Here is a 68,556-nt window from a genome sequence, read left to right as displayed (position 1 = left end):
GAGCGAGAGGAAGGGACTGGCAGAGGGAGCGTGGCCCAGTGGTGAGGGCGGGAGCCTGAGCTGTGAGCAGCCCAGGTGCAGTTCCTGCCTCTGCCGCAGCCTTCCCAGGTGACCTTGGAGGAGGCGCTGTGCCTCAGTTTCCCCCGCTGTAAAATGGGCTTGTCTTGGGGGGCGGGGGTGAGGAGAAGACGTTAAGGAGACGAGGTGGGGGAGGGGCCATCTTTTACTGACCCAGCTTCTGCAGACCCAGAGCCCTGCTTTGGGGCGGGTGGGGTTGTGCCCGTTGCAGATGGAAGCGGGTGAGGCGATCAGACACTAGGAGAAGATGGGGGCCCATATAAATACCTTTCGATTATATGAAATAGGAGGGGAGCCCAGCACTACCTCATTCCCCCAGCCCGCGCCTGTCCCACGAGACCCCCCCCACCCCGTGCTAGGCCCCACGATCAACGAGCAAACGAGTTATCTCCGGAGAGCACAGACTCACTCCTTTGCAGCTGGGCTGTAGCGCTAGGTAGCCGAGGGGCAGTGTTGCCTAGTGGCCTGAACATGGGTCTGGGAGCCTGGAATACAAGGCTTCTACTCCCGCCTCTGCCCCCCGTTTCTGTGTCGCTCCCGGCCCTTCTTTGTGCCTCAGTTTCTAGGCGGATCGGAAGACTCGCTAATCAATTGGCATAATGCTTTTGCTAGAATTTAAGGGGCATCCCACGCCCCCAGCGCCGGGTGTCCCGCGGAATCAGAATCTCAGTGTGTGAACATATATATATATAATAAGGAAGTTTCTAGAGGCTTGAAAAGGTGACCCAGCTATAAACAATGCTGTGATTTCTGCCTGAGTTTGCAGAGAGCCTGAAACGATTGCGCCAAGAGGTGTGAGTTGCCACTCTAGACCTTGCTGCCGCCACCCCAAGAAGGGGCGGGGTCACAGCAAGTGGGCGGGTCAATCGCAGTAGAAGACCGCGGAGGGGGAATGTCCGCCGCGTCCTCTTTTGTCCGTGACAGGTTCGCCCTTTGACCCGATCTTCTTCCTGAGCCGCACGGTCTCCAACGTCATCAGCGCCGTCGTCTTCGGGAGCCGCTTCGACTACGAGGACAAGACGTTTCTGTCCCTGCTGCGCATGATCAATGAAAGCTTCGTAGAGATGAGCACTCCCTGGGCCCAGGTACTGCCGGGCAAAGGATTCCCACCCTACGGAGGGGGTGGATTCATTACAGCTCGGCTGGCGGTCTTTCGAAAAGCCGCCGTCTGGCTAACACAGAAATCACGGGCTCTGTGGGGAGGTGGTTTGGTCTCGGTTATACAGGAAGTCAGACAATGCGCACGTCAGATCCCTGAAGCTGCAAGACAGCTGTCAGAAAGCCGCAGAGGATGCGCTGTCCCTTTAAAGGTCCCAAAGGCGTGGGAGCAGCCGGCCCTGTCCGGGGACGAGCCTGGCCAGGGCGGGAGGCCTGGCTGCAGACATGATCTGTGTTGGGAAGTTGAGGCGAGGCAGGAGCTGGTCTGGGTGGGGCTGCAGCCAGCTCTGTGGGCAATCGGCGAACCCGGCTTCTACCCCCGTGCAGCTCTACGACATGTTCTCCTGCGTCATGCAGTACCTGCCCGGGCGCCACCACCGCATCTACCATCTCATCGAGGACCTCAAGGCCTTCATCGCCGAGCGGGTGAAGATCAACCAGGCCTCGCTCGACCCCAACGCCCCACGGGATTTCATTGACTGCTTCCTCATCCAGATGGAAAAGGTACCGGCTGGGGGGGCTTGCAAACCTTCCGGCTTGGGAGCAATTGGGGCAGGGGCTTTCTCTTTGGTCTGTGTTTGTACGGCACCTGGCAACCTGTCTGGAACTGGCACGGTGCTACCGTAATCCACCTAATAGCAATAAAACGTACAGCACCTGACACCATGACATCCTGGTCTGGGACTGGGGCGGTGCTACCGTAATCCACCTAATAGCAATAAAATGTACAGCACCGGACACCATGACATCCTGGTCCGGGACTGGGGCGGTGCTACCATAATCCACCTAATAGCAATAAAACGTACAGCACCTGACACCATGACATCCTGGTCCGGGACTGGGGCGGTGCTACCGTAATCCACCTAATAGCAATAAAACGTACAGCACCGGACACCATGACGTCCTGGTCCGGGACTGGGGCGGTGCTACCGTAATCCACCTAATAGCAATAAAACTTACAGAACCGGACACCATGACATCCTGGTCCGGGACTGGGGTGGTGCTACCGTAATCCACCTAATAGCAATGAAAAGTACAGCACCTGACAACACGACATCCTGGTCCGGGACTGGGGCGGTGCTACCGTAATCCACCTAATAGCAATAAAACGTACAGCACCTGACACCATGACATCCTGGTCCGGGACTGGGGCGGTGCTACCGTAATCCACCTAATAGCAATAATGACGTACAGCACCTGACACCATGACGTCCTGGTCCGGGACTGGCGCGGTGCTACCGTAATCCATCTAATAGCAATAAAACGTACAGCGCCTGGCACAATGGGGGCCTGCTCCGTGATTCGGGCTCCTTGGTGCTGCAGTAAAGCAGATAATAATAAATACTGCCAATAACACAGGGAGCTTGTGGTTATGGCCCCGGGCTGAGACTCAGGAGACCTGGGTTCAAATCCCAGCTCAGCCACCATGAGTCCCTGCCTCTCCGTGGGCCTCAGCAGACCCAGTTGTCGTCTGGGGCGCCTGTTCCTTCCTCCGGCTAGTCAGACTGAGCCCTGAGGGGCAGGGAGACTCTCTCGCGAGCAGTGGGGCCCTGCCGGAGGCGCTTCTCTGATACCGTAACAGCAGAGCAGGGATACCGAGGTTCAATTCCCGGCTCTCCCGTGGGTAAGTCCGTGCCTCAGTTTCCCCATGTGTAAAATGGGGCTAATGACGCTTACCGCCGTCGTACGGCACTCTGAGATCTCTAAGAGCGAGCTATGGCTCTGTGCTGACCCGATGCGCCCGGCCCGCTCTCTGCCGGCCCCCGGTAAGCGTTCCACAGACCTGCCGGCCCTCCCCTGCTCCTTGCCATGACGCGTCTCTGGTGGGCTGCCGAGGGGTTCGTGTCAGGAGGCAGCGCGCAGGTTGTGCCCACGGCGACACCCTCCTGTATCCAGGGATGTGATCCACCGCCCTTTCCTGTGTCCGTCGCCCCCAGGAAAAGAAAAACCCCAACAGTGAATTCAACACCAAGAACTTGGTGCTCACCACGCTCAACTTGTTCTTCGCCGGCACGGAGACCGTCAGCTCCACCCTGCGATATGGCTTCCTCTTCCTCATGAAGCACCCGGAAGTCGAAGGTAAAGGAAGGAAAAGGCTGGATCGTTTAGTGAGTGGGATGCGAGTTTCCATGAGCTACCTGGAGCTTTTGTGATCGGCTGCAGGGATGAAACCCAGATCCTTCTGCCCAGGCCCCTATCACTTGATAAGGAGAATCTCCATTAACTGCAGTGTAGGGGCTATGGCACATAGGCAGTTCATTCCCACCCTGCAGAGGGCAGTGGCGTTCAGACCCACTAATGTGCATCTAATGAGGCCCTTGGTGAGTTCTCTCTGCGTAGAACTGTCTCTCTCTAAAAACTGCCTCTGCTAAAGGACCGGCCGCTCGACGGGTTAGTGTGGGTCACACACAAACTCGCACACACACGTTCCAGCCCTTTGCAGTGGGATTCCAGGGACTGCTAGCGCCCGACCCGTGGACATGGCCGATAAACCTGCAGGTCGGGGGCTCCGTCAGCCAAGGTCGGCTGCCGCTGCCCCAAATACACCCCCCTGACCCGCACCCTGTTAGTCCCACCGAAATCTGCAACTGCTGCCCTGGGCTGCTCCAGAAATCTCGCTGGTGGCAACTGGCGACCGCTCCCTCCCCTGTGCCCGGCTCTTTCTCTAAACTATTAATTGCTTCAGTGCCCAGCGCCAGTAGAAGTCCCCCGTAGCAGCAGGCCGTTCCGCAGGTCAGCCCCGTCGGGATTGGTGGGGCCGTGAGGCCCTGCCGCTCTCCCGCATGGCCTGGGGGCTGTGGTGCCCACGCGGTTCCCGCAGAGCTCTGCCCGCTTCTCCACAGAAAAGGTGCACCAGGAAATCGACCATGTCATCGGCCGCAACCGCATCCCCGCCTGCGAGGACCGGATGAAGATGCCCTACACGGATGCGGTGATCCACGAGATTCAGAGGGTGACGGATATCGTGCCCATGGGGGTGCCGCACACCGTGATCCGGGACACCCAGTTCCGGGGGTACACCCTCCCCAAGGTGCGGGGCTGGGGGGCAAACGGGCAGGGTTGAAATCGCAAAACCTCCCGGGTTTAGGGGTTGCTTTTGCAAAGGGAAAGGTGGTTTGGGGCTGAGCCCTGGTTGTCTGAACCGCCCCAGAACCATAGGGACTAGAAAGTGACAGTGGGTGCAAACATCCGTCCCCCTTTCTGGCGACACAAACTTCCCCTAAGAACGGCATCAAAGCAATAAACGATCCGCCCAAACCGAGACTTAACAGCCCCACGGAGGAAGGGACCGACGTCCCCAACCGTCAGCCGTGGGTCACGATTTTACAGAACCCTCCAGTCTCGCCAAAGGAGGCGTGGGTATGTATCCCACCGCTAACACCACTGCAGCGATTACAGAGACTCAGGACACCAGGGTCGGGGGAATCCCAGCCTGTCTTTATGTCTCGTTTACTCAGATAAAACGATATGCCCCGTCGTGATCCCCAGACTAGCGGCTCTCATGGGCACTCTCGGGATATCTCCTATGGGTGGGTGGAGGTTGAGGTTGGAAGAGATACAGGTGTATTTAATTCTTACCTCTCTCGTCTCCATTTCCCCAGGGCACCAACGTGTTCCCCTTACTGGGCTCTGTCCTACGGGACGCGAAATACTTCAGCCACCCAGAAGAATTCAACCCGGGGCATTTCCTGGACGAGAACGGCCGCTTTAAGAAGAACGACGCCTTCGTGCCGTTCTCCTCAGGTACAGAACCTGCCTCGTGGCCTTTAACGCTCGCCCGCTGCTCTCTGGAGCTGGTCGTCCCGGGGCTGGGCCGAGGAGCCGCCCCTCTTCCACTGACCAGCCCCAGCAACGCTATGGTTCCACCATCGTCTGACCTAGTAACACGGCCCATGAATAGCTGTGAGGGCCAGTCCATAACATTCAGGAGACCCAGGTTCTATTCCCGGGTCTTCAAGGTGTGAGATCTACTGGTTAGACTCTGGGAGCCAGGACTCCTGGGTTCTACCCCCAGCTCTGGGAGGGGAGTGGGGGCTAGTGGTGAGAGCAGGGGGCTGGGGGCCAGGACTCCTGGGTTCTATCCCCAGCTCTGGGAGGGGAGTGGAACCTGGTGGGTTAAAGCAGGGGGGAGGGGCTGGGAGCCAGGACTCCTGGGTTCTATCCCAGCACTGGGAGGGGAGTGGGGGCTGGTGGTTAGAGCAGGGGGGGCTGGGAGTCAGGACTCCTGGGTTCTACCCCCAGCTCTGGGAGGGGAGTGGGGGCTAGTGGTGAGAGCAGGGGGGGCTGGGAGCCAGGACTCCTGGATCTGTCCCCACCTCTGGGAGGGGAGTGGGGGCTGGTGGTTAGAGCAGGGGGGGCTGGGAGCCAGGACTCCTGGGTTCTATCCCCAGCTCTGGGAGGGGAGTGGCAAAATAGAGCTGGCGGGGGGAGGGCTGGGAGTCAGGATTCATGGGTTATATTTCCAGCTGTGCCACTGCCCTTGGGTGAATCCCTTTCCCCGCTCCGTGCCTCAGTTTCCCCCCTTGCAATGACACTGACTTGGCATGCCGGGGTGAAGAGCACTAAGTCCCATTCCATCCGGTCCCCCCGTGTCTGTGTCTTTGCAGGGAAGCGGGTGTGCCTGGGCGAGGCCATGGCCCGCATGGAGCTCTTCCTGTACTTCACCACCGTCCTGCAGAGCTTCTCGCTGAAACCCCTCCTGCCCCCAAAGGACATTGACATCAGCCCGAAAGTGAGTGGGTTCGGGAACGTGCCCCCCACGTACGAGATGTGCCTGGTCCCTCGCTGAAGAACGGGGGAGGCCGCAGGGGAGGATAGTGACCAGTTGCTGAGCCTTTTAGGAGCTAGATGGAATCTCGCTGCACCCTGCGTTAGTTCACCTTCAGTAATGGGCAGATCTCTGCCCGAAGCTCAGATCAATTCAGCTTAGCAGCCTTCAAAGGGCATTTCTTCATAGCGCAAAAATGGGGCTGGTCTTTAGAGGGTTCCACTGAGGCTAGATTCCTAGATATGAAAGCTAGAAAAGCTCCCCAGTGGTTCCTGCATCCAGCCCATATCTTGTGGTTGAGCTAGCGCGCAGAACGAGACACCCAATTGCAATGGAAAGTCTCCAAGCCGTGAAGAATCGACTGGGTGGGGCAGGCTGATGGGAAGTCGGATTTGATGATACCGTGCTCACCATTTTTGTCCAGCTGGAGTCTCCCAGCTACCACCTTGGGAGCTGAACTGACATGGCTGTGATGGCCCCGTGGGTGGGTTATTCCATGGGGTTTGAAAGCAGGGTCTGTGGGCCTAAAAGTAAGATCCTCTAAGGTGTGAATGCAGAAGGAGACTCAGATCCACAGGATATTCGCTTGATTTGTGTTAGCCACTCAGGAGCGCAATTTCTCTAGTGTAGACTGGAACCGGCCAAAGTACGGGGGGACAGTTTGCTGGAAATTTTGGAACCATTTCAATTGCTCAAGGTTGGAAACAGACCCATTTCCGCCCCCCCTAAAATTATTAGAGACATTTCAATATTTTTTGCCAGTCGTTCTTCACTTTTTCTTTCTTTCTTTCTTTCTTTCTTTCTTTCTTTCTTTCTTTCTTTCTTTCTTTCTTTCTTTCTATTCGCTTCTCTGTCAGTCCTTGATCTTTTTCATCCTTTTCTTCACCTAAAAAAAAGTCCGATGACGGGAGGGCAGGGGCACGAAGCGAGAAGGCAACAATGACAAAGGAATCGATAGTATTTTTTAAGTAGAAGTTTACCAAAATAATTCAAAAAGGGATCGTTTTCAGTACAACTTTTGACCCGCCCCGGTGCAAAGGAAAGTCCAATTGCTTCTTTCCATTGCCTCTGACTGTCCATGGCAGACTCCCAGGCTGGTTTGGTTGTTCTTTATCTGGGACTTTTGTGGAGCTTAATTTTGCAATTCATTTAAATAAACGAACCCCTGCGTGATTAACCAGGAGACTTGTGTTCTGTTTGCAACACTGCCTCGCATGCCAAGAGCGTTTACTTTAGACGCTCACAACGTTTTTCTAGACAAGGTGGCGGGAGGCTCCCGGCTCCGAGAGCACAGGGATGGGTTACACCGTGAGTGCACAAGCGTTTTCACCCCGAGTCACTCGATTGGCGACGAGGCCTATGCTTCCCCTGCAGACCTGGCCGCTGTTGGGCTGGTAGAGGTTGTCGGTCTGCTAGCCCTGCCTACCCGCCCAGGTCCCGGCGGTCTGAACAACCAGCAGATGAAAGTGAACCGAGGTGCTGAGGACACAACGCGAGCCGGGGCCGACAAGGCACAGGACAGCTCTGGTTGCTATTCATTGTTTCTTCACGGCAGGACCCCTTCCGTTCCTGAGACAACATGAGATTCCTGCTCAGACACTTGACTTAATTCAATAGTGCGAACAAAGCCGGGTCCAAAGCTATTCTCGCTCCCCGGCCCAACGGGGACCCCGAGCTTGGCTGTAGGAGCTGCTGTGATACAAATGATCCTCTTTTCTTAAACCCCAGCAGGGTTTACCTCTCCGCATCCCAGCCTAGATTGGAGCAACAGGAGCAACTCCCATCAACCGGTAGCAGTAGTAAGCTGTTATCCGCTACATGGAGTAGTCACTCACGGGAGATTTGATGTGCAATTTACGTTCAAAAAGTCATATTAGATCAGGGCGCTCAAACACGCGGCCCGCGGAGCTCTTCCCTGCGGCCCACCAAGCTCCCCGTGCCCCCCACCCAGTTACTTCCTGTCGCCGCCAAACTCCCCTCACCCCCCCCCCCGAGTTATTTTATGTGGCAGCTAAGTTCCCCGCGCGCTGCTCCCCAATGTTTGGGGCCAGGTCTCTCCCCCGCCCCGCCTGCCGCCCCCACGCGCCTTCCCCGAGTGTCCCCCGGCCTCACTTGCTGCCCCGTCACTGCCCCAAGCCTGCAGCTCACCCTCTGCTCTGCCCCCTTCTGGCATCACTTGCTGCTGTAGGGTCCTAGTGCCCCCCTGCACTAGGGTCAGGGCAGGCTGCCCTTCCCCTGCCCTCGTCCTGAGCCTCTCCAATGCCCCAAACCCCTCATCCCCAGCCCCACAGCCCTCACCCCTGCACCCCCTCCTATCCCCAGACTCCATCCCAGAACCTGCACCCAGCACCCAAACTCCATCCCAGAGCCTGCACCCCCACCCCCTGCCCCAGCCCGGAGCCTGAACCCAGCACCCAAACTCCATCCCGGAGCCTGCACCCCCACCCCCTGCCCCAGCCCGGAGCCTGCACCCAGCACCCAAACTCCATCCCGGAGCCTGCACCCCTACCCCCTGCCCCAGCCCGGAACCTGCACCCAGCACCCAAACTCCATCCCGGAGCCTGCACCCCCACCCCCTGCCCCAGCCCAGAACCTGCACCCAGCACCCAAACTCCATCCCAGAGCCTGCACCCCCACCCCCTGCCCCAGCCCGGAGCCTGCACCCAGCACCCAAACTCCATCCCAGAGCCTGCACCCCCACCCCTTCCCCCATCCAAACTCCCTCCCAGAGCCTTAGGCAGGTGGGGGCGGAGTTTGGGGGGGCAGGTTTTGGGCACCACCAAAGTTTCTATAAACCTGCCACCCCTGGAAGAGGCAGAGCGGGGGGAAGTGGTGATGCAGCCCAGTGCAGTGGGGGGGCTTTACTGAGTGTATATATTTTATTAAAACCGCTTGGAGGAGGAGGTGGGAAGAGGCGGGGCAGGGGCGGGGCCTCATGGAAGGGGTGGAGTGGGGGCGGGGCCAGGGGCAGCGAGGCGGGGTGTCAGTGATGCGGCCCTCAGGCCAATGCACTAGTCCTCACGTGGCCCTCGTGGTGATTTGAGTTTGAGACCCCTGGATTAGATCATGGAGACAAGGGAGAAGGGGGCTGATTTAATCAAGGGCTGGATTTCCAGCAAAGACTTTGAAAGAGCTTTGTTTGTGGGCTTTGAGTTTTGTGAACTGACCCAAAACCCCGGGGGTTGGAGGCCAGCGTAGGTTGCACCTTGGGTGTCTCTGGGGTCCCTCCAGCCCACAGACCGATCCCGCTTGTTGATCAGCATTAAAGAAGCGTTCGGGTGTTTGCGGCTGTCCAAACATCACATAACGTACTTGCGGGTGGGTGGGTCTGCACTGGCGCAGGACGGCATGTCGGTCAGTGGCTGTGACGAGGTGGGAATTTCCTTAATGTTCTCTAGGACTACTGTACGTGCCTCAGTTTCCCCTATGCGTGGCACAAGTACAGGTGGCAGGACAAGGGGGTGTGATCATTGCAGAGACCTCTGGAGGGCAGGTCTGACTACCGGCTGGCTCTCTGGACCCAGACAATGGCCAGGCCCATCCGCTGCCAGGAGCCGTCGGAGAACAAAGATAGAGGTGGAGGCCAGGGGAGCGGTTTGGCCGGGAAAGAGGCAAAGGATGGAGGAGGGGAACTGATAAACCTTCTGTTTTACACACTGACTGCGGAGTTGGGGTGCAGGGCACCTTTGGGGGGGGGGGCGTAGAAGCTTCCCCAGGTGGCCCATCCGGGGGGCCTCCCTGCGGGGCTGAATGTGCCGAGGTCAGAGCCAGGAGGTGCTGGATCCAAGGAGGCTTGCCCTGGTGCCAGGGGCCCCGAGGGGTGATCTCGCCCGGGCTTGGCTGGCACAAGGACGGCCACAGCTTCCTTTCGCCGGGCAGTGCCAACCGTTCGCTTGGCTGCCGTGGGCACAAAGCGCTTTTGCTGTGTCCCAGGGGATGGACCCGGCTGCAGCCCGAGGGTGGTCCCACTGCTCCCGCGAGGACGGGAGCGCGTGGTTAGCCAGCGAGAGGGGTCCAGCATGGACGGCGGGCCAGGGGAAAGATAGTGTGTGTGAGTGAGAAAGGGGATGGGGGGATGGACAGACAGATGGGGGTGGGGGTGGGGTGTCTTGCATTCATTTAGCTGGAATAAATCAGCCCCAAGGGTCAAAGGTGCTAAGATGACCCTGACACTGTCAACGTCGATTAAACCAGGTTTGGGGGTTGATACGCAGGGACCTCACCCTGCCCAGCCCCCCCAGCAAACGCCATTAACACGCCTTTAAACTTTGTATTAATTAACGCTGCAGGAAAGAAAGAGAAAACAAACCAGTGAAAGCCTCTGGAGTGTAAAGGGTTGAATTAGGGTTTTTTAACCCTGACCCTTGGTCTTTGGTTGTTTTCTGGGGGGGTGGAAGATGGTAACAGGGTCTCCTTTGTCCAAGACTCTATGAGCGAGAGGGAACTTGACGGAGCCGGGCTGGAGTGGGCGTTGCTGCTGTTTTCTAGGCAGCAACATGAGACAAACCCACGCAAAAGGGGCCAGACCTAGAGGCTGGCAAAGGCCGAACGTGCAGCTGCAGCCTCAGGGCTGGGAAATCAGCCGCTTTGGGGCCTCACAAACTTCTGCCAGCTTCTGGTCCGGTTCGTCTTGTGAACTATGCAGCCTTGGCCAGCGAAGCCAGATTCTTATCAGCCAGGAGGAAAGGGAGAGGGGTGGAAAGCGGAGAAAAAAGGCAGGGAAGGAAAAGGACACACTGGGGAAAACAGAGGAGCGTCGTCTACACTTGAAATGCTGCCCCGGTGCTGCCAGCCCTCCAGGACTGTCCTGGAGTTTCCAGGAATTACAGATTAATTAGAGATCACGTCATGCTGTGAAACCGCCAGGAACACGGCCGGCCACCACTGGCAACCCCGAGCGATGCAGCGGCGATACTTGGGTGCACACACTACCTACACTGCTGGGAAGGGGTCTCCCCTGGGCGTGGTTAATCCACCGCCCCCAGAAGTGGGAGCTAGGTGGATGGAGGAATTCTGTCTACACCAGGGACCCGGTTGGCTTAACTACATTGCATAGGGGGAGTGGATTTTTCGCACCCCGAGTGACACAGCTGGGTTGACCTCGCTTTAGTGCAGACCAGCCCGGAGTCTCACATCCCAGGTGGTATCTGGGGGGGCGGGGTGCTCCTGGTCCGGTCAGGACGCTGCAGAGGCGTGAGAGTTTGGAGCAGGAGCCCCCATGGAGCAGCGGGGGGAAAACAACCGAAATTGTCTGAAGTTGGAGCTTGACAAGTGTCTGTCTGGGATTTTAGAGCGGGCAGGGGCTGGTGAGCAGGAGGGCCCCTCACTCCTACGTTCTTGCGTAAAGCAGTTTAAAATGCTGCTCCCTCCCGTTACCCGCCCCCCGGCCACGCCCCTGCTGAAGATGGGGAGCGGACCACGGACATCAGCCCGCCCTCGCTGCAGATAGAGGAGATACCGCCGCAGTGGTATTTTGGACTCCAGGGCTTTCTCTGGAAGGAGCCCAGACCCGGATTGTGTAATCGGTTGTGCAATCGCACCGGCCGCCGGCAGAGCAGACTCGATCACAGACGGGCACAGGAGAGGTGGAAGGTCCCAGCCCACCATGGATCTCCTGGGAGCCGTCGCCCTGGTCCTGGTCATCTGCCTGTCCTACCTCCTGCTCCTCTCCACCTGGCGGCAAATGCAGGGCCGGGGGGCAATGCCCCCGGGGCCCACCCCGCTGCCCCTCCTCGGGAACCTGCTGCAGGTCGAGCTCCGCGACATGCGCAAGTCGCTGATGAAGGTAGGTGGGCTCTTCCCGGGACGACCCAGGGCGCCCTGACCCCGTATGGGTGACCCCGCCCATCGATGGCCAGGGAGCCTTATTAATACCTTGTGATGACCTAGACCCAGGATAGCTATGGGGCAGGGGTGCTGTGTTGGGGGAGAAGAATTGGGGGTTTGAGGGGAGTGGAAGGGGAAGAGAACGGGTGGGGGTGAGGAGGGTATGGGGTGGTGTGGAGAAAGGGCAGGAGTGCTGCAATTGGGGGAGGGTGGGAGTGCTGGGAGGGGAGGGGAAGGGGCTACAGGCAGGGGAGAGGGGGTGCTCTGTATGTATCAGGGGGAGAGGCTGCTGAGTTGGGGGAAGGGCACGGGGATGCGTGTGGGGTGAGGAGGGGGAGTTACAGAAGGTGCCCTGTGTTTGCGGGACCGAGGCTGGTACGTGGGAGTGAGGAGAGGGCTCACGTCCGTCCCCCCGACACTCTGTCCCCCCGGCCCACACGGCGTCTCCGTCTCAGATCAGCGAGCGCTACGGCCCCGTCTACACCCTCCACCTGGGCCCCCGGCGGGTGGTGGTGCTGTGCGGCTACCAGGCGGTGAAGGAGGCCCTGCTGGACCAGGCCGAGGACTTCAGCGGGCGCGGGGAACAAGCCACCTTCAGCTGGCTCTTCGAGGGCTACGGTCAGTCGTGTGTGCGGGAGGGGAGCGAGCTGGGGGGCGCAGAGGGGGCAGCTCCCGGCCGGGGCTGCGTCCGCTCGGTGCCGAGCCTCTCCGGCTGGGGGGTGCCGAGCTGTCCTGCGACAGCTCAGGAGAACGAGTCCCGCCGCAGGGCAGATGGATGGGAAGTGGGACACCCACCCTAAACCGGCTGTGAGCTCTCTGCTTAGCGTTCACCCCGGATCGTCCTCCGGCACCACACAGCCTTAAGGTGGGGTCACAGGCAGTCCCCTGGGCTCCTCCGATCTAGGGCTGCCACCCCTCCAGGACTGTCTTTAATTAACGAGCCACGTGCCGAAACCTCCAGGAATACGTCCAACCAAAATGGGCTGCCCTACTCCAATCTGTCTCGCCACCTAGGTGAGCCCACCTTACGCCAAGAATCACAGCACTACTCAGGTTCCTCCCAAAGGACCCGTCCCGCACCCCTCCCCCACCGCCCCGTAGGTCTCGCAGCAAAGATGACGCTTGTAGTAAACGGCGGGAAGAGTTATTAACTAGGGAAAGGAAATGAGAGAGACACTTACAAGGTCAAGGCAGGTAAACGCAGAGACACACGAGGGCGTTCTGATTGTAAATTTCAAAAAGGGACAGAAATATCTAGTGGCTCCCAACCAGGGGGACCAGAGCTCTTCCCGGGGGGACGTCTTCTAGCCATTGGCTGAGTTTTACAACAGGCGACATAAAAAGCGCTAGCGAGGTCAGTACCAACGAAAATTTCGTACAACGACTTGTTTATACTGCTCTGTGGGCTATCCACGGAAACGTAAGTACCGTATTTATAGTCCGTTGGATTTATTTTATAACTACATGGGAAACATGAGCGAGTCGGCCAGTTTTCAGTAACCATGTGTCTGGTTTTTGTATTTCTGTTTCTGATTTTGTGAGCAAGTCGTTTTTAAATGAGGTGTGACGTGGGGGTGCGCAAGACAGACCAGGCTCCTGAAAGGGGGACAGTAGTCTGGAAAGATTGAGAACCACTGGGAGCAAAATCTATCTGACCTTTAGAGCTAAGCCAGGCTAAGCACTGGGGATCTTTTCTTTATGACGCGTGATCCTTCCGTCGCCGAATCCAACCAGCATAAACATCCAGTTCCTCCTGGTTCTTTTCATTCTTTTCCCCCTTTGTGCGGGCAGCTGCAAACTCAGGTGGTGGAAGGAATTCATCTGCTTGACTCGTCTTCTTGGAGTAGGGTGAGCAATCAGCCAAGTCTCTGGTCCTCTTTGACGTTCTGCCAGAGTCCGTCTTTTTGTCGATGGGCCTTGCAGGCGGGGCAGGACATAGGCCTTCTGGGAGAGATCGGCACTGTCTCTCTCCTGTCTGGAGATTTGCAGTCCCAGCCGCTTAGAATACAAACACTTCCATAGTGCCGTACACCCTGAAACACAGCTAGTCCGGGTGACATGGAGGCAGGCAGCAGTTTACAGGGATGGAATAAAGTCGAAACTCTAAACCCATTTTTTGGATTCTAATCCCTATTTTAACAATCCTCTCACAGCTGATCCCGCCTGGCTCCAGCCAGGCAGTTGTCAGGGATCCACTGAGGCACGGGGTCCTTGGCATGGGGGGTTGGGGGGTGTAACGATGCTGCCTTTGGTGGGACACTTCTGAGGTACCAATTCAGATGGCTCAGAGCAGGGCCGTCCCAGCACACCACGGCACCAGCCAGACAGAGAGGACTTCGGTCTCACCCCACTGGCTACCCACACGTCACACAAGCAATTCCCTCAGACACTCCAGTTTCCCAGTATTACCACCAGTGCCACTCGTTATGGGGACGAATGGTTATGAAAATCAATCCCCCAGTAAAAGAAAAAAGGTTCTCCCGATCCCAAAGGACCAAGCCCCAGACCCAGGTCAATATACAAATCAGATCTTTCCCACAAATCACGCTGTTGCCAATCCTTTAGAATCTAAAATCGAAAGGTTTATTCATAAAAGGAAAAAGATAGAGATGAGCGTTAGAATCGGTTAAATGGAATCAATTACATACAGTGATGGCAAAGTTCTTGGTTCAGGCTTGCAGCAGTGATAGAATAAACTGCAGGTTCAAATCAAGTCTCTGGAACATCCCCAGCTGGGCTGGGTCATTCAGTCCTTTGTTCAGAGCTTCTGTTTGTAGCAAAGTCCCTCCAGAGATAAGAAGCAGGATTAAAGACATGATGGAGAAGCTGCAGCAGCCTTTTATAGTCTTTCTCTTGTGGGTGGAAACCGCTTGGTTCTCCTGTGCAAGATCACAGCAAGATGGAGTCTGGAGTCACATGGGCAAGTCACATGTCCATGCGTGACTCAGTTTGCAGTTCGGCGCCATTGTTTACATGTTAGTTTGAACGTTCCCAGGGAAACTCAGATGGGGATTGGCATCTCCCGAAGTCCATGGCCCGTGAAGTGTTTCTTGACTGGGCACTTACTGAGAATAATCCTTTCTCAAGAAGCTGCCCACGTGCTTCGCTGAGGCTACTTAGAATCAAACACATTGAGATACGAGTACAGAGCCAATATTCATAACTTCAACTACAAACATGCTACACGCACACAGACAGCATCATCCTAACCAGCCAAGCAGAACCTTTCCAGAGACACCTCACTCCACAATCTTTGTACAATACTTGCTGCAAATAGATAACAGTGCTTGCGACAATGATCTATACGGTCCCAGGTTACGTGAGTAACGTCACAGGGTGTCTGGCTCGGCCGTTCCCCGCAACTGCGAAAATATTTGCCACAGATCAAAGCAGGGAGCTGCCTCCGACCTGCTCGAGACGCAGAGCTGCAGCTCTCATTGCAAGTTGGAGAGGGGGAAATAGGGACAATATTACCTGGGGAATTGCTGCACAATTCCCCACCGTGCACGTGTGAGTGCACGCCCAGGTGCACGCGCCCCCCACCACCGCCGCATTTTGCGGGGCAGGAATTGTCTGTTACGGTGATATGCTTGGACAGCACCCCGCGGCATGTACCGGTTGGGAAATGTGCCTTGCTCTCTCTGCCCCCCAGGAGTGATCTTCGCCAACGGGGAGCGGGCGAAGCAGCTGCGCCGGTTCTCCATCACCACGCTGAGGAACTTCGGGGTGGGGAAGCGAGGCATCGAGGAGCGGATCCAGGAGGAGGCTCATTTCCTGCTGGAAGCCTTGCGGGGCACGAAAGGTTTGTCGGTGCCGGGGCCAGGGAGTCGGGGGCCAGACCCCAGCTGGCGGGAACCGCCCAGAGCTCCACTGGGGTCAATGGAGCCAGACCCCCAGCTGGTGTGAACCGCCCAGAGCTCCATTGGGGTCAATGGGGCCAGACCCCCAGCTGCTGGGAACCGCCCAGAGCTCCACTGGGGTCAATGGGGCCAGACCCCCAGCTGGTGCGAACCGCCCAGAGCTCCATTGGGGTCAATGGGGCCAGACCCCCAGCTGGCGGGAACCGCCCAGAGCTCCATTGGGGTTAATGGGGCCAGACCCCCAGCTGCTGGGAACCGCCCAGAGCTCCATTGGGGTCAATGGGGCCAGACCCCCAGCTGGCGGGAACCGCCCAGAGCTCCATTGGGGTTAATGGGGGCAGACCCCCAGCTGGCGGGAACCGCCCAGAGCTCCATTGGGGTCAATGGGGCCAGACCCCCAGCTGGCGGGAACCGCCCAGAGCTCCATTGGGGTTAATGGAGCCAGACCCCCAGCTGGCGGGAACCGCCCAGAGCTCCACTGGGGTCAATGGGGGCAGACCCCCAGCTGGCGGGAACCGCCCAGAGCTCCATTGGGGTTAATGGGGGCAGACCCCCAGCTGGCGGGAACCGCCCAGAGCTCCATTGGGGTCAATGGGGCCAGACCCCCAGCTGCTGGGAACTGCCCAGAGCGCCACTGGGGTCAATGGGGCCAGACCCCCAGCTGCTGGGAACCGCCCAGAACTCCATTGGGGTCAATGGGGCCAGACCCCCAGCTGGCGGGAACTGCCTAGAGCTCCATTGGGGTCAATGGGGCCAGACCCCCAGCTGCTGGGAACCGCCCAGAGCTCCATTGGGGTCAATGGGGCCAGACCCCCAGCTGGCGGGAACTGCCTAGAGCTCCATTGGGGTCAATGGGGCCAGACCCCCAGCTGCTGGGAACCGCCCAGAGCTCCACTGGGGTCAATGGGGCCAGACCCCCAGCTGGTGGGAACCGCCCAGAGCTCCACTGGGGTCAATGGAGCCAGACCCCCAGCTGGTGCGAACCGCCCAGAGCTCCATTGGGGTCAATGGGGCCAGACCCCCAGCTGCTGGGAACCGCCCAGAGCTCCATTGGGGTCAATGGGGCCAGACCCCCAGCTGCTGGGAACTGCCCAGAGCTCCATTGGGATCAATGGGGCCAGACCCCCAGCTGGTGGGAACTGCCCAGAGCTCCACTGGGGTCAATGGGGCCAGACCCCCAGCTGCTGGGAACCGCCCAGAGCTCCACTGGGGTCAATGGGGCCAGACCCCCAGCTGGTGGGAACTGCCCAGAGCTCCGTTACAGTCAGTGGGGCCAGACCCCCAGCTGGTGTGAACCGCCCAGAGCTCCATTGGGATCAATGGGGCCAGACCCCCAGCTGGTGGGAACCGCCCAGAGCTCCATTGGGATCAATGGGGCCAGACCCCCAGCTGGTGGGAACTGCCCAGAGCTCCGTTACAGTCAGTGGGGCCAGACCCCCAGCTGGTGTGAACCGCCCAGAGCTCTGTTACAGTCAATGGGGCCAGACCCCCAGCTGGTGCGAATTGTCTTCGCTCTGTTGACCTCGACATCAGTTACACACGGAGGTTCTTACCTGTGGACTTTTGCAAAGATGGTCAGTGTCATAACGTCCACTGCGCCGATGGGGAAACTGAGTCGCGGAGCTGGGCGGGGCCCTACCAAAGGCCAGTGAATGGGGCTCTAGCCCAGGACTCGAGGTGTGGGCTCAGTTCCCTGCTCCGCCGAAGATTGCCTGTCTGACCGGGGCTTAGTCTCCCTGGGGCTCCGTTCCCCGTCGGATAGCCCTGCCCGGCCTCGCAGGCGGGCAGGGAGGGGAGGGACCGCGGCGGCCATGGGGGCAGACAGCAGCGGAGCCGCTCACGGGGGCTGGGCCAGTTCTCCCCCAGGCCTCTTCGTTGCCTCGACACGGTGCTGAGCCGGGTGTGAACAAGGCAGGTAGCGGCTGCAGGATCAGGACAGGAGCGACTCGGGGGGGCTGTGGGATCCATGGAGGTTAGACGGTCTGAGGCACAGCCCCCCGGCTCACCTGTGCCCCACCCAACACTGGTTGTACCCCCTAGGTTTGCCCTTCGACCCCACCTACTTCCTGAGCCGCACGGTGTCCAACGTCATCAGCTCCGTGGTCTTCGGGGACCGGTTCGACTACGAGGACAAGGAGTTCATCTCCCTGCTCTCCATGATGATGGACAGTTTCCACTTCACCGCCACGGCCTGGGGGCAGGTACGCCGCGGGGGGCGGGGGGGGAGCGCCCCAGGCCACGTCCCAGAGAAAGCACAAGTGGGGGCGTTAGCTGGCGTAGGAAAAAGCACAGCATGATTCTGGGGGACAAGAGTTTGAGAGGCAAATGCTGCAGCACGGAAACGCCCCGGGCATGGCGAGATGAGTTTCCTAATGCCCCCAGTCCTGCAGCCAGCCCCGAGGAATTCGTTACTGCACCGGGTCTGACCAGACAGATCACACAGCGAAAGTTTCAAAAGAGCCGGCTAAGTCCCTCGCCGGGCCATTTCCAGCGAGGCTGGCGGTAGGGCGGCAAACACTGTATCTCCGAAATAAGGGGCTGCTTTCATCGCCCCTCGCCCCATCCCGAGATTATTCATAATGAGCAGATCTCACCTACATTCGCCTGGAGTGTTTCTTGCTGCTGGGGACGATGGCAGACTGCCCCAGGGTTACCACTTGGCTGGGGTTTTACCAGCCTGCCTGGGGTTTTTATGGATTTGCCAGTTGGCAGAAAAATAATTTAACCTACTGGTTTGGGGTTTTTTTTGTTGTTTTTTTTTACATGGGTCTAAAGATTTGCTTTACTCTCCCAATACACCGGGCTCTCTCCTGTTAAACGTTTCTGTGCCCGGCTAAAGATGCTGCCGCTCTACCCACGTCCGCAGTTAAAGCGATCACAGGTCACACCCAGAGAAACGGCGGCAGCCGTCTGCCCACCCACACGCCGTGCCCCGTGTAGGCGTGCGAGAGAGGGAGGAGACGTGCGAGGCATATTGACTAGCGGCAGGTCAGGGCGATGGTGCGAGTGATCCTACTACACCCCGGGGGGGAAAGGGCTCGCATCAGAACCTGCACATTCAGTGACAGCTGGCAAAACGGAACAGCTTGGCAAAGACTGGCTGGCAAAACGTGGTGAGAAAACAAACATCTGCTTGCCCCCCCGGGACGTGCTCTCTCTGGAGGCTAGAAGTGGCTGTTGGAAGGCGATTGCAGAGTTGCCTTGTGGGTGGGGGTGCCGGGTTTTTTTTTGCAGTTCAAAGGTGGTAACTCTAGGCTACACCCCAGGGAGTACTGACCCTTCCCCCCCCACCAGACAGCCCCCCTTCCTGACCCTGGCCCTTCAGAGCAGCTATACGGCACACAGAGAAAGCAGGGAAAGCGGACAGGACCGTGCGCAAAGTCTGGAGAGGAGTGGAAAGATGCCCCCGTGAGTACTGGCCCCCTGCTGCTGAAACACAGGAGAGAAAGCATCCCGGACTGACTGAGTACAGGACACACCATGAAATAAGGGACATCCCTTGTAATACGGGGCTGTTGGGAACTCTACCGGGGACGTTCCAGACGACTGGCCAAGAGCTAATGGGTAAATGGGATGATTCGGGTAGTTATTGCCTGTGAGTCTGACATCGATCGCAGGCGAGTGACTGATTCGGGACTCGATTAATAAAGAATGCCAGGAGAGAAATGTAATTAATGCAAATTAATGTGGGTGTAGGAGAAAAGAGCCTGTCAAACTAACCTGGGATCTTTTTTGGAGGCGGTGACAAGTGTGGTTGAAGTTAACAGTGCTGATGGAATCTAGTCAGATCTCTATAACGCGTTTGACTTGGTACTGCGTGACATTTTGATTAGAAAACTAGAAAGCAATCAAATGAACACGGCCCGCATGAAATGGATTAAAAACTGGCTAACTGATAGATCTCAAAATGTAATAGCAAAGGGGGTGTTATCGTCGAGTGGGTCTGTTTCTCAAGGCCCTATGCTGTTTAACACTTTTATCAATGACCTGGAAGAAAACATCAAATCATCACTGATAACATTTGCAGATGGCACATAAATTGGGAGTAAATAATGAAGAGGGGAAGTCACTGGTACAGAGCAACACGGATCGCTTGATAAGCAGGGCACAAGCAAACAACATTCATGTTAGCCCAGCCAAATGTAAAGAGATCCAGCCAGGAGCAAAGACAGTCGGCCGTACTCATGCCATGGTGGGCTCTGCTTTGGGAAGCAGTGACTCTGAAAAAGATTTGGGGGCCATGGTGGACAATCAGCTGGACGTGAGCTCCCAGCGCGACGCCGGGGCCCAAAGAGCGAATGCGATCCTGGGAGGGACCAACAGGGGAATCACCAGTAGGAGCAGAGAGGTGGTTTTACCTGTGGATTTGGCATTGGTGGTGCGACCGCTGCTGGGATCCTGTGGCCGTGAGGCCCAGGGCCCTGAGACCTGCCCGGCCCAGGCTGCAGGGATGGGGCGGGAGAGCTGATTAACTAGGGACTGTCCAGACAGCCCAGGGATGGATGTGGGATAAAGAGCTAGAAGGGAGGTCCGGGGATGGAGGCATAGGGAGAGGATGTGTATGGGGGCTCTCAACCCACCCCGTGTTCAGCGGGCTCTCTGCTCTCCCTGCCCCCCAGCTCTACGAGATGTTCTCGGGCACCATGCGCTACCTGCCCGGCCCCCAGCGCGCAGCGTTCAAGCAGCTGGAGGGGCTGGAGAAGTTCATCGAGAGGAAGGTGAAGGCGAACCAGGAGACCCTGGACCCCAACTCCCCTCGGGATTTCATCGACTGCTTCCTGGTCAAAATGCAGCAGGTACCGGCAGGGGGGTTGCGGGAAGGTGATGGGGGAAAGGGGGGGCAGTTGGGGACCCCGATTGATGCAGAGCAATGGAGTCACGGCCGGATTCCATTCCCAGCCACATCCCCAGAGTTCTCACAAGCATCCTGGCATTTTTTTTCTCGTTCTGTTCAAGGAAAAGGAAAATCCTTCCTCTGAGTTTTTCCTGAAGAACATTGTTCTGACGGCGCTCAACGTCTTCTTCGCCGGGACGGAGACCGTCAGCACCACCCTGCGCTACGGCTTCCTGCTCCTGCTGAAATACCCGGAGATCGAAGGTAACGGGAAAGGGAGGACAAAGGAAAGGCAAAGGGCCGGATCCTCAGCTGGGGTAAATCAGCCAGGTTCTGCTGAGGGCAGCGGCAGTTCCTCCCTTTACGCCCGCTCCGGATGGGGCCGGACAGTCACAGCTCGGCAGCGAGTTTGTGTCCTGTCTGTGTCGCTCCGTCGTGAGTCAAAGGAAGCCGACGGTCAGGGAACGCCGGGTCAGCGCTGCTATTTCAGATTCCAATTCTAGGGGCTGGATTCAGATCTCGGTTCCCCCGGGGCTAATCCAGAGCCACCCCCTGACGACAGTGGGGGCAGGGCCAGATCCGGATCTCGGTTCCCCCGGGGTCAATCCGGATTCGCACGGGCCCCCCTTTGAGCTGTGCTGACGTCTCCGCAGAAAAGATCCACGAGGAGATCGACCGGGTGATCGGGCGGAACCGCGCCCCGAGCATGGAGGACCGGAGCCACATGCCCTACACCGACGCCGTCATCCACGAGTTCCAGAGGTTCTGCGACGTTATCCCCATGGGCGTAGCGCGCCGGGTGATCAGGGACACCCAGTTCCGGGGATACACTATTCCCAAGGTAGGCCCCGGGGCGTCTATCCCCCGCCCCGCCCCATGGCTGTGTAGGGCTGAGCATTGTCGCTTGGTCTGGATTCCAGCGCAGTGCTGCAGACAGGGCTGGAGCTCAGGACACCTGGGTCCACGCCTGTGTTGCGGGGTACGCGCACCCCGTCCTCTTTTCGGATCGTGAGACCACCACGATTGCAGTCTGCCAGACAACCCTAGACTGGAACGAGCCTGGCTCAGTGGCCAGAGTCAAGATAGCTGCCCTTGTGCTCAGGGCTGTGCAGCCCAATGGCCAGCGTCAGGGGTCACCATCCTGGGGCAGCCGGGGTAGGGGGGCCCGGGCCCTCCCTGCTCCACCGGGTCCCAGCCCAGGGCCCTGTCACTGGTGGGTGTGGTCAGCACCCAGTCAGCGGGGATCCTACCGCCACATGCTGACTTTCCTTGGGTGGCAGATACCGCTCACCCCGCCTCCCTGGGCCACTTCCTGCCCTGAGTCCTGACGCAGGGCCCCGTTCACCGTCGGGGGTTCCAGTGCGGGGAATGCACACCCCGTCACAGCCTGCCTCTGGGAAGTCGTGTGATCTAGTGGGCAGGGACTTACAGGACCTGGCTTTTATTCCAAGCTCTGGCTCACTGTGTGACCTTGGGCACCACCCCATGCCTCAGTTTCCCCCATGTGTCACATTGACAAATGGTGTTAATGATCCCCTCCCCATTTTCCTATTTACACCGGAAACACTTTGGGACAGGGAATATTGCTCACTCTGCACGACGCCCGGCACAACGGGGGCCCCCAGTCTCCATCAGGGTCTGTGCAGCGCCTGGCACGACGGGGCCCTGATCGCAGCTAGGGGGGGGGGGGTACCGTAATACACCTAATAATAACACTCATCCATGTGGATAAATACCCTTAGCCTGACTTCTAGTGCCATCTTAAACCCCACCCGGTGGGTACGGAAAGCCAGGAGGTTCACGCTGGGTACGGTGTATGGGCCAGCGCCGCTGCTGGTGCACATCAACAAAGCCACAGCCGGTGAGGACCTGGCCCAGTATTATTATTAGTTGTATTTTGTATTCCCATCGTGCCGAGGCGCCGCAGTCACGGACCAGGACCCCACCGCTCTCGGTGCTGTACAAATACACACAAAAGACGCCGCCCCATAGAGCTCTCAATCTCAGTGTTAATCCGTAGGGGCAGCATGGTTCCTGGTGAGAAGGAGGAGTCCGGACTCCTGGGTTCCCTTCCCAGCTCCGGGAGGAGCAGAGGGCAGTAGCTAGAGCAGAGGGCGTTGGGAGACACGTGCCGAGACGTGAATGTCGGATTGTGGCCTGACCAGGCTCCTGCAATTTAATATTTGCTTTTGCTGCAACTTCCTCCCGTGGTTAGAATGACCCTGAATTGTGCCCCAACATCCGCGCTGTGGGTTATCGGCGTTTAATCATCGCTGTTTGTCGCCTTCTCTTCCCCCAGGGGACGGAGGTGTACCCGATGCTGGGATCCGTGCTGTATGACCCCACACAGTTCAGCAGCCCCGACACCTTCGACCCCAGCCATTTCTTGGATGGGAACGGCCAGTTTAAGAAGAGCGACGCCTTCGTGCCCTTCTCAATAGGTACGAATCCCCCGCAGAGCTCGGTTCCGAGCGGCCCAAGCAGCGAGATCTGGGCCTGGCCCAGCCGCCCGCTGCTAGACCTCACCCTGCGTACGGAGAATTGTGAGGCCAGATCCCCAGCCGGTGTAAATCAGTGTCACTCCATTGGGGTCAAGGGGGCTGTTCACACACACTCCGGGGTAGGTGTGCGCTGAAGCGCCGTGGGGAATCGGGGCCTTGTGAGCTCTTTGGGGCAGGGACCGTCTCTCCCCGTGGGTCTGTCCAGCGCCTAGCACAAAGGTACCCTGACCTGGGGTGAGGCCGACGGACACATCTGGGGTAATTATTAGCTGTGTGCCACAGAACCGAGCCGAGCGGGTAATTCTTCACTGGCCCCTTTATCGGCGAGACGTGACCACGTCGCAAATTCACATCGATGTCGCCACATTGTTTGTGTCAGGAAAAAAGCAAGCCAAAATTCTGAAAAAGTCAAAATGTTGCAACCTTTCCTAAACCAAACATTTCATTTTTCAGTTGGAAACAACCTGAAGTTTTATCATTTCCTTTCACTTTCCCTTTTTGTAAAATAAAAAATGTTGAAAAATGATCAAAATCAAAGCCCAGGTGTTGAGTTTGTCAGTATAAACCATTTCATTTGACCCGAGACTAAATGTTTTTCAACCATTCGATGTGACGAAAATCTCGAACAATTTCATGTGCAGTTCGACCAGAAACCATTTTTTCCCCCCTGATAAATCCGTTTTTCTCCCAGCTGCAGTGCTTGGGGCAGTGGTTTTCGACCTGTGGTCCGTGGGCCCCTGCGGAGCCGCAGACCAGGTCTAATGTTTCCAAAGGCGTCTGCACCTCCATTTGAAAATGTTTAGGGGTCTGCCAGTGAGAAAAGGTTGAAAGCCACCGGCTTAGAGTTCCCATCAGGTCAGGAATTGACCTTTAACCCCTCCCAGCACAGCAGTGCCATGCGGCTGCCCCCTCTTCAGACCTTCATACGAACAGTGCCCAATTTCCCCAGCAATCGCCCAGGGCCGGCCCACAACATTTTGGCACCTGAGGCGGGGAGCTCAAATGACGCCCCCATGCCCCCTCGCTTGGGCCAAAACTTTGAAAGGTCTCAATTCTGCCTTCTTCCTGTTCTACTCCTCTCATGGTACTGCTCGGCTACCTACCCCAAGAAAGGAGAACTAATAACTTAAATGCCTTGTTCAGAAATTTTAAGTAACACTTAACTTTCAAACGCCCTGAACAGCAAATGTAACTTTTCTTGTCTGCATAGTAAACACTGGCATTTGTATCTGTTTGAATAATCAAAGTGGTGCTTCTGTGCCTTCTTGGTTGCCAAGATTTGAACTGCTTCCTGCTGAAGGTCCAGTCTGGGCAGCTCATGCTCTATTGAGATGGTTGCAAGGCCGACCAGCCTCTCCTGTGTCATTGTGGAGCGTAGATGTGTTTTTATTAACTTCAGCTTGGAGAAGCTGCGTTCTCCACTGGCAACTGTTACAGGAAGTGTTAGAAGTATGCGCAGAGCAACAAAAGCATTTGGAAAGCAGGTGGTCATCTTATTGTGCACATATATTCCAGAACAGCCTTTGGAGTTGATCCTGCTGAAATGCATCTTGAAAGGGCTTTCAGTTCATCACCTAAATCACTCACATCAATATCGCACATGTCATCATGTGTCAACACTGTCTCTAGTGCCCTGCATTGCTGGTGTAGGTCTTCTTCAGGTATAGTGAGGAGTTTGGGAATATCCTACAACATCCCAAATATACTGCTGTGTTCCTCGAGCTGCATGAAACGTTCTTCAACTGACTGTATTGCAACAATCTAGCACCTGGTTAGAGAATTCAACTTTCCATTGTTGTTTGGGGTCTCTTATGGGATTATCCTGTGCCTCGTAATCAAAATGTCGTCTTCTTCGGTGACTCTTGTATTCTTGAATGGGTGGGGAAATAGCTTCAGTGTGAAGTTCCTCTGCCGACTTCTGTGCACTCTTCAGAACGTTTTGAAATCCCTCATCTGACCGGTAAGACTGTAGGTATGACTTTGCTTTGTCCAGTTGTTCCATTGCTCCAGATATATCAAGGTCAACCCCTTGGAGTCTCTTGCTTACAACATTTATTTCAAACAGTAGGTCATGCCACAACACTAAGCCACACAGAAATGTGAAGTTATGTATGTTTCTGGTGATTCCATTTCCCTCTGCCACTGTTCTCCCACCAACAGTTCCTGTCATAGCATTATCCTCCATAATGGCATCATCTATCTTCCCAACTTGGTGTTTGATAGACTTTATCGCCTCCACTCAACTTTCCCATCATGTGGCACTCAGTGTGAGAGGATGTTCCCAGATGTTGCTTCAAAATTTGCCATCGATGAGTTGATGCCGAGAAAAATACATAGATGCTTTGAATTACATTAAACAATTCAACACCCTCACTAGAAGCTGATGCTGCATCATTGACCACCAAGTTCAATGAATGAGAACTGCATGGGACAAAAAAAGCCCGAGGGTTTAACTCTCGGATCCGTGTCTGCACTCCTCTGTTCTTTCCTCTCATGTTGGCACCATTATCGTAGCCCTGACCTCGCATGTCAGCCATCACAATTCCCGTATCTTCCAGCTTTTTAAGAAGCACATTTGTCATATCAGCTCCTGTAGTATTATCAATGTCAATAAATTCTAGAAAATGCTCTGACAGTCACCACTGCAGGGACATTTTCACTAGGTTCTGTTGTTGATACAAAACGCACCATTAAAGTCATTTGTTCCGTATGGCTGATGTCAGGTGTGCAGTCCAGAATAACAGAGTAATATCTTGCTGACTTCAGATATGCCACAATCTTCTGTTGGACTGTTGTTGCCAGTAACTGTCTGATCTCATTTTGAATTGTTTTTCCAAGGTAGTGGTGTGTGAACATTTCGTGGGTGGTGACTCTTCTTAGATGCTCCTGGAGTACAGCATCACACTCAGCCATCAGCTCCACAATTTGAAGGAAGTGTCCATTGTTTGGCACATACAGCTGATCTGAAGTGCCACGCAGTGCTAGGTTTTGGGTAGCAAGCATTCTCACAATGCCAATGAGCCTTTTCAGAACGTTTTGCCAGTAAAGAGACTCTGATGCAATCTTCTCTTGATGCTGATCATCTATGGTGGCCTTTAACCTTAGTCGCATCTCAAGCTCTTTCCACCTATGGAATGCTCTCTGGTGATTTGCTGCCTTCTCATGGCATGCCAGATTTCTAGCCAGATTTTCCCAGTCCTTTGTTCCTGTAGAACCCAATGTGGCTGGAACATTAGACTGGAAGAGTTTGCAACAAAAACAGTATGCAGCCCATTCTGGGTTTTGAGTACATAAGCCATGGCCTCTCCACTTTGTCACCATTGGGGATTTCACGCCAGTAATTTGTTGGATGGAAACTTCTATTTTCATTGTCTTTGGGGAACATGAAGTTTTTCGCTTGCTGTGGCCCATGCAGTACAAGGAAGTCCCTCAGGCCACTGCTCAAGTGGGTCCCCAGTCCTGGATCATCTAGACTTAAGGAACTAAACTCAGCAGCAGCTGTTTCTTGTGTCTCCACCACACTCTTCTCTGATCGACACTTTTCTTCAGGAATGTGCCTAGTTACATCCATTTGAGATGGAGATATGGATGCTGCAGTAGCTGCCAGGTCCCCTGCACTCTGACTAACTGGAAGATCAGGCATCTCCTCACCACTCACATCCTCACTGGGGCCGGGAGGCTCACCGTGAACATTCGTGTCTATGTATCTCAGGAGAGCTCCTTCCTGCTTAGATAGAAAAGCTTCCTTTGCTTGCTTGCTTTTTCTGAATGCTGCCCCAGAGGGGTGTTTTCTTCTTTCACCCCTAACTGCTGTTCTGTGCCAGCTATAGTGGCTCTCAACACTCAGTTGAAGGGGACAAATAAGCAGGCTGGTAGCAGGGCCTGAGTGAGGGAAGATCTCAGCGTCTTAAGGGCCTAACTGGCTCCTACTACTTCAGTTGACTGCCTGTTCTCCTCAAGGGGGTTCAGGGAAGCAGCAGGAACCAGGAAGCTCCCCGAGAAGCTGGTGTTAACCAGTCCAGGCTCCTGGGGGTGCTGGAGAGGTACATAAGAGACTCCTCCTCGTCTCTCCCCCTGCATCTCCTGCTGCTTTCTGTTATTCCCTCTCCCCTTTTCTCCTGCCTCCCTGTTATGTCTCTTGTGCCCTCCTTCCCCCAGCACCGCACTCCACCATCGCTGTGCATCTAGGGCAGAGAGAATACATAACACCCGCAGCAGACACAATTTTCGACACTCTGGGTCCTAGTGGCGCCCCCCCCCCCACCCCCAGTCTGGCACCTGAGGCAGCCCCTCCGTTCGCCTCATGGTAAGGCCAGTCCTGCCGCCAGAGCTCCAGACTGGGGCAGAGTTTTGGACAAGGGGTGAGACCCCCTCCCAGAGTCTCACCTGCCCCTGGCACCCTGCTGCGGCCGGGCCATGACGCCTCCTTTGTCTTCTCTCCTAGGGAAGAGGTATTGTTTCGGGGAGATGCTGGCGCGCATGGAACTCTTCCTTCCTCACCAGCATCCTGCAGAACTTCCGCTTCCGCTCCCCCGTGGAGCCCAAAGACATCGACATCTCCCCGAAGCTGGTCGGGTTCGCCACCCTGCCCCGCAGCTACGAGATATGCCTGGTCCCGCGCTAGCAGCCCCGCGGAGCCAGACGGGATTTCTGGGGGCAGCCTTGGGGAGGGAGGGGAAGGGAGAAACCTGGGGATGTCAGGGGCCAGAGCAGCCGGGGACAGCTGCTGGCCTGCTCCCCGGCTTACCGCGCTGCTCAGCGACCCACGAGCCCCGCTACACAGCATGAACATTTTGAGTGGCCACCGCCGCTGACTGGCTGCTGGTTTCGCAGTTTGGCTTATAAACCTGGCCCCCTGCAGCAGATCGGTGGCTGCCCAACGCATGCCAGGCCCGCAGCTGTGCTTGCCCTTGTTCCCGTCCCTCCTCCAGCCCTTGTTCCCGTCCCTCCTCCAGCCCTGCTCCAGCCCTTGGTCCAGTCCCTTGTTCCTGTCCCTCCTCCAGCCCTTGTTCCCGTCCCTCTTCCAGCCCTTGTTCCCGTCCCTCTTCCAGCCCTGCTCCAGCCCTTGGTCCAGTCCCTTGTTCCCGTCCCTCCTCCAGCCCTTGTTCCCGTCCCTCCTCCAGCCCTGCTCCAGCCCTTGGTCCAGTCCCTTGTTCCCGTCCCTCCTCCAGCCCTTGTTCCCGTCCCTCCTCCAGCCCTGCTCCAGCCCTTGGTCCAGTCCCTTGTTCCTGTCCCTCCTCCAGCCCTTGTTCCTGTCCCTCCTCCAGTCCCTTGTTCCCGTCCCTCCTCCAGCCCTTGCTCCAGTCCCTTGTTCCTGTCCCTCCTCCAGCCCTTGTTCCCGTCCCTCCTCCAGTCCCTTGTTCCCGTCCCTCCTCCAGTCCCTCGTTCCCGTCCCTCCTCCAGCCCTTGCTCCAGCCTCTGCTGCACCTTCTGCTCCCTCCTTCAGACTTCTGGCTTCAACCCCCGGCTCCACCCTCTGGCTTACGACTCCGGGTGAGCCACCGGTTCCAGCGCTTGGCTTCTGTCTCTCCGCTCCTGATCCTGGCTTACGACTGCGGCTGACCCCCGCCGGCGCTGGCCTTTGGCTTCTGTTCCTCCGGTTCTACTGACCCTTGGCTCGATTCCTGGAGTCCCCCCACCCTGCACCCAGCTCTAACCGGTGGGCCCAACTCTCCCCTTCGCCACTTGGCCGGACCGCTGGGCAACAGGGGATGGGGGGTGAAAGGCCCAACCGGTTACCATGTTGTGAATGGGACCCGATGGAAGACGGAGCCAATAGGGTCCCTCTGGCTGTGTGAAACGGCCATTCGGGGCTAGAGGGGGACTTAGGTTTCCCATTTGCACAAGTGGGTGGTGGTGGTGAGCGCTCCCCTTTTAAATAGACACCTTTTCACACTGCTAGATGGTCAGGGAGCACCACCCAGGCCTGTGCATTCGTATGGGGTGGAGATCACTTGTGAGGAGAGCCATGACGGTGTCTGTATCCTCATGAGCCCAATTTCCAACAAACCCCAGTTCCCACGCAGGCATCTGATCTATCCCTTGCCTGCCACTCCAGCGGGCTCTGTGCCCAAGAAGCCTGTCGCTCGTCTTCCTCCCCTCCACGGCGGCTTCTCTTAACTTTCTCCTCAGGCACACGCCACCCAGCTCCTCAGCCCTGCATTCGCAACCGGGAACCCTCTGTTAACCCTCAGCTCTGCCCTGCCAGGCGGCCGCCACCTTTCTCCGCAGCTGCTTGGACTGCAGAAAAGGGCTCCGTTCGCCCGCTGTGGGGCGCCTGAGGGCTGGTCTACACTTAAAAAACCGCAGCCGTGCCAGTGTAGTGCTACTGTCCTGACAGGAGAACTGCTCCCGTTGGCGTAGCTACTGCTTCTCGTCGGGCTGGACTAACGACGTTGACGTGAGAAGCTCTCCTGCCAAACTAGCGCTGCCCACACCGGGAGCTAGGTCGGTATGACTGTATCGCCCGGGGGGCGGGGGGGGGGTTCCCTCGTGGCACCTCTTCCTGGCACCTTTTAAAATATGCCCCACAATGCAACATTCTCTTTCGCTTTGGTTACGTGGTATTTACAAGCCCCTTTTCTGGCAGCTTGGAGGAATATGCTCCTGGGAAAAATTCTGCTCCGCGTTGGGTTGCTCTAAATCTGGGGTAATTCCACTGGCCTTGGTGGAACCCTTTGGGTTTACACTGGTTTCCTTGAGAGCAGAACTTGGACCCATTTGGGGCGAGTGGGTGAGGTTCTGGATGGAATATAACCCGCACTCCATCACGCCTACCCAAACCCGCTGCTGGTGTGCTAACCCACTGCCTAGCACGCTGAGCAGTAATGTCTCCTTGTTTTCTTGCACTGTCTCTAGCCGTCTGTTGTCTCGTGCCTTATATTTGGATGGTAAGCCATTTGGGCCAGGCACTGTCCTTTTGTTCTGTGTTTGTACAGCGCCTAGCACCATGGGGGCCTGGCCCAGGCCGGGGGCTCCTGAGCGCTATCACAACACAAACAATAAATGGATGGCTATCGGACGGCAGTCTGGGAGTCGATTCTTCTCTCACTTACACCATCTGTACCGGGATGCGATGCCATTGAGTTCAGTGTAGTTTTTCCGGATTAAGCTCCACGGAAGGCAATGGGAGCGCGCCGATTTAGCCCAGCAGAGGAGGTGACTTATTTTGTGCTAGGAAAGTGACGGTTGGATTGGAAGATTCTCAAGAGGGCTAGGAACAGAGAGGGCCCAGAAAGAGCCCGTATCGCCGTCTGGGGTGCCGCTGAGGATCTCAGAGACTTTGGCAGCATCTGGGTATGTGATGGACAAAGCTGGGTCAAGCAGGAGAAGAGGGTGGCTAAGGTCCAACGAGGAAGTCGAGCTACATTTTGCCGTGGGATCCAAAATGCCCAGCTCCCCTCCGGATTTCCTCCCTCGGGCTCCTGGCTTGGGCATGCAGAGTGGCCCAGATGCAGGCGCAGGGGGTGGGCGTAGGACGTACCACACAACCAGTGTTACACACACCCCTTCCCTGAGGTGCATTTGCACATGCCGTTGCATTTGCTATACATTAAATCGCACCGGTTTGACTTGGCTCGGTTACTTTGCAGGGACCCGTCCCCGCACGGCAGGTGTCCTGGGACCTGATCTTTACATTCTAGGCTTAGCTTGTCCGTACTCCCTCGCATCAGGGCGTTGCTGCCTCCCTGAGCGAGCCCAGACATCCCGACGCCAGCGCACGGTGTGTCAAGCCGCCGTTCGCCTTCCCAGTCGTGCCCATTAAGAAATGAGGCCAGGTCATTATGTCCAGCCAGGCCTCCGCGCGTTTTCAAACCAGCCCCTGGACCGGCCAAGCAACCGGCTTTGAACTCACAGTCATTCCCCGCGGCACGGCCGGCGACTCGCTGCCCTTCCTGCAGCCCTGCTGTGAGGCCGGCTTGGTGGATGACTTCCCAGCGCGTCTCGCCGGCTGCCTTTGGCCTGTTCGAATGAGGCATTCTCTGCTCCTCGGTCACTGGCTCCAGGACCCCAGTCGCCCCCCAACGCCAGACAAACCCCTCCAAGGCCCAGCCTGAACAGCAAAGCCAACCTGAGCTCCCAGAACCCGGCCTGCCAGGAACCACGGCAAACCCAAACAGCATCTGCTGCACACCCCAAAATCCCAACGCAGCCACCAGGGGCCCCCATACTGGCTCTGGGCCCCCCGGCTGGGGAGGGGAAATCAGAAATACAGGTTAAACCCGGGTGAGCTCGGCCTGCCTGTCATAGGAGGAAGAGCCGCAGGAGGCTGCTAGAAATGTCCTTTGCGGGGTTAAGCCGGCCCCTCGCTCACCCCATGGCAACAGATCCTGCCTGTGGGGCTGGGCCCAGCTCCCCCTCCACCCCATTCACTCTCTCAGGATCCCTACTCCCCTGACCCCCCCCATCCCTATAGGATCCCCCCCCGGGCACCCCAACTCCACATCCCCTCAGGATCTCCCCTCTCCCTGACCCCTCATCCCCTCAGGATCCCCCTCCCCCTGGGCACCCTGACCCCCCATCCCCACAGGATCCCCCTCCCACCGGGCAACCCAACCCCTCACCCCTTCAAGATCCCCCCCTCCCTCTAGGCACCCCGACCCCTCATCCCCTCAGAATCCCCCCTCCCCCTGGGCACCCTGACCCCTATCCCCTCAGGATCCCCCTCCCCCTGGGCATCCCAACTCCACATCCCCTCAGGGTCTGGCCCCCTGGGCACCCCAACCCCTCATCCTTTCAAGATCCTCCCCTCCCCCTGGGCACCCCGACCCCTCATCCCCTCAGAAACCCCCCTCCCCCTGGGCACCCTGACCCCTATCCCCTCAGGGTCTGACCCCCCACCCAGGCACCCCGACCCCTCATCCCCTCAGGATCCCCCCATCCCCTGGGCACCCTGACCCCTATCCCCTCAGGGTCTGACCCCCCGCCCGGGCACCCCGACCCCTCATCCCCTCAGGATCCCCCTCCCCCTGGCATCCCAACTCCACATCCCCTCAGGGTCTGGCCCCCTGGGCACCCCAACCCCTCATCCCTTCAAGATCCTCCCCTCCCCCTGGGCACCCCAACCCCTCATCCCCTCAGAAACCCCCCTCCCCCAGGGCACCCTGACCCCTATCCCCTCAGGGTCTGACCCCCCCGCCCAGGCACCCCGACCCCTCATCCCCTCAGGATCCCCCCATCCCCTGGGCACCCTGACCCCCCATTCCCTCAGGATCCCCCCTCCCCGGGCACCCCAACTGCCCATCCCCTCAGGATCCCCCCATCCCCTGGGCACCCTGACCCCTCATCCCCTTAGGATCCCCCCCATCCCCTGGGCACCCTGACCCCTATCCCCTCAGGATCTCCCCATCCCCTCAGGTTCCTCTCCCCCCGGGCACCCCAACTCCACATCCCCTCAGGATCTGGCCCCCCCAGGCACCCCAACCCCTCAACCCCTCAGGATCCCCCTTCCTAAGGCAGCGTCGCATCCCCGCTTGGTTTTCTCAGTGCCGGAGCGATTGTGCGAGAGGCCGCTGAGTGGGAAGAGCGGGACAGGGACGTGGGTTTCAGGGACCCTTGGAGTAGAACGCACGAAGCCGGTGCCAAGCGGGTCTATGGTACGTGTTGCTCATTCCGTTGCCCTTAATCCCTGGCTCAGGGCGAAGCTTTTCCCGGACGGGGAGGGGCTGTGTCAGAGCCGCACCTGCCCAGCGGCGCCGTGACCGCGTGACTTGGACTTCAGAGGGTCTGAACTGCAAGCTCGGGCCAGCTCATTCCGCGCGGTTAGTGCCGGAAGTTCAGCGATGCAATGTCTGTGCTTAACCTGAGACCATCCAGCACAAGGCAGATGCTGTGCAAAGCGCTCGAGACCCTGACGGTGTCTTAAAGAAAAATACCAACCCGGAGGAGACCCGCGTGGTGCGTTATATCGACCGTCTGGTCCGCACGAAACGCTACAGTGCCCTGCGTAGGAACAAGGCCACTATGCATCCGAAGAAGTGGGGCTTTTACCCACGAAAGCTTATGCCCAAATCAATGTTAGTCTTTAAGGTGCCACCCGACTCCTCGTTGTTTTTGTGGATACAGACGAACACGGCTCCCCCCCGATACTTGGCAATTTGTAAGAAATCTTAAAGCATTAAGTTAGAGAATGGCCAGGGGACAAGCTCGCATAATGCTCGGTGACTGTCTGGGTTTCTGTTCGACGCTCTGCGTGGCCTGTAAATCAGAGAAAAATGTTGATGGGGCACCTCGCTTTGAGGCCATATGGCTTTTAAATACAAGGAGTTTGTGAGAACCCAGCTGTTGGGCCTTGGAGAACAGAGAGTGATTTACAGCAAAGGGCTGAAATGTGGGTATGGAATCCAGGGGTGGGCGGGCGGGTGAGGGGGACACACAAAAGGTGTTTAAAATAAAGGGGGAAAAGGCTCTATATTCAGTATGAATCAGGGATGTTTGGGACGTGCATTTGAATACAATAGAGCTGACTCAACCCTCTTGAGCGGATTGGATTTAAACACCCCCTACTGAAATAGCTGGGGTGGTTCTGTTGCCTTCGGTGAGTCTGTAGACCTCAGTCAAGATGTCCACCAAGGTTAAACAGACTAGTTATCAGTGATGAGGTTTGCTGAGCGTTCACCCGCCGTCATCGGTGGGTGGGGATGGTGAGCTGTGATTAATGTATTCAATAAAATAAAACACTAGGTGTCACGGAGTGTGGGGGGACTCAGGGCCCTGCACCCCCGGCGTCCTGCGATTCACCATGACTCTCAGCCAGCCAGTAAAGCAGAAGGTTTATTTGGATGACAGGAACACAGTCCAAGACAGGTCTTGCAGGCACAGACAACAGGACCCCCTCAGTTAGGTCCATCTTGGGGTCCCAGGGCGCCCCAGCCCCCCTTGGGAGGTCAGAGCCCTGTCTGCCTCCCAGCCAAGTCCCTAGCCAGCTCCTGAAACTCTCCCTTCAGCGACCCCTCCCACAGCCTTTGTTCAGTTTCCCGGGCCAAGGTGTCACCTGGCCTCCAACCCCTTCCTGGGTTCTCGTGTTACATGCTCAGGTATTCTCCGTCGGTCAGTCTCCCATCCCCCAACACAGACCATCCTAGCCACACTCCCCTGTCAGCATTCACAGACCACAGTAAGAACAGGCCCAGTTCGTCACACTAGGGTTCAGGCTTTCTAGCAGCTCAAAGTCCTTAAAAGTTTAAAAATAGAGCTTCAAAACCAAACAAGGGTCAGACCCCAAACCGAAAGGCTGGAAGGGTTCACCAACCTCCCCCGTACTTGGCTCAAATCAGAACGTGCTGCACGAATGCTCAGACATTTATAAGCCACACGGATGTGTAGGGTGATTACTATGGTTCCGCCAGCTCCATTTTCATTTTGAAACAAACCTGAACTTCGAGCAGGAAAGAAGCACATTTAACATGAAAACAATCCCCTAAGTCATTCGTTCCCTGACATCTGCAAGGTCCCCCCGGCCGGACAGGGAACATGGACGCGCTAAGGAGCTTTGTGAGTGTTGTGTGAAGGCCCTGCAGTGTTCTGCTTTGTCACCGAAAAGAGGAAAATGTCTTTTCACTAGAAGTTAGCCCAAAGCATCCCAGTTGTGCAGACAATTTAATTTTTACCTGCGGATCACAAAAGGGAACGTTTGGGGAGAGGCTGTGCAAATTCCTTATGTAGCTCTGAATGCCGAGTTGTAGTGATCAAATCAGCCTGCTAGCCACAGACTTGGACGTTGGTTTGAAACAAAGTTTGGATGGTATGAAAACCTGAGGGAGAGGGGGAGACTGTCTCCTTATAACGGAAGGTAGTTTGACCAGGATGGCTGCTGCGGGACTGCAAGACCAGCTATGTTGCTTGCTTTTTGAACTCTGGAAATGTGTATCCTATAATATAGGGTGCCCAGACAGCAACTGTGAAAAAACGGGACAGGTGGTGGGGGGTAATAGGCGCCTATGTAAGAAAAAGTCCCAAGAAACGGGACTGTCCCTTTGAAAACGGACAGCTGGTCACCCTACTCTAACGTCGCTCTTTGTCCGGGCCGTCCGTACTAACAATGAGAGATGTCTTTATTGCCGTGTGATCTGTTTAGCATGGAACTTCAAGCTGTTGCCCCAGGCCAGGTAAAACCCCATGTTACGTATAGTGATGCTCAATATGTTGAAAAAACAACAGCAGCAAGAAAAAACCCGGTATTACCCAGGTTGTACGGGGGGTTGATGTATTTGGGGAATAATATTTACTACAATTTTGCTTGTTCTTTAACCCAAAGGCCCAAATTCATATTAGGGAAAAGACAGAATAACTATGTGCCAGCCTCCCTTTACCCTGTGCTGGAAGGTACATTTCTGCAATTGGCTTTTAATGTGTGAGGGCTTTAAAAAAATGGGTCTTTAAAAAGTCGTTTTTAAGGTTTAAATTGTTGTTTGTGACTTTTAGGGCATATGCAGGAGACAGGTGGGAGTTTCTTGAAAAGTATTTTGTTGCAAAGTGTTGGTTTGGAGTGTTTTAAAAATACGGGGGTTTTCACCCTGCAAAATATGTTTTGTGTGTGTGGTTTAAAAAGTTGGTTTAATTTGTTGTTGGTGATTTAGAGGCATATGCAGGAGACAGGTGGGGGGCTTTTTTTTGAAAAGTATTTTGTTGCAAACTGTTGGTTTGGAGTGTTTAAAATATTGGGTTTTATACTCTCTGCGAATATGGGTTGCCAACCCTCCAGGAAGTAAAGATTAATCTTTAATTAAAAGATCATATGAAACCTCCAGGAATACATCCAACCCCATCTGCAAAATGTGGAGTGTGCATGTTTGAATGGTTTTAAAGGTTGCTTTTGAGCAGGGTGGAAAAAAATCAATGATTTAAAAAAAAATAAAAACTGTTTTTTTTTAATTTAAATCAGATTTTTTGATGTTTTTTCCTCAAAAAGCATTTTATCTAAAGATAGTTTTAATTAAGATACATTATAGCTCAAAGCTCTCTCATCATGGAACAGGGATTATAAATTCTAATTCTATAGTATGAGACAATATAGTCATGTCATGTTTAAGAAAAGTTTTGTAAATGAGTTCCAATAGTTCATGGATTAGGGACCCAATTTTATGGGGTTCCCGGGGCTTCTGTATAGATTATTTAGGTTAATCTTTCTATCTACCCAATGGGACTCAGTGCTCAGTCTAGAAGATACCATCAGAGATGCTTAGTTTTGCAGTTCTCAAACTGTGGATTTGTGTCTCCAGAGTTAACATGCTTGTTAACAGAAAAATGTTTTAAAATAAATAAATAATATGTAGAGATGAGAAATAACAGACCTCAACCCTATTGTCCCTCTGCACATTTGTGTAGAGGGAGTCAGTCCCTTACCTCTCTCTAAAAGTGCAGAGTTTCAAAGAGTTCAATGAACAGAAGAATGTTGGGGGTAGAATAGATCTGGACAAGGACAAGAAGTCTGGAGATGTTTGTTTGGTTAAAATATTAGGTTTGCTGTTGAAGAAAAGAATCCAGAATACTTAACGTTGCTGTTTTAGTTAGAGAAAACAATTGAAATGTCTGGCTGGTGATGGTCTCCTCCTAATACAGCCTGGCAAGAAAATCCTCCAAATATTAATGATTAACCTGTTGAATTGGAGATAGTTCACCTCCCAATGGCTTCATATGTATCTGCTTCAGTGACCTGTGGTAAAGGAAATAACCACCCAATCCTTCATTTTCTGATACAGCCGTAAAGCTCACCTGAAACGTTTTCAAAACAAATCATTGTTGAAAATGTTTCGTGTGTACCTTCTAAAAATGAAACCTACATCTCTCTGGGAGTTGGGAAGAACAACCACCACCAAGAATGCACTTTTATGTCGAAATCCCTGGTTAAATCCAGTCTTCCCGACTAGTGATTTCAATCAATTCCACCCTGCGGTTGATGCTTCCATTGTTTGTGGGTTTTAAAAGTATTTTGTTGCGAACTGGTTGGTTTGGTTTTGAGTGTTTAAAATACTCACCCTACTAGGGAGAATGAAATCCGCTTGCCCTCTCCACATGCACCGGGGGGACGCCAGGCAGGGAAGCCACAGGACAAGGTTGGCAGAGGAGCTGGGCACGACTCACCCTCCCAGGGGAGCGGTTCTGGAGCAGCGGGGGGCGAACCGGCGACCCAGCGCGAAGGCGGCGTTGGGGAAGTTGCGGCGCAGGATGGACTCTCCACCGGGGTGGCCTGCGCTCCCTGGGGGCTGGGCTGGGAGGCTCCTTCCAGCCCCATGTCTTTGGCTGAAGTTTTCCCAGCCTCACCCCCCCGCAACGATGTTTGGTCAAACTGGAAAAACTGTGAACTGGGCGCGGCCCGACGGGAGGGCGGGCAAACGGTGACCCTGCAGCCCTTGTGCCCCGGGAGCCCTGAACCCCTTGTTCTCCCGCCCCCCCGGGGGTGGAGGGCAGCCAGACCGCAGTTGCACAAGCGGGTTGTGCAAGAGGCAGATGCCAGGCGGGCTGGGCGGGTATATAGCCGCCTGCAGCGCGGAGAAGGGCAGCGGAGCGCAAGAGGCTCTCAGCCCGCCATGGATCTCCTGGGAGCCGTCGCCCTGGTCCTGGTCATCTGCCTGTCCTACCTCCTGCTCCTCTCCACCTGGCGGCAAATGCAGGGCCGGGGGGCAATGCCCCCGGGGCCCCCCCCGCTGCCCCTCCTCGGGAACCTGCTGCAGGTGGAGCTCCGCGACATGCGCAAGTCGCTGATGAAGGTGGGTGGCCCCGTCCCGGGGAGCCCCGCGGATAGTGGTGCCAACCCCCCGGGAATTCAAGCTTCATCTTTCATCAGAGAGGATTTCATGTGCTGACATCTCTAGCAATGCGTCCAGCCAAACCTGGCAACCCCCGCCCTGCTCGGTCTTTAGGAGCTGGGGAGGGGGAGCTGTGCTGGGGAGAGGCGTGGGGGGCAGAGGTGGGGCATGGAGGAGGGGCAGGCTGGGTGGGGTGGGACAGGGTTTGCTGTGTGGGGGAGAGGGGCAAAGGTTGGGGGTGTGGGCACGGGGGTCATGGGGTGGGGGAGTGTGGGAAGGGAAAGGTGGTGGGCTGGGATGGGGGAGCAGAAGGGCGGATGGTGGGGGGATGGTGCAGATGGGGAGGGGTTGGTTGGGAGGGGGAGAGGTGAGGGCTGGGGGTGCTTTGTGGGGGGGCAAGGAGGGGCAGGGCCCGTGTCTCTGTGTGTCCCTGATGCTCCATCCCCGTGTTTCACGATGTCTCCGTCTCCGTGGCAGATCAGCGAGCACTACGGCCCCGTCTACACCCTCCACCTGGGCCCCCGGCGGGTGGTGGTGCTGTGTGGCTACCGGGCGGTGACGGAGGCCCTAGTGGACCAGGCCGAGGACTTCGGCGGGCGTGGGAAACAAGCCACCTTCGACTGGATCTTCCATGGCTACGGTCAGTGGCGTCCGTGGGAGGGGAGCGAGCCGGGGGGCGCAGAGGGGGCAGGTCCCGGCCGGGGCTGCGGCTGGTGAAAATCCACTTAGTCCCGACTAGGGTGACCAGACAGCAAGTGTGAAAAATCGGGATGGGGGTCGGGGGTAATAGGAGCCTATATAAGAAAAAGACCCACAAACCGGGACTGTCCCTATAAAATCGGGACATCTGGTCACCCTAGGAGTCCCGACCTGCTCCAGCTGGAGACGTGCCCAAAACTTGGGGCAGAGCAGAGCAGGGGGCGGGTGGGGCCGTTCCCAGCAATCCCAGAAATAGTCGCTGTCTTTATGTGAACACCGATCGGCGCAGGGCCCAGCCTCCCAGAGACAGATCCACCGCTCAGCTGTGCCAGGCTACGCAAGGGGAACGTCTCAGTGGGTCCAAAGTCAATTTTTTGACGGCAAAAGCTCTCCTTTAGAAGGGGGCGGAAAGCCAATAAAATCCCCTCCCCTTCTACATTTCATTCGGTGTCGTTTCCATTTGTTTTCGGTGAAAACCTCCTTGAAGTTAAGAAACGAGGGGATAAAAAATGAAAATGTGGAGACCTCAAAGACACGTGAACGTGCAGGAGGGGCAGACAAGGAACACGGGGTTTCCAGGGAATTCTGCTCCATCAGAAGGGAAATCGTGTCTTTCTAATCTATTAGAGTTCTTTGAAGGGGTCAACAAACGTGTGAACAAGGGGGATCCAGTGGACATAGTGTACTTAGATTTCCAGATAGCCTTTGACAAGGTCCCTCACCAAAGGCTCTTATGTAAATAAAGCTGTCATGGGATAAGAGGGAAGATCCTTTCATGCATTGAGAACTGGTTAAAAGACAGGGAATAAAGGGCAGGAATTAATGGTAAATTCTCAGACTGGAGAGGGGTAACTAGTGGTGTTCCCCAAGGGTCAGTCCTAGGACCAATCCTATTCAACTTATTCATAAATGATCTGGAGAAAGGGGTAAACAGTGAGGTGGCAAAGTTTGCAGACGATACTAAACTGCTCAAGATAGTTAAGACCAAAGCAGACTGTGAAGAACTTCAAAAAGATCTCACAAAACTAAGTGATGGGGCAACAAAATGGCAAATGAAATTTAATGTGGATAAATGTAAAGTAATGCACATTGGGAAAAATAACCCCAACTATACATACAATATGATGGGGGCTAATTTAGCTACAACAAGTCAGGAAAGAGATCTTGGAGTCATTGTGGATAGTTCTCTGAAGACGTCCACGCAGTGTGCAGAGGTGGTCAAAAAAGCAAACAGGATGTTAGGAATCATTAAAAAGGGGATAGAGAAGAAGACGGAGAATATCTTATTGCCCTTCTATAAATTGATGGTACGCCCACATCTCCAATACTGCGTACAGATGTGGTCTCCTCATCTCAAAAAAGATATACTGGCACTAGAAAAGGTTCGGAGAAGGGCAACGAAAATGATTAGGGGTTTAGAACGGGTCCCATATGAGGAGAGATTAAAGAGGTTAGGACTCTTCAGCCTGTAAAAGAGGAGACTAAGGGGGGATATGATAGAGGTCTATAAAATCATGAGTGATGTGGAGAAAGTGAAGAAGGAAAAGTTATTTACTTGTTCCCATAATATAAGAACTAGGGGCCACCAAATGAAACTAATGGGCAGCAGGTTTAAAACAAATCAAAGGAAGTTCTTCTTCACACGGCGCACAGTCAACCTGTGGAACTCCTTGCCTGAGGATGTTGTGAAGGCTAGGACCATAACAGGGTTTAAAAGAGAACTAGATAAATTCATGGAGGTTAAGTCCTTTAATGGCTATTAGCCATGATGGGTAAGGAATGGTGTCCCTAGCCTCTGTTTTTCGGAGGGTGGAGATGGATGGCAGGAGAGAGATTCCCCCCCCCCCCCACACACACACATTTTTCAGGGCACGAACTGGCTCTCGGTGTTATATGTTTGTTCAGCATCTAATGCCGTCGGATCCCAGCCGCCAGCTGCCCCCACGATACAGGGAATAAAATAAATCCGCAGCCCAGCTCAGGGCAGGACCGGCCTGCGGAAAGGGTCCTCGTTAGCGTCCCCTAGTGGTTGATTGCGTTGTGCCGCGGTTTGAAGTACCCCACCCGGGCCCCCTGCCTCACGGTCTGGTTCCTTGCTCCCCCCCCCCCCAGGAGTGGCCTTCAGCAACGGGGAGCGGGCGAAGCAGCTGCGCCGGTTCTCCATCACCACGCTGAGGAACTTCGGGGTGGGGAAGCGAGGCATCGAGGAGCGGATCCAGGAGGAGGCTCATTTCCTGCTGGAAGCCTTGCGGGGCACGAAAGGTTTGTCGGTGCCGGGGCCAGGGAGTCGGGGGCCAGACCCCAGCTGGCGGGAACCGCCCAGAGCTCCATTGGGGTCAATGGAGCCAGACCCCAGCTGGCGGGAACCGCCCAGAGCTCCACTGGGGTCAATGGGGCCAGACCCCCAGCTGCTGGGAACCGCCCAGAGCTCCACTGGGGTCAATGGGAGCAGACCCCCAGCTGGCAGGAACCGCCCAGAGCTCCACTGGGGTCAATGGGGCCAGACCCCCAGCTGGCAGGAACCGCCCAGAGCTCCACTGGGGTCAATGGGGCCAGACCCCCAGCTGCTGGGAACCGCCCAGAGCTCCACTGGGATCAATGGGGGCAGACCCCCAGCTGGCGGGAACCGCCCAGAGCTCCATTGGGGTCAATGGGGGCAGACCCCCAGCTGGTGGGAACCGCCCAGAGCTCCACTGAGGTCAATGGGGCCAGACCCCCATCTGGTGTGAACCACCCAGAGCTCCGTTACAGTCAATGGGGCCAGACCCCCAGCTGGTGCAAACTGCCCAGGGCTCTGTTACAGTCAGTGGGGCCAGACCCCCAGCTGATGTGAACCGCCCAGAGCTCTGTTACAGTCAATGGGGCCAGACCCCCAGCTGGTGCAAACTGCCCAGAGCTCTGTTACAGTCAGTGGGGCCAGACCCCCAGCTGGTGCAAACTGCCCAGAGCTCTGTTACAGTCAATGGGGCCAGACCCCCAGCTGGTGCAAACTGCCCAGGGCTCTGTTACAGTCAATGGGGCCAGACCCCCAGCTGGTGCAAACTGCCCAGAACTCTGTTACAGTCAATGGGGCCAGACCCCCAGCTGGTGCAAACTGCCCAGAGCTCTGTTACAGTCAGTGGGGCCAGACCCCCAGCTGGTGCAAACTGCCCAGAGCTCTGTTACAGTCAGTGGGGCCAGACCCCCAGCTGGTGCAAACTGCCCAGAGCTCTGTTACAGTCAGTGGGGCCAGACCCCCAGCTGGTGCAAACTGCCCAGGGCTCTGTTACAGTCAGTGGGGCCAGACCCCCAGCTGGTGCAAACTGCCCAGGGCTCTGTTACAGTCAGTGGGGCCAGACCCCCAGCTGGTGCAAACTGCCCAGAGCTCCGTTACAGTCAGTGGGGCCAGACCCCCAGCTGGTGCAAACTGCCCAGAGCTCCGTTACAGTCAATGGGGCCAGACCCCCAGCTGGTGCAAACTGCCCAGAGCTCCGTTACAGTCAATGGGGCCAGACCCCCAGCTGGTGCAAACTGCCCAGGGCTCTGTTACAGTCAGTGGGGCCAGACCCCCAGCTGGTGCAAACTGCCCAGGGCTCTGTTACAGTCAGTGGGGCCAGACCCCCAGCTGGTGCAAACTGCCCAGAGCTCCGTTACAGTCAATGGGGCCAGACCCCCAGCTGGTGCAAACTGCCCAGAGCTCTGTTACAGTCAGTGGGGCCAGACCCCCAGCTGGTGCAAACTGCCCAGGGCTCCGTTACAGTCAATGGGGCCAGACCCCCCAGCTGGTGCAAACTGCCCAGAGCTCCGTTACAGTCAGTGGGGCCAGACCCCCAGCTGGTGCAAACTGCCCAGGGCTCTGTTACAGTCAGTGGGGCCAGACCCCCAGCTGGTGCAAACTGCCCAGGGCTCTGTTACAGTCAGTGGGGCCAGACCCCCAGCTGGTGTGAATTGTCATCACTCCGTTGACCTCGACCCCAGTTTATACCAGCTGAGGTTCTGACCTGCGCACCTTTGTCAAGATGGTCAGTGTCATAACGCCCATTGTGCAGGTGGGGAAACTGAGTCACGGACTAGGGAAGTGCTCACCCCGCAGGCCAGCGAGTGGGGTTCTAGCCTAGGAGGCGTGGGCTCAACCCCCTGCTCTGCCTGGTTACTTGTGTGACCAGGACGCCACCATAGGCCGTACTATGTAGCCTGTGTCTCTGAGGTGTCAGGACATGTGAAAAGCTGCCTGCGTGTCTGGCCGGGAAGGGGAACAGACAGGCAAAGAGCTGGGCCAGCGTTTCGAGCAGATAAACAGAGAGCTGGGTCAGCAAACGAACCTCCGCGCTAGGCAGAAAAAGCGTTCGTCAATATCGGCTGAAGAACTTTGGAACGGCGGAGTTGAGGCTTGCGTGTGGGTGTGCTGCTCTCTTGTTAAAAACAACAAGGAGTCTGGTGGCACCTTAAAGACTAACAGATTTATTTGGGCATAAGCTTTCGTGGGTAAAAACCTCACTTCTTCGGATGCATAGAGTGAAAGTTACAGATGCAGGCATCATATACTGACCTATGGAGAGCAGGGAGTTACTTCGCAAGTGGAGACCCAGTGCTGACAGGGCCAATTCAATCAGGGTGGATGTAGTACAGAAGCAGCTTTTCCTCTCCTGGAATTGACACCTCCTCATCTATTATTGGGAGTGGACCACATCCAACCTGATTGAATTGGCCCCGTCAGCACTGGGTCTCCACTTGCGAAGTAACTCCCTGCTCTCCATAGGTCAGTATATGATGCTTGTATCTGTAACTTTCACTCTATGCATCCGAAGAAGTGAGGTTTTTACTCACGAAAGCTTAGGCCCAAATCAATCTGTTAGTCTTTAAGGTGCCACCAGACTCCTTGTTGTTTTTGTAGATACAGACTAACACGGCTACCCCCTGATACTTGCTCTCTTGTTGACACTCCCATAAACCACACGCTGCCTGGGGTCCGTCTGGGATCCGCTGCGTTCCCGGGGACGGGCTCAGACAGCGGCGGAGCCGGGGAGAGAACCGGCGGCTCACGGGGGCTGGGCTAGTTCTCCCCCACGCCACCTCTGCACGGCCCTGCGGGGCCGACCCGCCAGGTACAGTTCTGCCAGGTGTACGGGGCACCGTCGGCCCCCACTGACGCTCAGTGCGTTTTATGGTGACCCTCTCCTGGTACCAAAAGAAAGGGGTAGGTCCAATGAGAAATAAACATCCTGAGACTGACAGTCCCCCAGGCCAATGGGGAGAGTTAAGAGCCCGGGGGGGTCTATCCTCCATGTGAACCGGAGCTGTCTGAAGCAGAGAAGGGCTGTGACCCACATGCGGGGGTGACGCTGGGGACAAGCGTCCTGCCACCTGGTGTCTGAGTGGGTGGGCACCGCCAGAGCAGGGGTCCGACCCGGGGCCACCACAGCAGAGCCGGGGCCTGGGACAGGTGAGGAAAAGGTGGTGAACTGGTCTCCCATCCCAGAGCCGGCCGGGTGCAATGTCCCCGAGCCCATGGGGTGGGGTCCTTGTTCCCTACCTCTCCCATTGCACCTGAGGTCTTACAGGTGTTTAATACAGTTTGTATTTGGTTTGAATGTAATGCTCGGATCCGTGGGTTGGGGAAGCGGCCGGTGCGGAGCGAGGGGACACCGTGGGGACACCCTGGCCCCTCTTCGAAGTGACCCCGATGAGAGTCAGGGTGCAGCCCCCCAGAATCCAGGGCCCAGCCCTGTCGGGGTTACAAGGACTTTGCTGCGTGGGAGGGTGAAGGAAGTGGGAGCGAGGACTCGGATCCTGTGGCCAGTCCGTGTGCCAGAAAAGTTCCCGCCGTAGCAGGATCGTTCCCCTGCTGACACACACGTGAAGACGGCAGGGGGCGGGACAGGAGCGACTCGGGGGGAGGGGGGGCTGTGGGATCCATGGAGGGGAGACGGTCCGAGGCACAACCCCCCGGCTCGCCTGTGCCCCACCCAACACTGGTTTTACCCCCCTAGGTTTGCTCTTTGACCCCACCTACTTCCTGAGCCGCACGGTGTCCAACGTCATCAGCTCCGTGGTCTTCGGGGACCGGTTCGACTACGAGGACAAGGAGTTCCTCTCCCTGCTCCACATGATCAATGAAAGCTTCCGCTTCACTGCCACGGCCTGGGGGCAGGTACACCCGGGGGGCCTGCAGGGATCGGGGGGAGCGCTGGGTAGCTAGGGGAGCGGAGGGGGATGCGAGAACGCTGGGAGGGCAGCGAAGAGGAAAACCTAGGACCTGCAGTGATGGGTATGAAATAGATACAGGGGAATGTCGGGGGATGGACAGTGTGAATGGGGAGAGATGGACAGACAGAGGGGTGTGTCCGGGGATGGATAGATCAGCTCTCAACCCACCCCGTGTTCAGCGGGCTCTCTGCTCTCCCTGCCCCCCAGCTCTACGAGATGTTCTCGGACACCATGCGCTACCTGCCCGGCCCCCAGCGCGCAGCGTTCAAGCAGCTGGAGGGGCTGGAGAAGTTCATCGAGAGGAAGGTGAAGGCGAACCAGGAGACCCTGGACCCCAGCGCCCCTCGGGATTTCATCGACTGCTTCCTGGTCAAAATGCAGCAGGTACCGGCCGTAGCCGGAGGGGACAGCTCAGCGTTGTCAGTATCAGGCCTGAGAGACCAAACTGGGCTGGAACTCAGGCAATCCGGGCTCTGACCCCCCGGGTGGCCTTAGTCGAATCACTGTGCCTCAGTTTCCCCATCCATACAATGGTTGGAGAGCCAGCCTCTCAGACTGTAAGCACCCAGGAGCAGGGATTGTCTTTTGCTCCATTTTTGTGCAGCACCCTGACCGGGGGGGCCCTGCTCCCACCTGGTGGCTGTGAGCGCAGGGACTCTGAGCTCAGACCCACCCCCGGAGTTCTCTCAAATGTCCCTTCCTTCCCCTGTGGTCTGTTAAAGGAAAAGGAAAATCCTTCCTCCGAGTTTTTCCTGAAGAACATTGTTCTGACGGCGCTCTCCGTCTTCTTCGCCGGGACGGAGACCGTCAGCACCACCCTGCGCTACGGCTTCCTGATCCTGCTGAAATACCCGGAGATCGAAGGTAACGGGAAAGGGAGGACAAAGGAAAGGCAAAGGGCCGGATCCTCAGCTGGGGTAAATCAGCCGGGTTCTGCTGAGGGCAGCGGCGGTTCCTCCCCTTACGCCAGCTCCAGATGGGGCCGGACAGTCACAGCTCGGCAGCAAGTTTGTGTCCTGTCTGTGTCGCTCCGTCGTGAGTCAAAGGAAGCCGACGGTCAGGGAATGCCGGGTCAGCCAGGCCAGTGGGGCTATGGCAACTGAATGCCAGGGGTTGTATTCTGACCTCTATTCACCCGAGGTCAATCCAGAGTTAACCACTGACTGCAATGGGGCAGGGCCGGATCCTGATCTCAGCTCCCCGGGGTCACTCCAGAGTCACCCCCTGACTGCAATGGGGACAGGGCCGGATCCTGATCTCAGCTCCCCAGGGTCACTCCAGAGTCACTCCCTTCTGCAATGGGGACAGGGCCGGATCCTGATCTCAGCTCCCCTGGGGTCACTCCAGAGTCACTCCGTTCTGCAATGGGGACAGAGCCCGATCATGATCTCAGCTCCCCTGGGGTCACTCCGGAGTCACTCCCTTCTGCAATGGGGACAGGGCCGGATCCTGATCTCAGCTCCCCTGGGGTCACTCCAGAGTCACTCCCTTCTGCAATGGGGACAGGGCCGGATCCTGATCTCAGCTCCCCTGGGGTCACTCCAGAGTCACTCCCTTCTGCAATGGGGACAGGGCCGGATCCTGATCTCAGCTCCCTGGGGTCACTCCAGAGTCACTCCCTGCCTGCACTGGGGTTAGTGCCGGATCCTGATCTCAGCTCCCACGGGAAGTTTGCTGGAATTGGCGGTGTCCCCATGTGGCCACAGAGCTGTATGCCGGCTCCATGCCAGCCCCACACTGAGCCCTCAGCACGGGGCCCCCCTTTGAGCTGTGCTGACGTCTCCGCAGAAAAGATCCACGAGGAGATCGACCGGGTGATCGGGCGGAACCGCGCCCCGAGCATGGAGGACCGGAGCCAGATGCCCTACACCAACGCCGTCATTCACGAGTTCCAGAGGTTCTGTGACGTCATCCCCATGGGCCTGGCGCGCCGGGTGATCAGGGACACCCAGTTCCGGGGATACACTATTCCCAAGGTAGGGTCCTGGGGCGTCTATCCCCCGCCCCGCCCCATGGCTGTGTAGGGCTCAGCATTGTCACTTGCTCTGGATTCCGGCGCAGTGCCGCAGACAGGGCGGTGCACTGGGCTCGATGCTGCCTCTGGGAAGTCGGGTCATCTAGTGGGCACGGCACCGGACTGGGAATCACGAGACCTGGTTTCTATTCCCAGCTCGACTACTAGCTCAGCGTGTGATCTAGGGCATCGCCCCGTGCCTCAGTTTCCCCCACATGTTAAATGAACAAATGGCGTGAATGACTCCCCAACACTTTTCTATTTACACCGGAAGCTCTTTGGGACAGGGAATATCGCTCCCTTTGTCCAGTGCCCAGCACGACGGGGCCCTGATCGCAGCTGGGGGGATACCGTAATACACCTAATAATAACACTCATCCATGTGGATAAATACCCTTAGCCTGACTTCTAGTGCCATCTTAAACCCCACCCGGTGGGTACGGAAAGCCAGGAGGTTCACGCTGGGTACGGTGTATGGGCCAGCGCCGCTGCTGGTGCACATCAACAAAGCTACAGCCGGTGAGGACCTGGCCCAGTATTATTATTAGTTGTATTTTGTATTCCCATCGTGCTGAGGAGCCGCAGTCACGGACCAGGACCCCACCGCGCTCGGAGCTGTACAAATACACACAAAAGACGCCGCCCCATAGAGCTCGCAATCTCAGTGTTAATCCGTAGGGGCAGCATGGTTCCGTGGTGAGAAGGAGGAGTCCGGACTCCTGGGTTCCCTTCCCAGCTCCGGGAGGAGCAGAGGGCAGTAGCTAGAGCAGAGGGCGTTGGGAGACACGTGCCGAGACGTGAACGTCGGTTTGTGGCCTGACCTGGCTCCAGCAATTTAATATTTGCTTTTGCTGCAACTTCCTCCCGTGGTTAGAATGACCCTGAATTGTGCCCCAACATCCGCGCTGTGGGTTATCTGTGTTTAATCATCGCTGTTTGTCGCCTTCTCTTCCCCCAGGGGACGGAGGTGTACCCGATGCTGGGATCCGTGCTGTATGACCCCACGCAGTTCAGCAGCCCCGACACCTTCGACCCCAGCCATTTCTTGGATGGGAACGGCCAGTTTAAGAAGAGCGACGCCTTCGTGCCCTTCTCAATCGGTACGAATCCCCCGCAGAGCTCGGTTCCGAGCGGCCCAAGCAGCGAGATCTGGGCCTGGCCCAGCCGCCCGCTGCTAGACCTCACCCTGCGTACGGAGAATTGTGAGGCCAGATCCCCAGCCGGTGTAAATCAGTGTCACTCCATTGGGATCAAGGGGGCTGTTCACACACACTCCGGGGTAGGTGTGCGCTGAAGCGCTGTGGGAATCGGGGCCTTGTGAGCTCTTTGGGGCAGGGACCGTCTCTCCCCGTGGGTCTGTCCAGCGCCTAGCACAAAGGTACCCTGACCTCGGGTGAGGCCGACGGACACATCTGGGGTAATTATCAGCTGTGTGCCACTGAACTGGTCACTCAAGAGAACACAAATGTCCCATAGACACGAGTTGCTCGGCTCACTGCGGAACTGGGTGAAACTGGTGTGCGGGGGGCAGAGGTCAGACTCGATGATCCCAATGGGCCCTTCTGGCCAGAGAGTCTGGGTCCCGAACGTGTTAGTTCTCTGTCCTGGGTCCTCGCCGTCCATCCCAGCTCAGTATCGTTAAACCGAGCCGAGCGGGTAATTCTCCACCGGCCCCTTTATCGGCGAGACGCGACCACGTCGCAAATTCACATCGATGTCGCCACATTGTGTCGGAAAGACAGGAGCCAAAACTCCGAACAAATCAAAACGTTGCAACACTTTCTAAACCAGACGTTTCCATTTTTCAGTGAGAAACTAGTTAGAGTTTCAAAATTTCCTCTCACGTTTTTTAAGTCAAAAATGTTTCAAAGGATGCAAATCGAAACCAAAGGTTGATAAAAATTTCATCTCGGCTCGACCGAAACGTTTCGTTTTGACTCAATCGAAACTTGGATTGAATCGAAACGAAACATTTCAGTTGAGCCGAGATGAAATATTTCCCAACCATTCCATGTGACGAAAATCGCCAACAGTTTCATTTCAGTTCGGTGCGAAACTGTTTTTTCCAGTTTTTCTGAAAACTCCATTATTCGCCCAGCTGCAGTGCTGAGAGCCCCCATCGGTTTGAACCAGGCCTGTGAGTGCCTATCCATCAAAGTCGGGCCTGCCGAAAACCATTAACCCCTCCCCGCACAGCAATGTCATGCGGCTGCCCCCTCTACAGATCTTCAAAAGAACGGCACCCAATTTCCCCAGCAATCCCCACTGCTCCAGACTGGGGCATTGTTTGAACAAGGGGTGAGACCCCCTCCCAGATTCTCACCTGCCCTGGCACCCTGCTGCAGCCGGGCCATGACGCCTCCTTTGTCCTCTCTCCTAGGGAAGAGGTATTGTTTCGGGGAGATGCTGGCTGTCACGGAACTCTTCCTCTTCCTCACCAGCATCCTGCAGAACTTCTGCTTCCGCTCCCCCGTGGAGCCCAAAGACATCGACATCTCCCCGAAGCTGGTCGGGTTCGCCACCCTGCCCCGCAGCTACGAGATATGCCTGGTCCCGCGCTAGCAGCCCCGCGGAGCCAGACGGGATTTCTGGGGGCAGCCTTGGGGAGGGAGGGGAAGGGAGAAACCTGGGGATGGGGAAGGAACGACCCGGCCATGTATCATGTTGAGAACTGGGCCCATCAGAAGAAGGAGCCAAGGGGGTGAATCTCCTGGGGGAATCTGGCGGCTGGTTTCCGGCTGCACAAGGGAACGAGATCTCCCCTAACGAGACACTGTCTCTGAGGGTTCATCTACACGACACACCTAACTCGACCTATAGGAGGCCGACTTCCAGCCATGGTGCATGTCCACCCTACCCTCACCGGGGCACGTTCCCCCACCTAAGAGGGGCAGTGTGGGGGGCTGAGAGCCTGGTCTCTCCGCCCCTATGGTAGCTCCCTGCCAGGAGCCCAGCTGCCCCACAGGCTCCCGACCGGCCGTCCCCCTGCTCTGCTCCCCGTTCCCCGCCGGAAGCAGGAGGAAGTCTCCTGGGGCTTCTCAGCCTCCCCCAGCCCACTCCCTGGCAGGAGCCGGGCAGCCTTGTCCATTTCACAGCTCCCAAGGCAGGGGCCGCTCGGGCTTCTCACCCCGGCTCCCAGCCGGAAGCAGTGTCCAGCCACCCTGGGGAGCAGGGTTGGGGGGGAGGGACTTTCCTGTCAATTTCACTGCTCCTCCCATGAAATTGGTGAGACAGCCGATGTAAGGGAGGCAGTGTCTGTGTAGCAGGGCACTTACATCTGTGGGGCGAAGGCTGGAGTGTGGCCACTGACATAATGAGATCGACATACGCTGCCTTCTGTCGACCTAGCGACGTAGTGTAGACCTGGGCTCAATCTCTCTCTCTCTCTCACACACACACACACAATTCCATTCCAAGCATCTTGCAGATTGTGAAACGTTGGGGATCGTTCGATTTTGTGAAGATTTTGGGGGGAGGAGGGCATTTACAAACGGGGAATTTCAGGGCAAACAAATCTGTTGCCAGCCGAATTTCAAAATGTACAGTATCTTTCCAACGTCCAATTTTGGGGCTTATCAGTTCAGGCTTTTTAGGGGGTGGGGAAATGAATTGTGTTAAAATCCCACAGCTTTAACGGTGAATTTGGAGGTGAAGGTTTGTGCCAGGCCCCAAACTCGACAGGTTCCCTTTTAAACAGAAACCTTTTCCCATAGCTGTGCCCTCCGATTGGCAGATGGCTTCAGCTGGGGGCGGGCGATCATTCGCGTGGGGGTAACAGGACTTCTGCTACTCTCTGCACCGGGATGAATCTGACCACACTGGAGTGTGCGTCCAACACTCAGTCACTGTCAGGGCAACCTCCAGTGGTCACCTTTGAAAATAAAGCTGCCATGCAACCCTCGCTTTCCCCTTTGTTCCCCGGTATTCACAGCAGCCGGTGCTGCCAGCCTGGAGGAATAGGGAAAATTCTGGTCTGGGTAAATGTGAAGTAACGCCATTGACGCTGGTCTCACTTGGCCGGTTTACACCGATTCACCCCAGGTTTTTTCGTTCAGTTTCTCACCGGAATAAAAACCCGACAAATAAATTGTCCCAGACCAAAAACCTCCCGAACCGAAATGAAAAAAACCAACCTGCCATTTGAAACGTTTTTCGGTTAGTTCCTCCGAGCGGCTTTTGAGCCGAACCGCAATTTGTCCCGGTTTCATTGTTTAATTTTTCAGTTGGGTTTTTTTAACCCTTTTTTCGCGGGGGGGAGGGGGGGTTGTAAAAATCTAGCTACGTTTCAAAACAGTATCATTTTGAAAGGAAAAGTCGAGGCATTTCATTGCGAAAGGAGGGGGACAAACTCTTTCAACTTTAAAAGGAAAAAAATCAGTTTTTTTGTGGCTGGAACTATTTGCTGAATTGGACCCAAATTCATGACTAGTTTTGGTGTCCTGAAAAAATGCACTTTGGGGCAAATTTACTACGGGCTGAAAACATTTCGCCTGGCTCTAGAAATGACTCAGGGGCCCATCTTGGGGACTAACTTCGCAGTCTCTCTTGCCTGTCTGCCCTTTGCCTTCTCGGATTGAATTCCACCGGCTTCCCCTTCCCTGGTTGCCCCAATGTCCAGTCCAATGCCCTTGGCTGAAGCGTTTCCGGACTCGGGTGTCCAATATCCCCGCCAGCCCCCGAGCCCCCATATTTGGTCAAGATGGGAGTGGCCCGACGGGAGGACGGACAAACTGCAGCCCTTGTGCTCCGGGAGCCCTGAACCCCTTGTTCTCCCGCCCCCCCGGGGGTGGAGGGCAGCCAGACCACAGTTGCACAAGCGGGTTGTGCAAGAGGCAGATGCCAGGCGGACTGGGCGGGTATATAGCTGCCGGCAGTGCTGCAGCGCGGAGAAGGGCAGCGGAGCGCAAGAGGCTCCCAGCCCGCCATGGATCTCCTGGGAGCCATCGCCCTGGTCCTGGTCATCTGCCTGTCCTACCTCCTGCTCCTCTCCACCTGGCGGCAAATGCAGGGCCGGGGGGCAATGCCCCCGGGGCCCCCCCCGCTGCCCCTCCTCGGGAACCTGCTGCAGGTGGAGCTCCGTGACATGCGCAAGTCGCTGATGAAGGTGGGTGGCCCCGTCCCGGGATGTCCCGGGCAGCCCTGACCCCTCGAGGGGTCTCCAGCTCCCACCAACGCCCCCTCAGAGCCGCCGACCGGCTCAGCCTTTAGGCGCTTGATTGAGTTTCTGTGACTCCAGGTATCTCTGGGCCGGGGGGGGGGGTGTCGGGGAGGGGCAGTGCGGGATGGGGGGGGATGGGGATTGGTGTGTCTGCGGGGAGGGGCGAAGGGCAGGCTGTGCTGGGGGGTGGGGGTAGGGTGACCAGATGTCCTGCTTTTATAGGGACAGTCCTGGTTTGGGGGACTTTTTCTTATATAGGCTCCTATTACCCCCCACCCCCTGTCCCATTTTTTCACAGTTGCTGTCTGGTCACCCTAGGTGGGGGGCTGGGTGGCAGGGAGGGGAAAGGCAGGGGATGGGGATGGGGGAGCAGGGGACGGGCAGGGAAGGGGTGCTCTGTGGGGGGCGAGGAGGGGCAGGGCATGTGTCTGTGTGTCCCTGACGCTCCTTCCCCCCGGCCCACACGGCGTCTCCGTCTCAGATCAGCGAGCGCTACGGCCCCGTCTACACCCTCCACCTGGGCCCCCGGCGGGTGGTGGTGCTGTGCGGCTACCAGGCGGTGAAGGAGGCCCTGCTGGACCAGGCCGAGGCCTTCAGCGGGCGCGGGGAACAAGCCACCTTCGACACGATCGCCCAGGGCTACGGTCAGTGGCGTCCGTGGGAGGGGAGCGAGCCGGGGGGCGCAGAGGGGGCAGGTCCCGGCCGGGGCAGAGTCACTCAATTCCCACCTCGTCCTGGGGCAGGGGCTGGCTGGGCCGTTCCCAGCAATCCCGAAAATAGCTGTCTTTATGCGGTTAGATCCTGGGAGACAGATCCACCGCTCCGCCCCGCCAGGCTGGGGCCAGGGCGCGTCTCAGTTCAGTCATCGATCTGTGGGGCGGGTCCAAACTCAGTTGGGGGGAGGGATTCTCATTTAGATGGGGGGGGGGCGGTGACATCATTTTAAAATATCCCCCTCTCAGCATTTCATTTGGCATTTTGCACTTGCTTCCCGCCCTGCCCCCAAAAGGAAAAAACCTCCATAAACTTTCAAAACTCAGGGGTGGTCAACTTTTCAGTCCTCATAAGAACATCAGAGCGGCCAGACCGGGTCAGACCAAAGGTCCATCGAGCCCAGTGTCCTGTCATCCGACCGTGGGCAATGCCAGGTGCCCCAGAGGGAGTGAACAGAACAGGGAATCACCAAGTGATCCATCCCCTGTCGCCCATTCCCAGCTCCTGGCAAACAGAGGCTAGGACACCCTCCCTGCCCCTCCTGGCTAATAGCCATTGATGGACCTGTCCTCCGTGAACTGATCTAGTTCTTTTTGAACCCTGTTATCATCTTGGCCTTCACAACATCCTCTGGCAAGGAGTTCCACAGGTTGACTGTGCGTTGTGTGAAGAAATACTTCCTTTAGTTAGTTTTAAACCTACTGCCTATTAATGTCATTGAGTGACCCCTTGTTCTTGTGTTATGAGATGGAGTAAATAACATTTCCTGATTTACTTTCTCCACACCAGTCATGATTTTATAGCCCTCTAGCATATCGCCCCTTAGTCGTCTCTTTTCCAAGCTGAAAAGTCCCAGTCTTATTCATCTCTCCTCGTACGGCAGCTGTTCTATGCCCCCAATCATTTCTGCTGCCCTTCTCTGAACCTTTTCCAATTCCAATATATTGTTTTTGAGATGAGGAGACCACATCTGCACACAGTATTCAAGATGTGGGCGTACCATGGATTTATATAGAGGCAACATGATATTTTCTGTCCTATTATCTCTCCCTTTCTTAATGATTCCCAGCATTCTGTTAGCTTTTTTGGCTGCCGGTGCACATTGAGTGGTTGTTTTCAGAGAACTCTCCACAGTGACTCCAAGATCTTTCTTGAGTGGTAACAGCTCATTTAGACCCATCATTTTATATGTCTAGTTGGGATTATGTTTTCCAATGTGCATTACTTTGCATTTATCAACACTGAATTTCATCTGCCATTTTGTTGCCCAGTCACCCAGTTTTGACAGATCCTTTTGTAACTCTTTGCAGTCTGCCTGGGACTTAACTATCTTGAGTAGTTTTGTATCATCTGCAAATTTTGCCACCTCACTGTTTACCCCTTTTTCCAGATCATTGATGAATATGTTGAATGGGACTGGGCCCAGTACAGACCCCTGGGGGACACCACTATTTACCTCGCTCCATTCTGAAAACTGACCATTTATTCCTGCCCTTTGTTTCCTATCTTTTAACCAGTTACTGATCCATGAGAGGACCCTCCCTCTTATCCCGTGACAGCTTTATTTACATAAGAGCCTTTGGTGAGGGACCTTGTTAAAGGCTTTCTGAAAATCTAAGTCACTACATTCACTGGATCCCCCTTGTCCACATGCTTGTTGACCCCCTCAAAGAATTCTAGTAGATTGGTGAGGCATGATTTCCCTTTACAAAAAATATGTTGACTTTTCCCGAACAAATTATGTTCCTCTATGTGTCTGACAATTTTGTTCTCTACTATAGTTTCAAGCAGTTTGCCCGGTACTGAAGTCAGGCCTACTGGCCTGTAATTGCCAGGATCACCTCTAGAACCCTTTTAAAAAATTGGCGTCACATTAGCTATCTTCCAGTCTTCTGGTTCCTTCTGCTCTTTTGCCCGCCCCAGGAGTGGCCTTCAGCAACGGGGAGCGGGCGAAGCAGCTGCGCCGGTTCTCCATCACCACGCTGAGGAACTTCGGGGTGGGGAAGCGAGGCATCGAGGAGCGGATCCAGGAGGAGGCTCATTTCCTGCTGGAAGCCTTGCGGGGCACGAAAGGTTTGTCGGTGCCGGGGCCAGGGAGTCGGGGGCCAGACCCCAGCTGGCGGGAACCGCCCAGAGCTCCATTGGGGTCAATGGAGCCAGACCCCCAGATGGCGGGAACCGCCCAGAGCTCCATTGGGGGTCAATGGAGCCAGACCCCCAGCTGCTGGGAACCGCCCAGAGCTCCATTGGGGTCAATATGGGGCCAGCCCCACAGCGGCAGTTAATCAGCCATCTCCCCACCCCGCACCAATTAACTTCAGAGAAGGGTTTGTCTGTCACTCCCAGAGTGGTCTACAAAGGAGGTTGGGAGCATTATCCCATTAGGCGGGCAGGGAAACTGAGGCACGGGTCATCCCGGCAGGGCTCGAGCGAGGCATTCAGGAGATCTCTGTTCGCTTCCTGGCTCTAGGACAGACCCCTGGTCCTGCCGAGAAGGGGGGTCGGGAACAGGGTGAAGATGGTGCTGAGATGCCCCGGTCCTGGGAACCAGAGTGGGGCAGAGCCACTGATGGTACTGCTGGCTGGGGAGAACTAGTCCAGTGTTCGCCTCTAGGCTTCGTGGCCCCCTTTGCCCAGGGCGGAGCTTACAGGCATGTGTCCGCGTGGCAGGTGGCGGCTGCAAGATCAGGGAGAAGGGGGTCCCTAGGGACCGCGGGGGTTGTGGCAACAGAGACGGTCTGTGGCACAACCCCCCGGCTCGCCTGTGCCCCACCCAACGCTGGTTGTACCCCCTAGGTTTGCCCTTTGACCCCACCTACTTCCTGAGCCGCACGGTGTCCAACGTCATCAGCTCCGTGGTCTTCGGGGACCGGTTCGACTACGAGGACAAGGAGTTCCTCTCCCTGCTCCACATGATCACCGAGAGCTTCCGCTTCACCGCCACGGCCTGGGGGCAGGTATGCCGGGGGGGGGGGCAGGCCACGGCCCACGGCCCTGAGACATGTCTGCACAGTGCTGCGGGGATCGGGGGGAGCGCTGGTTAGCTAGGGGAGCGGAGGGGGATGCGAGAACGCTGGGAGGGCAGCGAAGAGGAAAACCTGGGACCTGCAGTGATGGGTATGAAATAGATACAGGGGAATGTCGGGGGATGGACAGAGAGTGTGAATGGAAATAGATAGATAGATAGAGGGGGTGGATGGGGATAGATAGATAGATAGATAGATAGATAGATAGATAGATAGATAGATAGATAGATAGATAGATGGGGTGGATGGGGATAGATAGATAGATAGATAGATAGATAGATAGATAGATAGATAGATAGATAGAGGGGTGGATGGGGATAGATAGATAGATAGATAGATAGATAGATAGATAGATAGATAGATAGATAGATGGGGTGGATGGGGATAGATAGATAGATAGATAGATAGATAGATAGATAGATAGATAGATAGATAGATAGATGGGTGGATGGGGATAGATAGATAGATAGATAGATAGATAGATAGATAGATAGATAGAGGGGGTGGATGGGGATAGATAGATAGATAGATAGATAGATAGATAGATAGATAGATAGATAGATAGATGGGGTGGATGGGGATAGATAGATAGATAGATAGATAGATAGATAGATAGATAGATAGATAGATAGATAGATAGATAGAGGGTGTGTGTGGGGATAGATATAGATAGGTCAGTGGGATGGGGATGGATATAGACGGACAGACAGATTGGCTCTCAACCCACCCCGTGTTCAACGGGCTCTCTGCTCTCCATTCCACCCAGCTCTACGAGATGTTCTCGGGCACCATGCGCTACCTGCCCGGCCCCCAGCGCGCAGCGTTCAAGCAGCTGGAGGGGCTGGAGAAGTTCATGGAGAGGAAGGTGAAGGCAAACCAGGAGACCCTGGACCCCAACTCTCCTCGGGATTTCATCGACTGCTTCCTGGTCAAAATGCAGCAGGTACCGGCCGTAGCCGGAGGGGACAGCTCAGCGTGGTCAGTATCAGGCCTGAGAGACCAAACGGCCTGATTGTAACCAGGGGTTCAACTGGTAACGGGGTCAGTTCAGGCCTCAAACCTTCTGGGGCAGAGAAGTCGAGCCCCACAGATAGCGAAGAACAACGGGCTTTGAGGAAAGCACTGGGCTGGATCTCAGGAGATCAGGACTCTGCCACTGACCCCCCATGTGGCCTTAGTCAAATCACGGCATTGTGTTGTACCTCAGTTTCCCCACCTATACAATTTGGATGGAGAGTGTGAGCTCCTTGGAGCAGGGATTGTCCCTCACTCTCTCACCCGCCCCAACGGGGGCCCTGATTTCAGCCAGGGTCCGTGCAGCTCCCCACACTAATGGGCGCTGACCTGGCTTCTGTGCAGTGTAATGGAGTCCCAGACGGATTCCGTTCCCAGACACATCCCCAGAGTTCTCACAAGCATCCTGGCATTTTTTCTCTCTCGTTCTGTTCAAGGAAAAGGAAAATCCTTCCTCCGAGTTTTTCCTGAAGAACATTGTTCTGACGGCGCTCAACGTCTTCTTCGCCGGGACAGAGACCGTCAGCACCACCCTGCGCTACGGCTTCCTGCTCCTGCTGAAATACCCGGAGATCGAAGGTAACGGGAAAGGGGGTGTGACGGGTTGGGTCATAGAGACCCCCTTGTGACTGACACCTGATGTGCTGAGACCACCTCTGAGCCCCTTTTCCCTGGGACTCTAGAACCCTGCCTGGTGGAGCCAGACACGCCAGCCTGCTGCAACACAGACCCAGGGTCTGAACCACATGCCCCAAAGCTGCAGAATTAACTGAAAACAGCTTAAGACGTGCTCCTGTCTCCAGCACCCAGATACCCAGCTCCCAATGGGATCCAAACCCCAAGTGAATCCGTTTTACCCGGTATAACGCTTATACAGGGTAAACTCATAAATTGTTCGCCCTCTATAACACTGATAGCGAGATACGCACAGCTGTTTGCTCCCCCAGGAATTAATTACTTACTCTGGGTTAATTTATAAGCAAAAGTGATTTTATTAAGTATAAAAAGTAGGATTTAAGTGGTTCCAAGTAATAACAGAGAGAACAAAGTAAGTCACCAAGCAAAATAAAACAAAACACGCAAGTTAAATTAGACTAATGGAGATATCCCATCTCCTAGAACTGGAAGGGACCTTGAAAGGTCATCGAGTCCAGCCCCCTGCCTTCAGTAGCAGGACCAAGTACTGATTTTGCCCCAGATCCCTAAGTGGTCCCCTCAAGGGCTGAACTCACAACCCTGGGTTTAGCAGACCAATGCGCAAACCACTGAGCTAAGCCTAATACAGTAAGAAACTGAATGCAGGTAAATCTCACCGTCAGAGATGTTCCAATAAGCTTCTTTCACAGACTAGACTCCTTCCTAGTCTGGGCCCAATCCTTTCCCCGGTACAGTCCTTGTTAGCTCCAGATCAGGTGGTAACTAGGGGGTTTCTCATGACTGCAGCCCCCTTTGTTCTGTTCCACCCCCTTTTATAGCTTTGGCACAAGGCGGGAATCTTTTCTCTCTGGGTCCCCACCCCTCCTTCTCAATGGAAAAGCACCAGGTTTAAGATGGATTCCAGTCCCAGGTGTCATGGTCACATGTCCTGTGAGACCTCCGGCCTCCAATCTTCCCAGCCTGACTCACAGGAAGGCTTACAAGTAAAATAGATTTCAGAGTAGCAGCCGTGTTAGTCTGTATCAACAAAAACAAAGGAGTCCTTGTGGCACCTTAGAGATTAACACATTTATTTGGCATAAGCTTTCGTGGGCTACAGCCCACTTCATCAGATGCATGAAGTGAAAAATCCAGGAGCAGGTATAAATACATGAAAGGATGGGGGTTGCTTTACCAAGTGTGAGGTCAGTCTAACGAGATAAATCAATTAACAGCAGGATACCAAGGGAGGAAAAATAACTTTTGAAGTGGTAAGAGAGTGGCCCATTACAGACAGTTGACAAGAAGGTGTGAGTAACAGTAGGGGGAAATTAGTATTGGGGAAATTAAGTTTAGGTTTTGTAATGACCCAGCCACTCCCAGTCTTTATTCAGGCCTAATCTGATGGTATCCAGTTTGCAAATTAATTCCAGTTCTGCAGCTTCACGTTGGAGTCTGTTTCTGAAATTTTTTGGTTGAAGAATTGCCCCTTTTAGGTCTGTTATTGAGTGACCAGAAACAGAGCCATCCACAGTCAATTGTCCTGGTTAATGGGAGCCATCGAGATTCCAAACCACCATTAATGGCCCACACTTTGCATAATTACAATAGGACCTTAGAGTTATAGTTCATATTCCTAGTCCCAGATACATGAGTGGTACATTTATACAAATAGGATGACCACACTCAGGAGATTATAATCTTTGTAATGGTACCTTACAAGAGACCTTTTGCATAAAGAATATTCCAGTTACATTATATTCACCCTCATTAGCGTATTTCCATAAAATCATATGGAGTGCAACGTCACGGGGGGACAAAGGAAAGGCAAAGGGCCGGATCCTCAGCTGGGGTAAATCAGCCGGGTTCTGCTGAGGGCAGCGGCGGTTCCTCCCTTTACGCCAGCTCCGGATGGGGTCGGACAGTCACAGCTCGGCAGCGAGTTTGTGTCCTGTCTGTGTCGCTCCGTCGTGAGTCAAAGGAAGCCGACGGTCAGGGAACGCCGGGTCAGCGTTGCTATTTCAGATTCCAATTCTAGGGGCCAGATCTGGATCTCGGTTCCCCCGGGGCTAATCCAGAGTCACCCCCTGACGGCAGTGGGGGCAGGGCCAGATCCGGATCTCGGTTCCCCCGGAGCTAATCCAGAGTCACCCCCTGACGGCAGTGGGGGCAGGGCCAGATCCGGATCTTGGTTCCCCCGGGGTCAATCCGGATTTGCACGGGCCCCCCTTTGAGCTGTGCTCACGTCTCTGCAGAAAAGATCCACGAGGAGATCGACCAGGTGATCGGGCGGAACCGTGCCCCGAGCATGGAGGACCGGAGCCAGATGCCCTACACCGATGCTGTCATCCACGAGTTCCAGAGGTTCTGCGACGTCATCCCCATGGGCCTGGCGCGCCGGGTGACCAGGGACACCCAGTTCCGGGGATACACTATTCCCAAGGTAGGCCCCGGGGTGTCTATCCCCCGCCCCACCCCATGGCTGTGTAGGGCTGAGCATTGCCCCAGGCAGCGGGGTGGTCTGGAGCTCAGGATGCCTGGGTTCTCCTCCTGCCTCTGGGAAGTCGTGTGGTCTAGCGGGCCGGGCACCAGACTGGGGCTTATGAGACCTGTTTTCTGTTCCCAGCCCTGCTACAGGACCTCGAGTGACTCTCTTTCCCTCCCACCCTCTGTCTAGGTCCAATTCCCAGCTCTGCCACTGACTCATCGTGTGACCTTGGGTATCACTCTGTGCCTCAGTTTCCCCATCTGTTAAATTAACATACATGCAGTTAATGAGCTTTTGTTTGTGTATTTAGACAGGGAGCTCTTTGGGGCAGGGAGCATCTCTCACTATGTCTGTGCAGCACCTTGCACGATGGGGCCCTGATCTCGGTTGGGGTCTGGGCAGCGCCCGGCCCGATGGGGCCCTGATCTCGGTTGGGGTTTGGGCAGCGCCTGGCGTGACGGGGCTCTGATCTAGGTCGGGGTCTGGGCAGCGCCCGGCCCGAGGGAGCCCCGATCTCGGTTGGGGTCTGGGCAGCGCCCGGCGCGACGGGACCCTGATCTCAGTTGGGGTCTGGGCAGCGCCTGGCGTGACGGGGCTCTGATCTAGGTCGGGGTCTGGGTAGCGCCCGGCGTGACGGGGCCCTGATCTAGGTTGGGGTCTGGGTAGCGCCCGGCGCGACGGGGCCCTGATCTCGGTTGGGGTCTGGGCAGTGCCTGGCGTGACGGGGCCCTGATCTCGGTTGGGGTCTGGGCAGCGCCCGGCCCGATGGGGCCCCGATCTCGGTTGGGGTCTGGGCAGTGCCCGGCGTGACGGGGCCCTGATCTAGGTCGGGGTCTGGGTAGCTGGTACTAATCAGCATAGGTCCATCAGCTGTGGACCTGGCCCATGGTGTCCCGTGTTTACTGTGGGTTTTCCCAGCGTGTCTAGGAGCCCCAGTCATGGACCAGACCCCACTGCGCTCGGTGCTGTAATGCACAGAACACAAAGACGCTGCCCCACAGAGCTCATAGTCCGAGACTGGACAATCGCTGTGTGCAGGGGCAGCGTGGTTCCGTGATGAGAACGAGGAGTCCGGACTCCTGGGTTCCGTTCTCGGCTCCGGGAGGAGCAGAGGGCAGTAGCTAGAACAGAGGGTGTTGGGAGACACCTTGGATTCTGGCCTCTCCTGGCCGCTTGAATTTTGATATTTGCTCGCATTGCAAATGCCTCCCGTGGCTGACGACGACCCTGAATTGTGCCCCGACATCCGCGCTGTGGGTTATCGGCGTTTAATCATCGCTGTTTGTCGCCTTCTCTTCCCCCAGGGGACGGAGGTGTACCCGATGCTGGGATCCGTGCTGTATGACCCCACGCAGTTCAGCAGCCCCGACACCTTCGACCCCAGCCATTTCTTGGATGGGAACGGCCAGTTTAAGAAGAGCGACGCCTTCGTGCCCTTCTCAATAGGTACGAATCCCTCGCAGAGCTCGGTTCCGAGCGTCCCAAGCAGCGAGATCTGGGCCTGGCCCAGCCGCCCGCTGCTAGACCTCACCCTGCGTACGGAGAATTGTGAGGCCAGATCCCCAGCCGGTGTAAATCAGTGTCACTCCATTGGGGTCAAGGGGGCTGTTCACACACACTCCGGGGTAGGTGTGCGCTGAAGCGCCGTGGGGAATCGGGGCCTTGTGAGCTCTTTGGGGCAGGGACCGTCTCTCTCCACGGGTCTGTCCAGCGCCTAGCACAAAGGTACTCTGACCTCGGGTGAGGCTGACGGACACACCTGGGGTAATTATCACCTGTGCCATCCCACAGGAGTAGCCGGTTCCTTTTCTCCAAACCAGGCTCGGTCGTTTGCCCCTCACTCCAGCGAATGCCAGTCTCCCAGTGGCGCGATCGGGCAGGTTCCTGCCCAGGGCGTCGTGGGGAATGTGGCCTAGGAGCAGACAGGCGACGTTAGCTCTGAATGCAGCATTGCTGAGCCCGGACTGGGACACCGTGTCTGGTTCCGGTGTCCACGCCTCGCACACGGTGCTGACCAGCTGGAAAGGGTTCGGAGAAGAGCTACAGGATGCACTGGAGGTCTGGGGAACCCGCCGCACAGAGACTCCGGGAGCTCAGTGGAGTGGCGGTTAAGGGGTGATTTGATCCCGGTCTATCGGCACCGCCTGGGGGAGAAGGGATCTGATGGCCGGGGGGTCCCTAATCTAGCAAAGGCAGAATGGGAGCCAAAGACCAAAAGCTGAAGCTTGGTGGTAAATCCCAACTAGAAATAAAGTGCAAATGTTTAAGACTGGGGGGATTTAGCCCCTGGAACAGCTCCCATCGCTTGCCCGCTGCAGAGCCAGGCCGGCTGCCTTTCCGGAAGAGACGCTGTAATTAAACACAGATCGCTGGGCTCAGTAGCGGAAGTCACTGGGTGAGATTCTCCTGCACCTGCTGTGCTGGGGTCAGGCTCGATGATTGCAGATTGTAATATCTCCCTCCCGAGCGTGTTATTGCTACATCCTCCTGTGTCCTCGCAGTCTGTCCCGGGTCAGGATCACTGAACAGATCAGGGGGACTTTTCTCCCCTGTTGTTTGCCCAGCTGCAGGGCTCAGAGCATCCAGGCGGCTGCTTTCACAAAGTCAGTGACTGTCGAGAGCTCAAAGATCTGCCTCATTAACCCCTCCCAGCACAGCAACATCATGCAACTGCCCCCTCTACAGATCTTCAAACGAACGGTGCCCAATTTCCCCAACAATCGTCACCGCCAGAGCTCCAGATTGGGGCAGAGTTTGGACAAGGGGTGAGACCCCCTCCCAGAGTCTCACCTGCCCTGGCACCCTGCTGTGGCCGGGCCATGACGCCTCCTTTGTCTTCTCTCCTAGGGAAGAGGTATTGTTTTGGGGAGATGCTGGCGCGCATGGAACTCTTCATCTTCCTCACCAGCATCCTGCAGAACTTCTGCTTCCGCTCCCCCGTGGAGCCCAAAGACATCGACATCTCCCCGAAGCTGGTCGGGTTCGCCACCCTGCCCCGCAGCTACGAGATATGCCTGGTCCCGCGCTAGCAGCCCCGCGGAGCCAGACGGGATTTCTGGGGGCAGCCTTGGGGAGGGAGAAACACAAAGGAACCAGACCCTTTATTAGGTGGAGACCTGGCCCTGTCAGCAAAAGGAGGCAATGGGGGGATCTGGCTGTGTGAAAGTGCCACATAGGGCTAGCTGATAGCTTGTATCTCCCCGCTGCGCAAGGGAATCCCGGCTCCCCGACACCTTTACATCCCCCCCACCTCCCGTGCTTGGCCCTGGCCGCTCCAAAGGTCTCTTGCTAGGCCTCGTAGCTAGTCCGTGAGCCAGAGCAGCGCGGTGCTTCGGGATCCCGCGGAATAGCTCCTTGCTGCTCGCACGAGGCCAGCGCTCTGCTCTCTTGATGGAGTCAGCAGGATGCAAACCGCAACCGACCAGGAGATACTGAATAAGCATCAGAGCCTTGACGTTGCAGCGAGAAATCGGTCACATTTCGGTTTGGAAATGTTCCAAAGATGAGCCTTTGTCCGGAGCCGCGCTAGTGAGAACCGAAGGGGGCAGCAGGCTGGGGCGGGCAGGTTATGGGAACCAGACGGCTCCGAGCTCACGGCTGCAGGGCCGGTTTCACGGTTTTGGTCTCTGAGCTACGCTGTTCAGTTAACTCCTGCGCTAACACCCATGGAAGCTGGCTTAGCTGTCGTCTGATTAGCTAATAAATTGGAGTGGGTCAGACCCCAGTAATTATGCGGAGCGCTGATTGTTGATTGCTAACGAGCCTCTCCCCGGAGCAGGTGAGCGGGGAACGGGCAGAGAGTGGGTGACAATGGCTGACACCGACCAGCGGTAAATTGTGACTGCTCTGGGGCCAGGGAAGGACATGCCGCTCGGAGGGGGCATTCTTCATTGCCCCCTGTAGCGAGGGAGCAGTGCATGCATCGCTCTTTGCCCGGGTCTCTGTTGAACTTCACCAGCTAGAAATGGTGGCAGCGTGGCCTAGAGGCAAGGGTGCGGTCTTGAGCATCCAGAGATCCGGGGTTTAATCCTGGTTCTGCTACCGACCTGCTCAGTGACCTTGGGCATGTCTCTTTCTCTTCAGCCCGGGAGCTCTTCGGGGCAGGGACAGGCTCTCACCCAGCACAACAGGGCCCTGATCCCGGTCGGTGGGGGGGTCACTTTCACCAGTGCAAAAGGGAATGTAACACGCTACAGATGGGTCCAGCTTTGCACTCACTTTGTCCCTGGTGTGCGAGATGCCGAGAGGTGAGTGCGGGGGAGTGGAGGGGACGGATATCAGTTTGTTTCAAGCTGAAACTGAATTTTTTTCACCAGAATGAAAAACCAAGAAAAAACCACCCAACATGGAAAAACAAACTTCCCAACAGAATGAAAAGGCAAAACACTGACTTTGGAAAGGATCAACAGCTGTTTTGTCGGTGGTGGGGTGGTGGGGGGGGGGTTAATTTTTTTCCCCAGACCAAACTATTTACTGAATTTGACCCACGTTCATGGACAGTTTGGCTGCCCCCAACTCTGCATTTCTGGGGCAAACTCACTATTCACTGAAAAACCATCCGCCGGCTCTAGAGCCGACCCCGGGCACGAGCAGGGGGGGATCAGCCCCATGGATCCCAGGCCCGCACGTTGAACGGGTGCCTGGGACCGCTCCACGGCCACGTTAGCAAAGGGCAATGAACGCTCCCAGGGACAGGCCGCTCTCTCCCCGTGTGTTGGCAGCAGCCGGCCCGGCCTTTGGCCAGCCTGGACGAAGAGCTGGTGTGATCCATCAGTGGAGACCCAGAAAATCACGAGGATTTGTGATGCCGAAATCATGCGCTTGTCACATGGCCCTGGGCCAGGGGTTTTCAACTGTTTTCCATTTCAACTGGAGGTGCGGACCCCGTTAAATCTCACACAGAGTCTGCGGCCCCCCCAGGGGGCTGCGGCCCGCAGGTTGAAAACCTCTGAAGTAGAGTAAAGGGTCAGACGCTGCTGCTGCTGTATCACAACAAAACCCCCTAAAGGCCGTGGCCTCATACACATTTACCCCATCCCTGCGGCTGGGGCAGGAGCAGGGTGTCAAAGTGGCTTTAAGCTCCCCTTGGCAGCTCTCTGTGTTAGTTAGAGCAACCTCAGGGCTACCCTAACTCACCTCCTGCCCCCTATGGGCCCTGGGGAGCACAGCCTAGCCACAGTGCCGTGTGCTCTGGCCACGCCCCTGAGCTGACCCCTGGGCCAAGGGTTGGGAGCAGGGCCCTTACAACAGCTCCTACGTGCAGGGGGAATTCTGAGGGGCCATTTCCTCCACTTCAAGCCCCCTTTACCCTGGCCCCATTGGCTCAGACGGTGACCTGAATTACCGTATCGGAGCAATTCCAACCCAGGAAGAAAGTGGAAATTTCATAAGAGAATCTGGTTAGACTGGGAGCGCTTTGGGGCAGGGACTGTCTCTCACTGTGGGTCTGGGCAGCGCCCGGCGCGATGGGGCCCTGATCTCGGCTGAGGTCTGGGCAGGGCATCGGGGGAATGATCCAAGGGCCATTGTCCTTCTTATCTGTGCGCCTTCATCAATCATTAACCCTCATCGCATGTGGTAGGTGATCATAAGGGCAGAATTCACCCAGTGCCGTGGGGTCAGCTCTGGGGGCACCTGTGAAACTCCATGTCGAAGGTCACAAGCCTTAGGCCCCGATTCAGGAAAGCGTTTAAGCGTGTGCTTGAGCCCAGCGCTACAAAGGGAAAGCCCAAGAGCACACAGAATCAGAGACTCGTAGGACAGGCAGGGACCCAGAGACGTCGTCTAGTCCTGTCCCCTCCGCTCATGGCAGGGCTCAGTATTGATCATCCCTGACAGGTGTTTGTCTAACCTGCTCTTAAAAATCCCCAATGATGGAGATTCCACCACCTCCCGAGGCAATTTATTCCAGTGTCTAACCACCCCGACAGTCAGGAAGTTTTTCCTAATGTCCAATCTAAACCGCCCTGGGCTGCAATTTAAGCCCATTGCTTCTTGTCCTGTCCTCTGAGGAAGAACAATGTACCTCCCTCCTCCTTGCAACAACCCTTTGGGTTCAGATCCCATTGGGGGCCAGTTCAGCGCTCTGAACGAAGGGTCTTTCCTGGATTGGGCCTTTGGAGAAAGTTCCAGGTGATGCGTCTGAGGGACCGGTCGGCGCCTGGCTCCCCGAAGAACCCTGTAAGCCCGGGAGTTGAGCGAGACGGGTGAGCCATTGTTCCCGTCTCACAGCAATGGATGGATGAATGATGGGTGTGAAGGGGGTAGATAGATGGCTCTGTATGGGGATATGGATGGATGGATGGATGGATGGATGGATGGATGGATGATGGGTGTGAATGGGGGTAGATAGATGGCTCTGTATGTGGATGGTTGGATGATGGGGATGGATGATGGGTGTGAATGGGGATGGATGGATGGATGGATGGATGGATGGATGGATGGATGGATGGATGGATGGGCTTAATGGGCTTAAATTGCAGCAAGGGAGGTTTAGGTTGGACATTAGGAAAAAGTTCCTAACTGTCAGGGTGGTTAAACACTGGAATAAATTGCCTAGGGAGGTTGTGGCATCTTCATCTCTGGAGATATTTAAGAGTAGGTTAGATAAATGTCTATCAGGGATGGTCTAGACAGTATTTGGTCCTGCCATGCGGGCAGGAGACTGGACTCGATGACCTCTCGAGGTCCCTTCCAGTCCTAGAATCTATGAATCTATGGATGGATGGATGGCTGATGGGTGTGAATGGGGAAGGATGGATGGATGATGGGTGTGAATGGGGAAGGATGGATGGCTGATGGGTGTGAATGGGGATGGATGGATGGATGATGGGTGTGAATGGGGAAGGATGGATGGCTGATGGGTGTGAATGGGGATGGATGGATGGATGATGGGTGTGAATGGGGAAGGATGGATGGCTGATGGGTGTGAATGGGGAATGGATGGATGGATGATGGGTGTGAATGGGGATGGATGGATGGCTGATGGGTGTGAATGGGGGTAGATAGATGGCTCTGTATGGGGATGGATGGATGATGGGTGTGAATGGGGAAGGATGGATGGATGATGGGTGTGAATGGGGGTAGATAGATGGCTCTGTATGGGGATGGATGGATGATGGGTGTGAATGGGGAAGGATGGATGGATGATGGGTGTGAATGGGGAAGGATGGATGGCTGATGGGTTTGAATGGGGACGGGTGGATGGATGGCTGATGGGTGTGAATGGGGGTAGATAGATGGCTCTGTATGGGGATGGATGGCTGATGGGTGTGAATGGGGAAGGATGGATGGATGATGGGTGTGAATGGGGAAGGATGGATGGCTGATGGGTGTGAATGGGGATGGATGGATGGATGATGGGTGTGAATGGGGAAGGATGGATGGCTGATGGGTGTGAATGGGGATGGATGGATGGATGATGGGTGTGAATGGGGAAGGATGGATGGCTGATGGGTGTGAATGGGGATGGATGGATGGATGATGGGTGTGAATGGGGAAGGATGGATGGCTGATGGGTGTGAATGGGGAATGGATGGATGGATGATGGGTGTGAATGGGGATGGATGGATGGCTGATGGGTGTGAATGGGGGTAGATAGATGGCTCTGTATGGGGATGGATGGATGATGGGTGTGAATGGGGAAGGATGGATGGATGATGGGTGTGAATGGGGGTAGATAGATGGCTCTGTATGGGGATGGATGGATGATGGGTGTGAATGGGGAAGGATGGATGGATGATGGGTGTGAATGGGGACGGGTGGATGGATGGCTGATGGGTGTGAATGGGGGTAGATAGATGGCTCTGTATGGGGATGGATGGATGATGGGTTTGAATGGGGAAGGATGGATGGCTGATGGGTGTGAATGGGGAAGGATGGCTGGCTGATGGGTGTGAATGGGGATGGATGGATGGATGATGGGTGTGAATGGGGAAGGATGGATGGCTGATGGGTGTGAATGGGGATGGATGGATGGCTGATGGGTGTGAATGGGGAAGGATGGATGGATGATGGGTGTGAATGGGGAAGGATGGATGGCTGATGGGTGTGAATGGGGATGGATGGATGGATGATGGGTGTGAATGGGGATGGATGGATGGCTGATGGGTGTGAATGGGGGTAGATAGATGGCTCTGTATGGGGATGGATGGATGATGGGTGTGAATGGGGAAGGATGGATGGCTGATGGGTGTGAATGGGGACGGGTGGATGGATAATGGGTTTGAATGGGGAAGGATGGATGGATGATGAGTGTGAATGGGGATGGATGGATGGCTGATGGGTGTGAATGGGGAAGGATGGATGGGTGATGGGTGTGAATGGGGATGGATGGATGGCTGATGGGTGTGAATGGGGATGGATGGATGGATGATGGGTGTGAATGGGGATGGATGGATGGCTGATGGGTGTGAATGGGGGTAGATAGATGGCTCTGTATGGGGATGGATGGATGATGGGTGTGAATGGGGATGGATGGATGGATGATGGGTGTGAATGGGGGTAGATAGATGGCTCTGTATGGGGATGGATGGATGATGGGTGTGAATGGGGAAGGATGGATGGCTGATGGGTGTGAATGGGGATGGATGGATGGATGATGGGTGTGAATGGGGAAGGATGGATGGCTGATGGGTGTGAATGGGGATGGATGGATGGATGATGGGTGTGAATGGGGAAGGATGGATGGCTGATGGGTGTGAATGGGGATGGATGGATGGATGATGGGTGTGAATGGGAAGGATGGATGGCTGATGGGTGTGAATGGGGAATGGATGGATGGATGATGGGTGTGAATGGGGATGGATGGATGGCTGATGGGTGTGAATGGGGGTAGATAGATGGCTCTG

At 56.0% G+C, this 68,556-nt stretch overlaps 4 protein-coding genes across 5 annotated transcripts in view; all 4 read left to right on the top strand.

Moving 5' to 3' along the window:
- Window positions 1-7,472, top strand: part of LOC101939701 (cytochrome P450 2G1-like) — a 12,176-nt gene extending 4,704 nt beyond the window's left edge. Inside the window, exons 4-9 of the mRNA XM_008175062.3 lie at window positions 1,003-1,163; window positions 1,564-1,740; window positions 3,174-3,315; window positions 4,080-4,267; window positions 4,839-4,980; window positions 5,844-7,472. Coding sequence (XP_008173284.1) covers window positions 1,003-1,163; window positions 1,564-1,740; window positions 3,174-3,315; window positions 4,080-4,267; window positions 4,839-4,980; window positions 5,844-6,025 — 992 coding nt within the window. The 3' untranslated portion in view covers window positions 6,026-7,472. The remainder of the gene's footprint in view (window positions 1-1,002; window positions 1,164-1,563; window positions 1,741-3,173; window positions 3,316-4,079; window positions 4,268-4,838; window positions 4,981-5,843) is intronic.
- Window positions 7,473-10,527: 3,055 nt separating this feature from the next.
- On the top strand, window positions 10,528-27,780 carry LOC112060566 (cytochrome P450 2A13-like). Its single transcript, XM_065571491.1, is given in 10 exon segments — window positions 10,528-11,789; window positions 12,286-12,448; window positions 15,483-15,632; window positions 17,731-17,891; window positions 20,310-20,486; window positions 20,647-20,788; window positions 21,178-21,365; window positions 22,824-22,965; window positions 27,470-27,515; window positions 27,517-27,780. Coding segments are annotated over 10 exon segments (1,482 nt in total). The 5' UTR covers window positions 10,528-11,609; the 3' UTR covers window positions 27,650-27,780.
- A 9,649-nt stretch (window positions 27,781-37,429) lies between these two features.
- On the top strand, window positions 37,430-50,572 carry LOC101939416 (cytochrome P450 2A13-like). Its single transcript, XM_065571488.1, has 9 exons — window positions 37,430-37,733; window positions 38,250-38,412; window positions 40,584-40,733; window positions 44,441-44,601; window positions 44,865-45,041; window positions 45,380-45,521; window positions 46,446-46,633; window positions 47,630-47,771; window positions 49,052-50,572. The coding sequence occupies exons 1-9, from the start codon at window positions 37,554-37,556 to the stop codon at window positions 49,231-49,233; spliced, it is 1,485 nt and encodes a 494-aa protein (XP_065427560.1). The 5' UTR covers window positions 37,430-37,553; the 3' UTR covers window positions 49,234-50,572.
- A 901-nt stretch (window positions 50,573-51,473) lies between these two features.
- On the top strand, window positions 51,474-63,439 carry LOC122174759 (cytochrome P450 2A13-like). 2 transcript variants are annotated; one of them, XM_065571490.1, is made up of 9 exons: window positions 51,474-51,775; window positions 52,311-52,473; window positions 54,467-54,616; window positions 55,340-55,500; window positions 56,336-56,512; window positions 57,021-57,162; window positions 59,475-59,662; window positions 61,012-61,153; window positions 61,528-61,822. In XM_065571490.1, exons 1-9 carry the CDS (start codon window positions 51,596-51,598, stop codon window positions 61,641-61,643), a joined length of 1,419 nt encoding a protein of 472 aa, XP_065427562.1. In that variant the 5' UTR covers window positions 51,474-51,595; the 3' UTR covers window positions 61,644-61,822. The 2 variants fall into 2 exon arrangements, with proteins under 2 accessions (XP_065427562.1, XP_065427561.1); XM_065571489.1 differs by lacking the exon at window positions 61,528-61,822 and adding an exon at window positions 62,555-63,439 and having other exon boundaries at window positions 51,478-51,775.
- Window positions 63,440-68,556: the final 5,117 nt, after the last annotated feature.

Source organism: Chrysemys picta, chromosome 17 (assembly GCF_011386835.1).
Source record: "Chrysemys picta bellii isolate R12L10 chromosome 17, ASM1138683v2, whole genome shotgun sequence".
In the NCBI taxonomy this organism is placed as follows: domain Eukaryota; kingdom Metazoa; phylum Chordata; order Testudines; family Emydidae; genus Chrysemys; species Chrysemys picta.
This window is presented reverse-complemented; position numbering and strand designations above follow the sequence as displayed.

Coding starts and splice junctions, on each gene's coding strand:
- LOC122174759 (XM_065571489.1), top strand. CDS start 51,596: ATGGATCTCCTGGGAGCCATCGCCCTGGTCCTGGTCATCTGCCTGTCC. Junction 51,776..52,310: donor TGCGCAAGTCGCTGATGAAG/GTGGGTGGCCCC, acceptor TCTCCGTCTCAG/ATCAGCGAGCGCTACGGCCC. Junction 61,154..62,554: donor CTTCGTGCCCTTCTCAATAG/GTACGAATCCCT, acceptor CTTCTCTCCTAG/GGAAGAGGTATTGTTTTGGG.
- LOC101939416 (XM_065571488.1), top strand. CDS start 37,554: ATGGATCTCCTGGGAGCCGTCGCCCTGGTCCTGGTCATCTGCCTGTCC. Junction 45,522..46,445: donor GAAATACCCGGAGATCGAAG/GTAACGGGAAAG, acceptor ACGTCTCCGCAG/AAAAGATCCACGAGGAGATC. Junction 47,772..49,051: donor CTTCGTGCCCTTCTCAATCG/GTACGAATCCCC, acceptor CCTCTCTCCTAG/GGAAGAGGTATTGTTTCGGG.